At 34.8% G+C, this 50,667-nt stretch overlaps 3 protein-coding genes across 11 annotated transcripts; 1 reads left to right on the forward strand and 2 right to left on the reverse strand.

Moving 5' to 3' along the window:
• Positions 1–1,495: 1,495 nt before the first annotated feature.
• Positions 1,496–4,234, forward strand: LOC121268633 (transcription factor bHLH112-like). The gene is made up of 7 exons (XM_041172964.1): positions 1,496–2,055; positions 2,325–2,934; positions 3,016–3,135; positions 3,311–3,376; positions 3,495–3,560; positions 3,745–3,801; positions 3,932–4,234. The coding sequence occupies exons 1-7, from the start codon at positions 1,739–1,741 to the stop codon at positions 4,097–4,099; spliced, it is 1,404 nt and encodes a 467-aa protein (XP_041028898.1). The 5' UTR covers positions 1,496–1,738; the 3' UTR covers positions 4,100–4,234.
• Positions 4,235–27,745: 23,511 nt separating this feature from the next.
• Positions 27,746–30,712, reverse strand: LOC121267766 (U-box domain-containing protein 8). Of its 8 annotated transcripts, none has more exons than XM_041171815.1 (3): positions 29,460–30,712; positions 28,725–28,770; positions 28,268–28,637 (listed from the first exon to the last, which is right to left on the reverse strand). In XM_041171815.1, the coding sequence occupies exon 1, from the start codon at positions 30,618–30,620 to the stop codon at positions 29,520–29,522; it is 1,101 nt and encodes a 366-aa protein (XP_041027749.1). In that variant the 5' UTR covers positions 30,621–30,712; the 3' UTR covers positions 28,268–28,637; positions 28,725–28,770; positions 29,460–29,519. The 8 variants fall into 8 exon arrangements, with proteins under 8 accessions (XP_041027745.1, XP_041027743.1, XP_041027749.1 ...); XM_041171813.1 differs by adding an exon at positions 28,981–29,196 and having other exon boundaries at positions 28,268–28,770; XM_041171812.1 differs by adding an exon at positions 28,981–29,221 and having other exon boundaries at positions 28,268–28,770.
• Positions 30,713–33,927: 3,215 nt separating this feature from the next.
• Positions 33,928–40,178, reverse strand: LOC121267488 (receptor-like serine/threonine-protein kinase SD1-6). 2 transcript variants are annotated; one of them, XM_041171377.1, is made up of 7 exons: positions 38,709–40,178; positions 37,551–37,685; positions 35,340–35,497; positions 35,022–35,232; positions 34,642–34,880; positions 34,410–34,559; positions 33,928–34,291 (listed from the first exon to the last, which is right to left on the reverse strand). In XM_041171377.1, exons 1-7 carry the CDS (start codon positions 39,982–39,984, stop codon positions 33,983–33,985), a joined length of 2,478 nt encoding a protein of 825 aa, XP_041027311.1. In that variant the 5' UTR covers positions 39,985–40,178; the 3' UTR covers positions 33,928–33,982. The 2 variants fall into 2 exon arrangements, with proteins under 2 accessions (XP_041027311.1, XP_041027312.1); XM_041171378.1 differs by lacking the exons at positions 35,340–35,497; positions 37,551–37,685; positions 38,709–40,178 and having other exon boundaries at positions 34,642–34,898; positions 34,934–35,066.
• Positions 40,179–50,667: the final 10,489 nt, after the last annotated feature.

Raw genomic sequence — 50,667 nt, forward strand, 5'->3', positions numbered from 1 at the left:
GGTTGAGCTGATCTGTACATTGAATCAATCTATATATATGTATGCTATACATCGACGTGTTTGTCACCAACCGATGGATATTATATTAAAACAAAGAAAAATACTACTCTTACCACTTATTCTTATCGTTTGGAGTTACAACTGTGATTTTTTTTATATAATTTTTTTATTTAATAATATTGTGATTTTTTATTTTTTAAAAAAATTTAAAAGTATTAAAAAATACATGTAAGAAAAAGTTAAAACAATCACAATATAGCTAACGGTAGCTCCCAGCGCGGTGGCTATAGAATTACTCTAAAAAAAAATGATGCTAAAAACTAACTAGCTAGCTATCTCGTAATTTTTTTTAATCATTATTTAACTACGTTGATGTAATAATTTTAACACCTTAATAACTTATTATTATACAAAATAAATAAATTTGTTAAAGATAATTAAATACAATCCCATAAACATAAGGATAGTGATAGGGTTACTACTCTATTACTATCCATTTACTACTCATAATTCATTTCAAGTTTTTTTATTTTTTTATTTTTTTATCATTTTATTTTTAGCATTTTTTTAACATCCTTAAGTATTAAGAAAAAATTAAAAAAAATATATAATTTTACTAATAATCATTTTCTTAACCATTAAGTAAAACAAAAAATTAATAAAAAAATCAAATATAAAATGAGTAGTAAATGAGTAATAAGAAGATAATAACTCTATCATTTTCCTAAACATAATAGAATGATAGTGGGATAAAGATATAATTTTTAATATTACTCTTAATATATAATAATTAATTCATTTCAAGTGAGATCACTACAAGAAAAATAGACTTTTGTGACCAATTTATTGCGACTAAAAGACTATTCACAACTAATTTTAGTTGCAAATAATTATTTCACTGAAATTAACTGGTCGTAAATAAGTAGTTTTCTTGTAGTAGAGCTGGATTAACAAGCCACACAAATAAAATATATAGAGAAAGGTAAGCAGCCAGTAGTTCATGATGCATGCCCCTAGCTTTTTCCCCCTTCGGTTGCTCGATCCATCGACCATACTCTTCTACAACCATACATTTGGGCCATTAAATACCGAATGGTTCTAATTATATGCCAAGATTTATCCATCGCTAGCTTTACATTATACTAATCAACAAACGAATTTCATCCATTTGATTAGCTCAAAAGGTGCATTATTCCACCCAAAACCACGAGGGTTGTCAGACAGATGAAACACCATCATCATCATCATTCCATATCCCTTTCATATAATTTATATTTATGCAACAAGAATTTTCCCGATATTTATATATATATATATATATATATATCTCTAATAAACAAGAAGAACTGTGACAGAAAAAGCAAAAGAAATTAGAAAACAAAAATAAAGTTGGAGGAAAAGACTGAAAGAGAATTTGATTCAAAATGCTCTCTTTCATTTGTCCAATCATCTCATTGAAAGGTCAACCGGATTCCGATTTAATTAAACTTCCACTGTCCGTACTCTGTTCATTAACCATTTCATATATAAATCCTTCCCCCACCGAAATAATTTTGTGATACTGCCTGAACTTAGATATAGATAAAGACTATAGAGAGAGAGAGAGAGAGAGAGAGCTAGCTCCAGACACAGATAAGCAGCTGGAGCATTAACAAGAGGGAGATCCAGTACTAGCTACCGCAATACCTTAACATTTACAACCAGCTAGCTAGCTAGCTGGTTTCTCGATCTTCTGGGCATGGCAGAGGAATTTCAGACGGGGGTTTGCGGGGCGAATTGGTGGATGAATTCATCCAGAAGCCTGTTCCCGGGAGGCTATGTGTGGACGTCAGATATGTTACTGGATTTGAAGGCCGGGAGGTCTCGTGATCAGGAGACTCTTGATTCGGTTTCTGCAGATAGGACATCCCTTGTTTTCCAAGATCTGCAGAAGCCTCAGCAGGCTGATTCTACCAGTGGCAGCAGTGCTACCATCTTGAGTGATTCTGCCTTGCAGATGATGGGTTTCGGCTTTTCATCATCGTCAACAACTTCGGATTTGAACCAAGCTTTGCTGTAAGTTTTGTGCTTTTTCTTAGTCGCTCACAATCTCCTTGTACTTGTGATATTTCACTGGTATTTTAAATTTCTATCAATATGGTTACTCCAATCCCAGAAGATCTTACTCTCCAACCCTTTTTTCTTTCCCATTTCTTTTGTTTGGGAAAAGAAGTCAGTTATATTGTCGATTGATCTTTTCATTATCCAGGGAAACAAGGACACAAGTTTGTATGAGAGAAGTTCCATGCATGACAATCATATTATTTTGTTTTATTTCTTGGCAGTCGTGGTAGTGGAACAGCTGAGAACAATTATAATTCCATGTTACAAGAAAAACGCATGAATTCGAGGTTGAATTACCAACAAGAAAAAGTGGTAGATTCTTCTCAAAATAATTGGATCCCCAAGAGCAATGGAAGCGAAGTACTCACTGCTAATTATAAGTCTACCATTCAAGACTTTCCTTCGGACAGTGGCTCCGACAATATTACAGCGACTTTCCATGGAATATCGACAGGTTTTCCAGCGAGTTCAGCTTTTAATTATGGTTACCCTACAACATTCGGACAATGTTTATTTGATGATCTTGAATCTCAAACCCAGCAACCTCTATTCAACAATCGACCCATCACGAACTTCAATTACCCATCGAATGCTAATTATGGGGCAAACTCTAATGAAATAATTTCTCCTTCTTGTCCTAAGCTCTCTACCCTTTATCCAAAGGAACAGCCTTGTGACCTGCACTCCTCCAACAAAACACCCTTTTGGAATGCCTCCACGGTCGCTCTAGCTGAAGGTATTCGACCTGGCCTTTTTCCTTCATCACAATCACAATATCTAGCGCCAACATTCGGAGAGAAACCCAAGTTGTTCAACCAGCTCACTGTAAAGGTAAATATCGGATTAGTTCTGGGGTCAAACCAAAGCTAGCTAGGGTTTTTTTGCACTGATTTTTATATAACGGAATTTCAGCCCAACGTTGAAGATCATGTACTTCTAGACTCGGTCTCAGTACTGGCGAAGAAAAGTGGCAGTGAACCCGTATTCAAAAGGCCTAGAATTGAAACCCCATCACCATTACCAACTTTTAAGGTACTATCTATATATATATATATATATATATATATATTCGATCAAGCTTTTGACTAGTGGAAGTTTCAGGAGCTAGCTTTACAGTTCTATTTACTGTTCATATATAGTTTTGTTTTATAGATCTTTCCTTTCTTTAAAGAAATGGTTGAGGACATATTGCGTTTTCTGTCTACAGGTTCGGAAAGAGAAACTAGGGGACCGAATAACTGCACTCCAGCAATTGGTTTCACCTTTCGGAAAGGTGAATTTTTGGATTTATCCTCTACTTTTTTTCAATAAGTACAATGAGAAGGAAATCTTTTAATTTTATGAAATAATTGAAAGCTCACCTTTGATGATTCATATTCTTGTAATTTCAGACTGATACAGCATCCGTTCTCCATGAAGCTATAGATTACATCAAGCTCCTCCATGATCAAGTCGGTGTATGTTTCATTATCTTCAATTCATTCTTGTCATGAAGATAAATATATATAAAGGAAACCCTAATTGGTAAAAACGAGGCTTAAGATGAATATATATTAGAATACCAGAAATTAAAGAAACTTAACTAATTATAACATATAATATACTCTAAACTCTGCATATTTATGATTCTTATAATTTCAGGTTTTGAGTACTCCATATATGAAAAATGGAACGCCACCATTAATTCAGCACCAAGAGGTTCAAAATTTACCTTTTTTTTTTTTTTTTTTTACCCAAAACAATATAATGATTGCCATTTGTTTCAGTAGTACTTTTCACTTGCATGCAAAAGTTTCAGGGTTCACATTGTTTATATAATATGTTGCAGGGCACTGATAAACTGAAGGACAGTAGTAGTAGTCCTGATCAAGACCAAAACCAAGATTTAAGAAGCCGAGGACTCTGTTTGGTTCCGATTTCAAGCACCTATCCAGTTGCTAACGAGACAGCAGCTGATTTCTGGACGCCAACATTTGGATCAGGAGCATTCGGGTAGATCAGAAGCTGAGAATGAAGCCGAAGATTTTCCATATACTAATTAAGTAGTAGTAGAGTATCAACAACAAGAGAAGCTAGAAATGCTGATATCAGTTTTGGAAGAAGAATAAAAAATTGGAAAGCACAGAAGCTATATACAGAAACAAAGAAAAGCTGATCGAACAAATTAATGATCAGAGAGATTAAAGTGGTCCTTCAAATATTTACAGACAATCTTGGGCCAACTGCAAGCAGAATGTAGGCTAACAAATGATTGATTAGTTGCCTCAGAATATAATATATATGTATATATAGGTGTGGTAGAAAACCATGTATTAAATATAGTTAGAGGTGGTTAGGAACAGGAACAACTGCTAATTTTAGCAGAAGTTGACACTGGTTTATATAAAATATACTGCTGCTGCTGCTCCTGATGTTGATAATATATAGCTGGTGATCAATTTGGCAGGAGGAAGATAAAGGCCTGTCTAGCTTTAGTTAGTTTGATCTGTTGATGATGAATCATGTGATCTGATAGATGGAGCTGGCACTGCATGCCTTTTCTTTATACAGAAAAAGTAGAAGAGATGAATGACATTATTGTATTGAATTCATATATAGGAATCATGAGTGGAGTTTGTTTGAATGTGATTTTAACTTTTCTTTACGCTTGCTTATATGTTTGGAAAAGTCGTGGTGGAAGTCAGAGGGCGGCCCACACGTTCCTGCTTTTTTAGGGTTTCTGCTAAGTCATGATATATATGACAGAGAGAGAGAGAGATCAGTTTGAGCGCATGCGCGCTCCCACTTGTGCATGCTCGTTTGAGATATTGATATTTATGACAAATGATATTTATCCTGGTTGTGGTCCAAGCGCGGTACAATTATTTTAAAAAATATATATATAAAATTTATATGAAAATAAAATTAATTTTTTAATAGTAAACTTCATTCTTTTTTAAAATGATCACATGATATTTGTGTACTTTACGACCGTATATAATATTACTCTATATAAATTTGTCTTGGAATCAATAATATGTTCCCAAGTTTTTATCTCAATTTTATATAATCTTTAAAACTTGAGAAAGGGCTCATTTAGATAACTTATTTGGGTTTCAAGATAATATTAATTTTTTAATAAATATTATGTTTCCCTCACTTTATATAAATATACTTTATAAAAAAACGATTATTTGTGACGAGTTATTTGTGATAAGAATTGACTCGTTTTAATAAAAAAAAATAAATGTTTCATTATTATAGATAATTGATCACATATAAACATTTTTCTTGTAATAATATATATATATATATATATATATATATATATATATGTATGTATACACATTTCGGATCACCGACTTTAGAAGTCTAGTACCTCATTAATTAACTTGTTCAATGTAAAAATTCAATGTTTAATTACTGCGTAAAAATGCAGCTACCTGCATGACTTCAATTGGAAGTTTGTTGCATGATTTTCCTTCCAGAATCATGATATTATAATATTATATATATATTTATGTGTGTGTATATATTTATATATATAAAACATATATAGCACTTTTGCAATCTATACATAGTAAGAATTTTTTGTTTAACAAATCACTTTGAAATTTTAAAATGCATAATACTATAGATAAAATTTCTTTCTCAATAGTATTATAATTAAGTTGTGCACTGTTCGATTTCATCTAAACTCCAGAATGAAATCGAACAGTCTATTTAGATGAGTCTGGTGAAACAATTTGTTTCAGAATGTCATCATAACCAATGTTAGAGGAATCCGTTTCAACGATTTTAAAAAAAATCAGAAGTAGGGATACCAAGACACAGAAGAATCTTGGCATCTACCTTGATTTGTTTAACAAGAATGGTATGAATTTCAGATCATATAAAATAGACGGGCCCGTACTCATGTTATATTTTTTTGCAAGGAAGTAACCATTATGGCAAACGAAGCGTTAAAGGTACTTTTGCAAGCCACGATCCAGTTGTCAACAATTCTACTCAAAGAATAACGTTCTTTGATTATCTTGATGATGGAGCTGAACTTATGTATATCCGTTTGGATATTTAGAATACCTCAATATATTTGTAAATAATAATAATTAAATAATTTGAGTTAAAATATTTTATTAAATTTTGAAAAAGAAAAATTTGAATAAAATATTATAAATTTTAAAAAATATTTGACTATTACTTTTTAATATTATTTTTGTTTTAAAATTTAAAAAAATAATATTATTTTTTATATTTTGTTTAAGAGTTTGAAAATATTGTAATGATTAAATAATAATTAGATGAAAAAGTTAAAAATTTGAAATTGAATTTTTTTTTGTGTTTTATGAGTAATGTTTGAGAAATTAAGAAACATCTGAGAATACTTAAAACAGTTGTATTGTTGCCAAACGGACCTTTAATTTCATATATACGGGTAAATTTTTCAGCACAACACTAGATCATATACCATAGTTAGAATTATAATATATATAGTAGACAAAAAAAAAAAAAAAAAAGGAATAAAAAAGAGAAGATATTTTGAGTATTCTACTAATACGTACATGATTGACTACAAAAAATCCAACCAAACTTAGAAAACTTGATATAATTAATACCCATGAGAAGGGTTTCTAGATTTTATTTTAATGGTTTTGAGTAAAATCATCATGTAACCATTGAAATATATACAAAATGGATGGGATTATATATATTGATCTGCCAATGTTATTAACTGGATATATGTTGCCTCATTATCATGTATCTGATATATTGCTCGTCTTTGAAACTAGTAGTCTGATCTTAACATGTATCTGATATGCTAGGTAGATTCACTAAATCCTAATCATTGCTTTTAAATTCAATAGCAAGGATATTTTGCCAAAGCAACTGATTTTATTGCTTTAAAATTCAACTATTTATCATATTAATATGTACCATATATATATATATATATGCATTTATAGCACAATCACTATAAGAAAAATGAGCATTATGACTAGTTATTTGCAATGAAAATGATTATTTGTGACTAGAATAAATCTTTTTGACATAAAATAACTCTCAGCAAATAAACAGTTTTCTTATAGTAAATATTAGATTTGAATTTCAAAATGATAAATTGAACTTATTAATTGCAACATTCATCTCGCTGAATTTTATAGCCGCAATCAAGATTTAACGAAATCAATCAGAGATAATTTAGAGATAATGGTGATTTTTCTTTCTTTCTTTTTTATTTTTTATTTTTTTATTTTTTATTTTTTTATTTTTTATTTTTTTTGCAAATACTAGGTACGAAATCCAAATCAGGAACTTAACTACGAAATCCTTCATTTCTAAAATTATATTGATAAAAATTACCATGGTAATTTACCAACTTAATAATTTGCTGATAACTAAGCTAACTTAATTCATTCACAGGTACTAATTATTATATGCAGTTGGAAATTTTATTCAAAAATCCAATGCTTTTTCAGTTTAGAATTTGGACTTTTGAGGTTTGATTAATTAGTAATTTCCTCGTAAAATCAGTGTGGGGAATTAATTAAACAACACTAATTACTGTGAGTCAAATATTTAATTAAGGGGATTCTTTGCTAAACCAATTTAAATAATTAACAGTACACTTATACTTTCACTGGTTTTCTTTACACAAAAGGGCTTAAAATTTGTTGATCTATTGAAACTGGCTGGTTTGGTTACACAAAACCAAACTATCTCATCTTATCTCATCTCATATAATTATTACAATATTCTCAAACTCTCACACAAAAATATAATAAACAATTCAATTTTTTTAAATTTCAAAACAAAAATTATATTAAATAATTATATTATAACAATATTTTATTCAACTTTTAACAAAATATTTTATATCATCTCATCTGAACTATGTAATCAAACGAGGCCGTAAAACAAGCAATACTTGAGGTCCCGTTTGGATTCGAAAAGCGTTTCGTCTCATCTTATCTCATCATTACAATTTTTTCAAATTACACACAAAATATAATAAACAATTTAATTTTTTCAAATCTCAAATCAACTTGTTCAAATCCCAATTCATCCCCAAGGCGAGATAATGATACCCACGTATTGTTTATTGGATAATGTTAATAAGCCGAAGAAGTGTACCCATAAGTATTTTTTTTAATTAAAATTATTTGTGTATGTTTTTTTTGGTCCCAATCCTCGGTCCCCCTAGTAGTACCTTTGTTTATTATTTATCATTGAATTTCCTTAATTTCCTTTTACTTCCTTCTCAAAAGTATCTTTCACAGCTTTAAGGAGCCCTAGATGGCTACAAATTCTCTGAAAATGAGCTAAGAGCGCCTCAATCAAGTATATGTATAAAAGACCCGAAAAGAAAGCTTAGAAATGAAGAATCCCATTGACAAGTGACTAATGATGAGAAAAGTGCTTTAATTTTAATTTTCAAGTCATGTTATATACCACATGATGACCTGCAAGCATATATTGGAATTCAATTCTCATGCTCTTTCCTAAGTTATGGCTACTCGATGATCAATAGAAAGATCAAGAAACATATTATATAAAAGGAACAAAATAGGAAAAGAATCTAAGTATATAAGCATTTTTTTTTTTTTTATGTCAGATTTGTAGATCAACTCCCAGCTATTTTGATTGAAAATCTTCTTTTTCCTGTTTTGGCTAATCAATCATGAAGAACATTTATAAATTAATTTGTCTTCTGGTTGAAGCTCAGAAATTAAGGGGTTCATTCGATTTGCACCTTTGAATCTAAAATTGTAAGCCATTGATCATATATACACTACAAGAAAAATGATCATTTGTGACGGATTATATACGACGAGAATGACTATTTATGATTAAAATAGATTTATTTTGACAAAAAATAATTATTTTCATAAGAAATAATTGACCATAACTGAACAACTTTTTTATAGTGATATACCAAACTACATGGCTAATTATTAAGCGCGCAATTTGTCAAATAATTGAGATTCCTAAGTGGCCTGGATTGCAAGCTTTGTGATCAGTTGTCACAAACTACTTTTATGCCATTCATGAGTTGTCAAGCTCTTTTGACGTACCAATTTGAAATATTCTCAACTAAAACAATTGTCCATTATTTAGTTTGGCTGGCTATGCATTCGAATATTAGTTCAAGAGACAAAGATTAACTAAAGAGAAAAATAAATAAATAAAAAGCATGAAAAAAAGTAAAGTTGTATAAATAAATAACTGACTTTCATTTTCTCACTCAAAAAGTACTTGTATTCCTTCTTTTCACCGTTTAATCTTTTCATCACTCCCATCAGGTCAAATCACCTTTATGATTACAATATTTTTCTTTTGATTTGGCACCGGTGCGTTGAAAGGGTTCCACTAATCCGGGTGTATCGACCAATGTTTTGAATTTCGTATATTACTGCCGGTATGGTTAAAATATTTCGATTCTATAATATAATTAGTATAAAAAAATTGTATAGTTTCATATTGATCAGAATTTTGATCGTTTCGGCCTATACTAGCTTATATTTTGATTTTTATTTTTTTTTATTTCTTTAAACTGCAAGTTTATTTTTTGACTCACCAATTCAGACCAAATTATTTATAATTTATATATATTTATATATAATTTATTCACATATAGACTATTATTTTATAATATAATTTATATATATAATTTATTCATATATAAATTATTCCAAAACGGTATCCAAAACAGTACCGATACTGGTATCGAAATATCTCATTTCAATATCTCGATCGAAACGGTCACGGATGCAGTATTCAAAACATTGGCATCGACTCTCGAAAAGGAAATTTTTGTAAATACATTTCAGATGATTCAAGTAAAAAATTTGTCAGTTTGATGACTCATAGAAATTATTTGCATTAAAGAGGATTCAAATCTTAAACTTTGGAGGAAACATACTACCAAAGTCGAGGCTTTTACCACTTAAGCCAACCCCTAAGGATTTGGTGATTACAACATGAATATCAATTAATCCAAAATCAAGGTACATATAAAAAAATAAAATTGTCAACATTAATAAAATAAAATGGTTTACAATGCTATTCTTGCATGATGAACGAGTAAAAGTACCCCTCTAGACTCCCTATTTACTCATATATATATCCTACAACTCCATAAAATCAAATTCATTTATCCAAATCATACACCACTTGGTTGACTTTAATAAAAGCATTACCCAGCTTATGTATAGAAAAATCTTGATAGGACTGTACGTATATAGCCACAATTCATTTAGGTACAGAACAGGCAATGTACCAGCACCTTAAAATTAGGTAATTATAATTTGGTACACTACCAAATTTTATTAATATCTCATACAACTTAAGAGAGCTTAACCTCGGCCAAATTGTTTGTACATTTGCCATAATCATGAGTCGAGAAACCACCTCCAAAGTCGAAACCCCATTCACTTAACATGCAACTCCGGTCTCCATCACCACAGTCGCCGAGATTTCCAAAGCAACTATCATATTCCACGTTAAGTGTTACTCTCCGAACATATAGTACTTTAACCCATCTCATAATCTATAATATATATTGACTTCCTCACTGAAGGCAAAGGAATGGAAAGGTCTCCTCCCCTCTAACGTTGTTTTTGGATGTTGAGCTCTTTATAAATAGTAGTGAGTTGAAATTATAGAGTGAGTTTTGTAGAGTCCACCTAAGATGAGTTTAAATGTATTTGGATGTTAAGATGAGTTTAAATGTATTTATCGGAAGTTGAAAAATATTGTAGGTCCCACGTATAAAGAAATGTTCAATTGAAAAAGGTTGTGGGTCTTATGTATAAAGAGATTTTGAGTTAAGATGAGTGTAGTAATTTGAGAGCTTGATGTTTAGATGTTAGACTTATTAAAATTAGACTGAACTGAATTGAACTCAAGTAAGTTTAACAACTAAACGGGACCTAAATCTTTCACCTTAGAGGCCTTGGACGCTAACAACTACCCAACGCAATAGCTAGCTTTCTCATCTCTCTTACACCTTCTAGTCCATAAGGCCCAAATAAGTTATATCTGAGTTGTACATTTGCCATATCTGGGTTTTGTGTGCTTAGATCTGGGTTCTCGATAAATGTCTATGGGTATTTTTTCTATAAATTTCTTGCACTGAGTTATGTTCAAACAATGAAACATGCTAATATCGTAGTGACTTGTTTATGGTGCTCGAGGATCAGATCAGACAATGAAACATGCTAATATCGAAGATAGAAAGCATATAGCAAGGTAATATTATATACTCACTGCTTATTAGGTATTCTGTTTGGGTATTCATAAGCTGACATTGGACAAAACTTCTTATAATATCTTAAACCATGTCAAGTGATTACAAGTGCTTGCTTTGGATGCCTTTCTGTCAGATTGTTGCACAATTTACAGCTTTTAATTACTCTTTGGACAAGTGAGAGCAAAATAAAGTTCCAGCATAATGTTTTGATATTTAAATAGAATGTTGTATTTTGTTTTCATATTGAATTTGAGTCACTAATAAATACTACCTTTCGTCTTCAGGAACTATTGAAAGCTCTATTGGTTTTATGGTATTGGATATAAATATATTTATATATATATGCTTTTGATCGAAAGAGGGCATACTCTTGTACTCATTCCCCTAGTCACAGATAAATTTAAATGTGTTCTTTCAGACAACCCAACAAGCTTCTTCTACAATCACTTCTACCTAGAAGCTTCAGTTGCAATCTAAATCCATACAAAATTGTGTTCTTACAGAGAGATCCTTCAAACAATCGAGCTACCTCCTAATCTACAGGATGATGGCTCTGAATTATGAGAGGCATTTTGAATTTTTTCTTTGTTAAGTTGATGTTTTGCATTATGATGTAAACAACAATGTAATATGCAATGTATTGTGAGTGTTGATATGTATTATTAATTATTATTTTTTAATAAAAATTTGAATGGGCAATAAAAAGTTTAAAATGCCTCTAAAGATTATTCGTTATATAAAAAATGCGTATAAAAAATAATAAATATAATGACCTATTAAAAAAAGCCTTTTAATAAGTATTCAAAAGATTTTCTTTTAAAGGCTTTAAAATTGTTTAAAAAATATCTTTAAAAAAAAAAATCCTTTTAAAAAGTGCCAAAAGCTTTTTATTTTTAGAAAGCGATAAAAAGGTTTTTTAAAAAAACCATTGAAAAAGTGTTCAAAAAATATGCCAAAAAAATCCGGATCAGGTTAAAATCCAAGTATTCGGGTTCAAATCCAATACCCGCCCGGATTTTGACCTGGTTTATCCGGGCAGATATCCGCCCGGTTTTAAAAAGCCAGATCCGGATCCGGATGTTTCCGGATATCCGGATCCGGATCCACAGCCCTACAAATAACAAAGTGGGCAACAAACGAAGAGAGAAACCCACATGTGAAGAATAATCATCATCAGCCTTATTGAACCATAGTAACACTCAATCGATCCCTGACTTTGGTACAACTCAAAGTTAATACCCAATTAATGGTTTAACAAAGGAAGCTAATTCACCTAAACAAAACACATGCATGCCACATTTGGATTCACAAAAATAATTAAAACCATATTTGGAGTCTGGAGATCAAAGGAATCATGATGATCAGACTTTGTTGAATTCGCATGTCAAAAGATAGAATCTTATAAATAAAAATCCACGTGAAAATGGATATATTTGAAGAAATAAACTTATTGTACAACACCCATTTACTATAACTCACTAGTTGACTAGGACTAATTTGTATTCTTGGCACGTTGGTTTATAGAAAAATTGACTAATTACTTAATAGCAGTCCATACTGCAGCTTGATCATTGCTTTCTTTAACATAGATGGCTTTTGTTCACGAGTTGGTTAGCCATTTTTGGGATGAGATAAGATGAAAATTTTTCAAAATTTTTTACAATTTTCTTCCCAAATATCACTCAAATATAAAACATTTTTCAATTTTAAATCTTCAATTTTTTTCTTCTAAGCAGTATCTAATCAATACAACTTTTACAAACTTTAAAACAAAATACAAAAATCATTATAACATTTTCAAACCTCAAAACAAAAATACTATTAAAAAATTAATATTTTAATATTTTTAATCAACTTTCTCTCTCTCATTTCTTAAAACCCATGCAATAAAATAATATCTTAACTCAAACTATTTCACTACTATTTGCAAACCATTTCACTATTATTCAAAGAATTCTGAGATAATATTATGTCTAGCCATCTCCCATAAAGAAATTGGCAAATATCTTCAAAATCTTCATTTTCCCTTATCACTTGAAAGAAATTGGCAAATATCTTCAAAATTTTCCATAAAACATTAATATAATATTTAATACAAAACACAAGTAGATAAATATTTCGTACAAAGACTTGATAAAAAAAATCTATGAATTAGCTTGCCCCAATTAGATAATAGACAGGATTTCCATGTTTCTAGCTTTTTTCATGTGCATGGAGATTCAGCTTCTCTAAACCCTTTAGCATTCAACACAATAGATCTCCTAGAAACTGAAACTTTGAAGGAAATTAAATGGTTCACAACGTGCTTCCATATAGTTTCAACTTCAAGAATAGATCTAAAGGAAAGACTGATCATGCCTTAATTCAGGAATTTATTAAATCGCCGGCATAAAATACATGAGGCCAAGAGGCACCCTCTAGAACCTCGATAAATCCCATTATCCTCCCTTTCTAAAGCTATCTTCAATAGCCTGCTAACTAAAACTTCCTCAACCAAAGTGAAAAGATAAGATAAAGGAGGATATATTACCTTGCCTAATCCCTCTAGCAAGCTTTAAAAAACCACTAAATGTATCTGCATTCATCATAATAGTGTAGGATAGAGTGATCATCTCCAAGTTCCTTGTAGCAAAGACTGATGAAGTCATGAAGTCAGGGTCCAAAGCCTTTAAAACATTAATTTCCACTCCAATATGTCATATGCCTTAGTTATGTCTACCTTTACCATCAAATTACAACTCACTTATTTATTGACATTATGCGCTAGAGATCAACCAAAATAGGATGGTGGGTGTTAAATAAGGTTAATTCGAATTACCTCAAGGCGCAGAATTCCACAAGGCCCGGATCTTTGCCCGTCTTATAGCCCATGTCACTCTGTTGTGATTGTACCTCTACGTTGCTTAGGAGGCTACTAGAGTCTCACAATAAAAATCACGCTTCAAAATTAAGAGATTTAGATGGTCTCTTTAGGAAATTGTAGAGAAAGAGAGGATGGTTTTTCTCTTTTGTACGTAAATTTTTCCACACACTTAATTTAATATACGTAAACTCTTCTTTAAAAAGTTTTCGCATGGGAAGTTAATTAACTTTCCTGAAGTTGTGGTAGTGGTGGAGAGTTATTAATAACCTCTCCACCCATGTGGACACATCATGGGTCATGGGATACCCACTACCAACATCTCCCACTTTTCCATAATGGGTTTTATGCCCGTTAACAATCTCTTCATGATCTCTCAATCAATTATGCCTCATACAGATAATCAAGTGTGCGACTTGATGAGAAGGCAAATGGTAGCACTACTATATTAAGTCACCATCTTACTAACATAAATCATTCATAGTATCTCGTCTATGCCTCAGACTATTTGATATCACTATGTCAAGGATCCTTAATCCCTCATGAGTTTATAATTCAAAACAATTCATGGCCTCACATTATATGATATGCTCATGATTATATCAAGTAAAAACAATATAATCACCCAAGCTATGAGACATATAATAACAAGTAAGAATCCAAACAATCTTCTCTAGACACTCATGTCAATTCAATTAGACTTGATTACTTTCTTAGACATGCTTTACGAGACCGTATCATTCGTGGCCCTAAGAAAACATGCTAAAGTAGCAACATCAAGTTTTCATCTCATTACATAGTTCTAGGTTCAAGGGCATAAGATTAGATCATTTATTGATCCATTAGGGCTCACATAGTGATGGGGCAGGGACCCATCTAATCACTCCCTCATATGGTCGTCTATAGCACATATAGTATGAAATGGATATTACGGTGAAACTCCAACTTAATTGGGCTTGTCACATTTAAACGCGAATCTTAGTCTAGTCGCCACAAAGGCGCTCTAACTTAAGTTTCTCAGCACAGTCACTCATCTAGCGTCTACCTAAGATCTCACATTCCGCTTTAATTAGGCTTCATGAAGTTGTGTAAATATTTCATATACGACTCTTGGAAGTTTAATTTTAGCCAAGTTAAGGCAACATTTTTTAAACTTATCTTAAATGCTCCAAAAGCATTAAGATGTTTATTTGCTCGCTTCTCAAGTGCCAAAGTAATCGATTTGACTCATCTTGCTCACTATTTAAGCGCCAAGGTGATCATCCAAGTGAGTGTTTGTCTGGTGACATCTTTATAATATGTGTTTTTCACTAAGTATCATTAATAATATGAGATAAACACAATAATTTTCACTGTAATAGATACTATAGTGTCAAATATATAATAAATTCTAAGGTCAATAAAACATACATCAATTCCGATGAAATACCAAACTCCTATCATGAGTTTGGAAAACATTTATAGTAGTAGCCTTAGTAAGTAAGAGGATTAGTTACCATCTTGCTTGTAGAGATATGTTGTAGGATCACCTCACCTCGTGCAACAACATCTCGAATGTAGTGAAAACAAATATCTATGTGTCTGGTTCTACCATGGTATTTGGAATCCTTGGGCATATGCCAAAGCTATCATACTATCACTGTATATCTTAACGGGTTCATCTGCAAGCGTTGTAACCTCTAGGCACTGAAAAAGTCTCCTAAACCAAACAACATCTTGTACAACTGCTGAACAAGCAACGTACTCTAACTCCATCGTGGATAAAGAAATGCATGACTTTTTTTTTTTGCTACACCAAGAAATAGCTCCCCCACTAAGCATAAATGCGTAACCCATTGTGGATTTTCGCTCATCTTTATCACTAGCCCAATCAGCTCGCGATAACCTTTTAGTCTCATATCTCTACCCTGGTAGCAAAGAACAAGGTCTGTTGTCCAACAAATGTATCAAAAAATCCTCTTAACTACTTGCTAATGAATAGGTCCTGAGTTAGTCTGATAACAACTAACCAATCCAACTGCAAAGTAAATGTCAGGTCATGTACACAACATAGCGTACATCAGACTTCCAATTTCACTTGTATAAGGAACTCTAGTCATATGTCTCTTTTCCTCATTATTCTTAGGGCAATGTTCTAGGCCCAATATATAACTCTTCTCAATTGGAGTGTCTACGAGTTTGGAGTTATGCATACGATTTCGTTTTAGAATTTTCATAATGTAAGTCTTTTGAGACAAACCAAGAAACTTCCTTGATCAATCACTTAAAATTTTAACTCCCAACAAATAATTTACTTCACCCATATCCTTCATCTTAAAAGTAAAGGACAATCACTCTTTTGTAGCGACAATTATCTCCATATTATTTCTAGTTAATAAGATATCATTCATGTACAAAGATAAAATTAAAAAACTCTTCCCTGTATGTTTGACATACACACAATAGTTTTCTTCTAGCATCTCAAATCCATTTGAAGTAAGCCTTATAAAATCTGGTACCATTGTCTACACGACTGTTTAATAACATAAACAGAATGTTTCAGCTGTCATACTTTGCGCTCTTGTCCATCAACCTCAAAACCAATAGGTTAATCCATATATATCTCCTCGTCTATTTTTCTATTGAGAAATTCGATTTTCACATCCATTTGAAAAAGTTCCAAATCTAGATGTGCAAATATAGCTAGAATGAGGTGAATGGAAGCAAATCTCACCATAGGGAGAATGTTTCTTCCTAAGCTGTGCCCTCTCTTTGGGTATAGCCCTTTCGCCACAAGTCAGGCCTTATACTTGTCAATTGATCTATCTGTTTGACAATTAATTTTTAAAACCCATTTGCTTCCAATAGATTTGAGCCTAGGTGGAAGATCAACTAACTCTCAAACTTAGTTCTTTGCCATAAAACTCATGTCATCTCTCATAGCAGCCAACCATTTATTTGAAATATGTGAACTTGCTTCCTTATAAGAAGAAGGTTCATCAAAGTCACACGGAGGATACATAAAAAATTCTTCTTCAATCTCAAAAAGACGATGAGGAATGGTTCCATATTCACTACTACGTAACTGAAACTCTTATAAGTCACTTTTTAGTGGTACACTCCCATTAGGAGGCAAGTCACTCATACTATCTTTTGCGATATAAGGATGTGATAATTCTCCACCCTCGTCAAAAGATGGTATAACTCTATCAAGTTCTGGCAACTCAAAAAGTTCAAGATCATTCTTTACTTCACCAATATTAGGAAAATCATTCTCGATAAATGTGACATCACACGACAATATTTTTGTCATCCATCTGTTAGGATATTCACTAAACATTACATAGCCCTTGAATTGGACCTACGCAGAGCTTGTAACGATTTGGTAGGAACTTGGGACTGCACAAGGGTTTTGTGAAAATGTCGGCAACTTGGTCCTCACCTGAGACATGTGCAAGTTTGATCACGCCACGAGCAACTTGTTCGTGGATGAAGTTAGCATCAATTTCAGTTTGCTTTGTTTGATGGTGGAAGATGTGTTTCTTGGCAATATTAAGAGAACTCTTATTATCACATTGCAGAGTAGGAATTGGAACGGAGTGGCCAAGACTTTTGAACAAATTGATATACCACATGAGTTCAGCTGCGGTGGAAGCAAGGGCTCTGTATTCGGCTTTAGCAGTTGATCTCAATAATGTTGCTTGCTTCTTTGCCCCCAACCCCCCCCCCCAAAGACAGGAGATTAAGACCAATAAAAATTACGAAACCAGTAGTTGATCTACTATCATCACGAGAACCTGTCCAATTCGCATCGCAAAATCATAAAATAGTTGTGGGGTGACTTTTAACATAGTGAAGACCAAGATTGAGAGTTCCTTTCAAGTAGCGAAAAATTTGTTTCGCTACTATTAGATGTGGTTCACAAGGAGCTTGCATAAACTGGCATACATAATGGACAACAAAGACGATGTCTGGCTAAGTGAGGGTGAGATACTGGAGAGAGCCAACTATTTGATGATAAATAGTTGGATATTTGAGAGAAATGTCGTCATTTGTAGAGAGTTGCAAGCCAGATGCAAGTGGGGTCGAAACTGGTTTAGTGCCATCAGGTGTGAGTTTTTGCAATAAGGAGAGTAGATACCATGTCTGATTGAGAGTAATGTTGGAGCTATCCCGTGTGACATGAAGTCCAAGAAAATAGTGCAAGTCTCCAAGATCCTTCTTGTGAAACACTTGAGACGTATGAGATAAAAATGTATTTATAGAAGGAATGGAAGGACCAGTGATAACAATATCATCAACATAAATTAAGAGAATAATAATATTTGTAGCTTGACGGCGAAAAAAATAGTGAATTACCATTCGGACACCATTGAAAGCCTTGTTGGATATAGGAGCTAAATTTCATGTACCACTCTCAGGCAGCTTGCTTGAGACCGTAGAGCGCATTGTGTAGATGACAAATATAGTCGGGATACGTAGGATCCTCAAAGCAAAGTGGTTGAGTAAGATAAACTCTCTCTTGTAAGTCATCGTGCAAAAATTCATTACTCACATCAAGTTGTTTCAAAGGCCAATCTTGAGAAAGTGCCATGTGCAAAATCAAGTGAATAGTTGCAGGCTTCACAATGAGGCTGACAATCTAGTCGTAATCAAGGCCCGGTTGTTGAGTAAAGCCTTGTGCAACAAGACGAGCTTTATACTATTTGATAGATCCATCGGCCTTAGTCTTATTTTAAATACCCACTTACTGCTGACCAAGTTCATGTTGTCGGTTTTGGGAACTAAAGTCAATGTGTGATTGGCATGGAGAACATCAAATTCGGACTGTATTGCCTGCTTACGAAGAGGATCTATTAGGGCCTGTTTGTAGGTGCGGGGCTCCTTCGATTGAGTGATGAGATCTATCATAAAACAAGTGGGAATAGGATGCTTTGTAGCTAGAAATACATAGGGTCTTCGGGTACCATCCCGGTTCCATATAACCATGGCATGAGTACGAATTGGCACTGCATGCATATAGACTTGAGGTGAAGTAGGGGAGGAGTATGAAGGAGTTTCTGGTGGAATGGCAAGTGGCACATCTTCTGAGCTTGGATTGACACAAGAAGGGTGATCGGGTGTAGTGTGAAGAATTTTGGGTAGATGCCGAAGTTTAAAGAGCTGGACAGGAGGATTATACGAATTCTGTTGTGTGTTGAAAGGAAATATTGTCTCATAAAAAAGAATAATTCTAGAGATGAAGACATGGCCCGTGATCAGATTCAGACAACAATATCCTTTGTGGTGTGATGAGTAGTCGAGAAAAACACATCTAGTAGTTTTGAAATCTAGTTTAGAACAGCCAAAAGGAGTTAAATATGGGTAACATGCACAACCAAAAATTCGCAAAGGAGTATAACATGGTGGATAATTAAAAACAAGCTCATAGGAAGATTTGCCATGGAGAATAGGAGTGGGTAGCCTATTGATGAGAAAAATTGTTATGGTAAAGGTCGTAGTCCAAATTTTGGATGGAATAGAAGCACGAACCATTAAAGTGAGACTAGTCTCAACAATATGGCGATGTCAGCGTTCAGCTAAGTCATTTTGTTCTAGAGTTCCAGGACAAGATAACCGATGAAGGATCTCATTTGAAGCAAAATAATGTTTTAATGAGGTATTCACAAACTCACCACCCTTGTCACTTTGAATAATTTTCACTTGAGTTTGAAATTGAGTTTCTAGCATTTTAAAAAATGCAAGAAGAATATGAATGACATCTGATTTACAAGCCATGAGAAAATGCCACATGTAACGAGAAAATTCATCTAGAACAATCAAATAAAATCGAAAACCATCATAAGAAGGTATTGGAGCCAGTCCCTAAACATCCATATTAAGGGTATGTATAACATTTTGAACATAGGTAGTACGAGAGGCAAAAGCCAATTTCTTTGATTTTCCAAGAGTGTAACTTTCACAAAAATCAACATGTTTATTTAAAGTAGGCAAACAAGAGAACATAAGCTGAAGAGATCTTGAATTGGGATGGCCCAAACGTGCATGCCAAATGGTGCTGGAAATCTTGGTAGCTTGAAATGCAACTAGAATAGAAGAGGTTGGGATGGCACGTAACCGGTACGAACCAGTGTCAACGAGACCTTTAAACATCACCAATCTGGTCTTCAGGGCCTTTATCATAAAGTCCCATGGATAGAACACAAAACTACACTTGTGGTTAGCAATAAATTGAGAAACAGAGAGAAGTCTCTTTTTAAAAGTTGGAACAATAAGAGTATTTTTAATGGTGAGATAAGTATAAGAGTATCCAGATACTCTTACTGTTGTGGTGGAACAATAAGAGTATTTTTCTCTTCTTCATTAGTAGCACAACAGCTGTTGGCTTTGTGGTTAGGTCCACCACAACAGAAGCACGTTATATGCCTATTATGTACAGGAGGCTTGCCATTGCCACGGGAGAAATTTTGTTGACAGCGGCCAAAATTGGTGAGAACTTGGGACCTACCACCCCCACGATTTGACTTATATTTGTGCTAATTATTCTGATAACGCCCACGAGAAGATGAGTTTTCTTCATTATGATTTGGAGAAAGGGCAATTCTATTGGTGTAGAAAGCCACAACTGAGTTTCTTCCTGCTTGAATCTAAAGATCAAAGACCCTTACCTTGCTAATTACAACTTCATGTGAGGAAAAACTATCTCTTGCATTAATAGCAACCACTATTAGATCAAATTCAAATCCTAATTCTCTGAGTAAATAGATGATAAAATCATCATCTTCCATTAGTTTGCCAGCACCACAGAGTGCAAGGGCCAAAGACTTTGCTTTATGAAAGTAATCTTCCATTGAAGCAGTACCTTTGGTGAGGGATTGGAGCTCACCTTTCATTTATTGGACACAACCTCGAGTATTTCGACCATACAGTGTTTCCAACACATCCCAAGCTTGATGGGAGGTCTCATTGTTGATCACCTGAGAGAGAGGAGCATTGGGCAGCGAGCTATTGATTCAGTCGAGGATCAATTGATCAATGCGTAGGCATTTGACAGCAATGGGGTTCTCAGTTATAGTACCATCAGTAGCAGCAACAATTGTAGGTGGGCAAGAAAATTCATTGGTTATATAGCTGAGGAGCCCATGGCCACGTAAAATGGGAACAACCTGGGCTTTCTATAGTAGGTAATTTGTAGAGGCTAATTTAATTGAAATGTCTGAGACATGAGTTTTGGAAGAAAACAAATCAAAGGGGCCAACTCGTCCACATGAGGAATCTGAGAGGAAGTAGAGGAGGAAGACATGTTTGACAAAGTTCCTCATGTGCGGCTCTTGATACCTTGCAAGAATGAGAAAAATAGTCTGTCAGTATGCATGACTCGTATTTTATTTATATAACATTTACAAGATACAAAAATAGAGGACAAAACAAAGGTCTACAATTGGACAAGAAATAAATAAGGAAACTCTACAACTGTGAAAGAATGTTATGGAAATTCTATTTAAAGTAGTGTAAGACTAACATTATGCTTAAAATAAGAAAGAAATCACATCAGTTGTTATTTGGAGAGATCTGAGGAGAAAATAATGGAGACTCGAGAATTATGGAGTTATGGCTGATATATCTCTTCAAGGATGTCTCTTCAAGGTTCAACATTATGGTCTCAACTTTTCTTCATTTGTGTTTTCTTTGTTTGGCCTAATGGTTGGGGCATCAAGATTGTGGTATTGGTTATTCTTCATTTGTGTATTCTTCGTTGGGACAAATACATGGGACAGTCAAAATCGTAAATTTGGTTTTTGTTTTCTCTAGTTTTTGTTTTTCTACTTTTAGAAAAAAAAGTAATAGCCTTAGTCTTTCTGTGCTTTCTTACTCTTTAAGTTTTATTGCATTTATTTATATAAAGTTTGTCAGACTCTCTATTATTGAGCGCTTTGAAGTCTACATCTACGGTTTATGTTAAAAAATGTTTGTGTAACATATGTATATATTTTGCTTTCTATTTTGGGTTTAATTTGTGCCTTTTTTCTTGCCTTTATCATGAGCCTTTCTTCTCATTAATTACCGTTGTAGCTAAATTGGGCAGTTATGTTGCTCCAAAATATTGATCCATATGAATGATTAATCAATGGACACGTTTAATTTGTCGCAACTTTAAAGTTAATATTATAGATGTAGAAATTGTTATTGGTTACTATCAAGGAGAAAATGTTACTTATTTTAATAACACTATTTTTATTTAATCAAACTAAAAATATCCCTTTCGCGTTCATAATGACGTAATAAATAATCAAAGTTTTGTCATGACTATAAATAAAGCGCAAGGTTAGATACTTGATTATGTCAGTATTTATCTTTCCCGACCAGTATTTTCTCATGGACAATTATATGTTGCTTTGTCTAGAGTGTGAACATCAAAATTGATAACAGTTTTCATTGGACCAACTTTGATGATCAATTATACCTATAATTCAACAATAAATATTATCTTTAATGAAATGCTAAAACTTATTAACATACTTTGATTAATGAAGACACATTTACTCTTGAATAGGTATAATTACTATGTAAAAGTAATTTCTTTTTTATCAATTCATCTTTAATTCTTTTAATGAACTTATACATTTCAATCCATTCAAATGTAGTTATTCGATGATAATAACTAATTCTTTTTTTTTTTTTTTATAAGAACATAATACTTTTATTCATCATTTTAAACATTACAAAGATGAATCAACCCAAATAGCTTGGGATATACAATCTGGAATTGAATCCCACCAAAGAGATACATCATCAAGATGCCATGCAAATTTAGCCAAAGCATGAGCTACACCATTCGCTACATGACCTCTATGTTGAATAGACCAATTAGAGTGATTGTTGTGTAACGTTTTGATTTCTTGAACAAGGCTACCCCACAGAGTTGTTGAACTCCCATCCTTAGTCAGTTCTTCTACAACAAGGAGTGCATCACTTTCAATTTGTAACTCAGCTAGGCCTAAGGGAATACACAATTGCAACCCTCTCAAAATAGCAAGTAGCTCAATCTCCATCGGATCAGCAAATGCATTTTCTAGTTTACTAGCAACAAAAAATCACTTGGCCTTTATCATCTCTTAAGACCACATCAATATCAGATCTACACTGATCACTAAATGTTGCTCCATCCACATTAAGCTTTAAAACACCTATTGGAGGTAGTTGCCAACAACATCTATAGTTCTGCTTTTGCTTTTGTGCCTATGCCACTACTTTATGTTCCTGATATAAAGACAAAGCATACTCTATGACTTGATTTGGTGACAAGATATTCTCATCATACTTCTTTTGATTACACCTATATCATAGTCCCCATGCCATCGAAAATAGTTTCTCTAACTCCCCTTCAGTTTTTCTTCTCAAGATAGTGTGAACTAATTATAAGAAGTCAAACCTGTGAGTTGAGTCTTTGAGAGAAGGAATATACTAGATCCAACTATCTATAATTTGAGGGCAGTAAACCAATGCATGGTTTAAGAAGTCCTCTTCTTTTTTACACCAATGACAACTTGCATCCTCAAGAACCTTTCGAGTCTTAAGATTTTGAAGTGTAGGAAGAATATTTTTGCATGCCCTCCATGCAAAAATTCTTACTCGATGAGGTATACGGAGTTTCCATAAATTCTTCCGTAACAATCTCTATTCTGTAGCACTTGAACTCTCAGCCATCTGATGTCTATTTTGTTCCACAGAGAGGAAAAAATCATAAGCACTTTTAACACTATACTTCCCACTTTTCTCATGCTCCCAAACAAGTGTATCTAATATATTTTTCAGAGGTTAATTTGATACTAAGCACCTCATTTGCCTCTTTCACTAGTAACAAATTCCTCATCTTCTCAATATCCCAACATCTAATATTATCTTTCATTAGAGATGCTACTCTATTTCTCATATCTGAACCTGTAACATTAGCAACAACAGCAGGAATAGGAATCAACTTGTGGTTTGGAAGCCAGAAACCAGTCCAAATGTTAATGGACATGTCGTTCCCTACAGGCCACCTACAACCATTGAGTTAACTGTTTTTAGCTTCCCAAATTCCTCTCCAAACATAGGAAGGGGCACCACCGAATTTAGAATCTTTAAAACTAGATATTGAGAAATATCTAACCTTAAAAATCTTATGAAGTAGAGTGGTTTCATCATTTATAATCCTCCAACCTTGCTTTGCTAAAAGGGCCATATTAAAAATCTGCAAGTTCTTAAAGCCTATACCACCACTTTGCTTTGATTCACACATTTTCTTCCAACTAATCCAACACATCTTCTTTTCTTCTTTTTTCTGTCCCCACAAAAAATTAGTCATCATTCCCTATAATTCTGAACACAAGGACTTTGGGAGCTTAAAATATCATAGTATAGGTGGGTATTGAGAGAGCCACTGCTTTCAACAAAATTTCTTTCCCTCCTTGAGATAGTAATTTCTCTTTTCATCCTTATAATTTTGACCAAACTCCATGCTTTAAAGATGAGAATGCTTGATATTCTTTCCTTGCTGAAACTGTTGAACTCCCCAAAACTACATTATCTCCTCTTATTGAGATGGATGGACATTGTTACTGAACACCATTGAAGTATTTCTCGATTTATTTTCTAACCAAATGCTTTCTCATAGATGTCCAACTTGTGTTGAAGAGTTATGCAGGTTTGCAAATTAGCTATAGAAAAGAACACTATCATCTGCAAACAGCAGATGATTTAGCTTAGGAGCCCCTCTACAAACTCGAATCCCCTCTATTTGTTGATAAGTATTAGCCTGGTCCAGCAGAACTGTGAGACATTCAGTAGATAGAAGAAAGAGATAAGGGGAAATGGGATCCCCTTATCTCAATCCACAAGATGGAAAAATAAGTCCCTTTGGCTCTCCATTCACAAGAATTGAAAAAGAAACTGGCTGGACACAAAACATTACCAACTACATCCATTTTGAACTAAATCCCATCTATTTCATCACTTCCTCAAGAAATCTCCATTCTATCCTATCATAAGTCTTTCTCATATCCAACTTCAAAGACATAAAACCATCATTTTCACTTCTCTTCCTCAAAAAAAGAACCAATTCATAAGTTGTTAGTTATTAATCTGCCAAGAACAAAAGCTGTTTGTGAAGGTGAGATAATGGCAAGTAAGATTCTCTTGAGTCTATTTGTTAGAATCTTTGAAATCAACTTATAGATGACATTACAAAGGCTTATTGGCTAATAATCAGACACTAACCTAGGCTTTTTTTTTCTTTGGTATCAAGGTCAGAAAAGTGTGGTTAATATCAGTTGGAAATTGACCATTATTAAGAGCATGAAGTACTGCATCAGTGACATCTTTACCAACCACATACCAGAATTTTTGATAAAAGAGAGGAGCCATACCATCTGGTCCAGGTGCCTTTGTTGGGTGCATCTCATTTAAAGCCAACTTCACCTCTTCCTCTATAAAGATCATATCCAGTTGTTCCACCATATCAGATGTTAATCTGCCAGCTTGTCCTTGCAAAAAATCCATGTTGCCAAGATCATCAGCAGCTTTAAAGAGAGTATTAAAATATTAAAATATGGCTTCATCTCTTCCTTCATCAACTTGCCATCTTTGCTTCGTCTTGTAAATACATTTTTAATCAGAAATTATTATAAGGCTTTATGAAGACACTATAAACTTGGTGGAGTTAGAAACTGGTTATTTTCAATAGCTCTCCCACCAAGCTCTAATAACTAATGTTAGGGATAAACAACCATGCATTTTAGTTTTGATCTAGCGATTGCTACTTAGATGGAAAAATAAATAAATGAATTCGAGGATCCAAATACGGGTTCACATATGTGCAAAGAAATCTATAAGTTTTCTCAAACTCTATTCTTTGGGTGTTAAAAGACACGTATGTGTAAGAAAATGAGTTAGAAAGAGTACCTACAACTAAGCTCTATGCCAACCCTATTCTAGAGGACTGAAGTGAAAGTCAGCTAAAAAGACCTAGAGCTTTGCATTAATGTAATATCTTGTTAACTTACAAGATTGAGAACAAATCTAATTCCATGTGTGTTTACAAGGGATTAGATTAAAAAGTATCTTATATTTTGAATCACTTTTTCTAAATTTGTGAATTGATGTTAAATAGTTCGCTAGAAGCACACAGCGAGATCAAGAAAACCTAGTTGCATCGAAATGTACAAGGTTTATAAAAACCAATTAATTTTTGAGTTTGCTTTGAGCCAAATCGTTTGATGATGCATGATTTTCAAATTGTCTTGGGCATTATGTCAACAATTACATGTTTCTTTCTTCCTTATGAGAGAGAACCTTTTGTGACATGATGTGCCTATTAGCCTAAACAGTTTTCTCTCATTATACATAAACCATTACCTACTTGATCTTTGAATCATTGTATTCTTAAGAGTGCCAGTGAGTTCATTGGTATATTTGGAGGTCTTAGTTTCTTTGTGGGCAAAATTATAAAGATCAGTAATATTAATTGTTGAATAATTTTTTATAGGGTTTGGCTTGCCTCTAGTTGTCTAGTAATGGAATATCTCCTGTTGGATTTTACAACATCACAAGCTTTCCAAATATACCGTTGTTGGGCATATTTTCACCACCCCTGGGCCCAAAAAAAGCCCACCAAACTGGACCCCATTCAAATACAACAAGAAGAAAAAGTAAAGCATGCCAGCCAACAATAAAAAGCTAATGATTTATATAGTTTGCTATTCATATTACTAGCTTAATAATGACATTTAATAGATAAATGTGCCAATGTTGTGGATTTTATTTAATATGTAATATACTCCAAAATATGCTTGATATTTTATTTTTTTAATTAATTAATTTAACCATTCCGCTAAAACCCCAGTTTCTTTGGATGATACGACATACAATCAAGATTCTTAATATAGTTAAATCTAAGAATCTAAATCATTGAATTCTGTCCCAGTGGTATAATGTTTGCTATATATATATATATATACATAGGACATAGGAAGATCATTGTCATAGAACGGCAGCAACAACCGAAAACAGTATCTAACAAACCATTTGAATATGCAGAGGGCCCATAAAAAGAGAGATAAAAACAAGTCAATCTCGGCCACCTAAGACGGACCACACGTGAAAGACAATACCCAAGATCAGGAAGCTTCATTGCTTCTTCCAAACAAAGAAGAATCAAAACCACAAACAACCTACCCCCACCCAATTATTAAACAAATAAGGGGGGACCGACCCAAGAATATCACGGAAGATAAACCAACATTACTTGACATTATCTCAATGCAGGACAGCCCTACCAATCCCAACTTCCATTTATGCATCAAAAACCATAAAATAATATGCATCATATATGTTTCTGCATTCTGGCTGGTGAACCTAATTTCAGGGCGGCCGCAGGCCAAAAGAGAAATGCATACACACTCGGATACTTCACCAGTAAATCCATAAAATACAATTTCTTAGGGAAGTGAATCATAGATTCAGAGCATGCGCTCATAACCGGCTTTATAATTTACACATCTGATATGTATGCAATGGGAGATGGGCAGCCAGCATTAGATTTCAGCTTAAGAAAGCTGATGCACCATTCTTCAACTGTATAAGATGACATCACAAGTATTAATCAGCAAGTGTATGTTATCATCTTCAAATATTGAAAGGCAAGTCACTTGAGAAGTAGAAGAATATCTTCAGCACACCAGCATGAAGTAACAAGTATGTTGTGTAACAAGGAAATCACAGCTGGACTGGAACTTGGAACTGTAATAACTAACTACAATATGCCTAACGAGAACTGCCCCAGATTTCAAGGTTTAAGAGAAGCTCGGCATCCTGAATCTTGGAAAAGCAATTTCCTTCCGAAAAGATAATTCAACAATCTGACTCCCCAATCTCCATAGCAAGTGACATTCAAAGAGTTCTCCAATGATAGTCTACTGTCTACTGCAACTTCAGCGAGTGCATGCAGCAATATAAGTTGTGCCCCCCCAAAAAAAAAGAGAACTGTAGATGCAAAGTGTAGTGGTTTAGTGTAGCATCGGATAAAAGAAAGAAGGCTACATCAGAGATTCAGAAGCTAACCAAGTTGAACTGTCCATTCAGCGAAAAAACGTACAACTGTCCACTACATCCTTGCAACGATATTATAAGCATTATTGTTTATAACTAAAAGAAAATAAGGCAGATTGTGGAGCTACAGTAAGTAAGGTAATTGTTCGTAATTGCAGAGGTTGAGTACAAGCACCCCGATATGAAAAGTACACATCCAAGAACAATCTCCATGAATTGTATGTGAGCATGGTCGGCATCTACTATGTGACCAAATAAATCTGATATCCAATGAACCTTACACAGTGTTATGCATGTTGAAGAAAACATAGGCAAGAAAATAAAAATCCAGTATGAAAGCAAAAAAATCTGGTCCTGTGAGCATTTTGAAATGAAATCCTACATCTAAAGAAATATCATGTTTCAGATTTGAAGCGACCATGTAACCCGAAAATAAAGGAATAGCAAAAGCAAAATAAGTCTTACTGATACGAATCCCTTCAATACACAAAGCTTGTTTCACCAGATAACTCTGTATAATAATGACATCATAACTAATCATAGTTAGCAGCAGAGAAAAATTCAATAAGCTACTAGAATGTCAAAATACATTCTGAAATGCAATTACTGTCCCTTAATCTTGGGCCAACATAGTTCTGAATTCTTGCTATTTTGTTCAGCTCCTATCCAAGATATATCAGAAGAATAGTAATGAGAAATACAAAAGGTTTTAAGAGCATACAGCAGTTTGTAAGACACAAGTGCTGGCGATGACCGCTCTTAACTACAAAGAACTGAAATTAAGCATCTGGCCAGCCAAGCTAATAAACTTCTAGGTTCATACTATCTCATCTCATTTTTCAGGGAACGAAGACGACAGCTAGAGATTTTACTTCCCGCATTTGAGCTGGTTGGCTTCCGAGGAAGGCTGGTTCATCTTATTTCGAGTAATAGAATACTGCATTGTAGTTAAATAATTATGGCTGTGGATATATTGATTTGTGCAGTTAAATTGCCGCTATTTGAAACTTCCCCAAAACAGGTAACAAAAGAGCTAACCATTCATTTCATCTTTATTTCACAATGTACAAGATACAAAAGAACCATGCCCCCCTTCCCCCGCAAACAACAACCACCCACCCACCATCATAATCTAATCGGTTTTGTTTGTACAGAAACTATTCAACAACGTTCAACCAATTAACCAAAAAACCAACTCACCTCCAAAGCGATCACAACCCCAACTCTATGCCCGCAAAATCGAATTTTCCGACAGCAAATTCACCGCATCGAGTGCCCTCCACTCAGAACCCGAACCAAACTGGAAGCGTTTCGCCTAATCTTCTCATTATCACCCTCCACAAAACCCATACAAAGATCCAAAACCCCTTCGCTCCTCGCCTCCGCGCACATTTCTTCGCTATGGCAACAAAGCGAGTTCAGTGTTAACAAAGCATACTCAATCCCTCTCGAGTTCCCATTCTTGACCACTCTCACCAAAACCATCACACACCCATTGAACCTCTCCATTGCCTCCCTCCCTTCCTTACTTTTCGCCAGAAGACCCAAGACCTCCACGGCTCTCTCAAGCCCCGAATCCGCAATTCTGATCAAAATGGGTACCGATCCACACTGCACGGCTCGTCTCCGGTTATCGGGAAAAGAACATAGGGCGTAGAGCGCCGTCGCCGCCTCCTTCTTCCCACGGCCTTTTCCGTCACGAAGAAGCAAAACCAAGGCTCGTATAGCATATGGGTATGCTCCAATCGTGGCCTTGTTCACCTCCACAACAGCTAAACTTGTTATAATCGTAGCCGCCAGGGCGCGCGAATCAGCCGAGCCGGTTTGCAGAGCGGCAACTATTCGCGAAATCGCGCCCTCGGCGACGAGACCCACTTTGTTATCGTCGTCGAGGCTGAGATTGAGCAGCAGAGAGAGCGACTTCTCTTGGAGACCAGAGTTGTCGGAGGCGGCGCAGTTGAGGACGGCCGAGACGGCGCCAGCCTCAGTGATTCTCCGTCGGAAGGCCGAGTCGCGCTTGGAGAGCTTGGTGAGTTGGTCGAGAGAGTCGAGCTTGGAGTCGAGACAGGAGGAGGGGGAGGTGAGGTTGGAGATCAGGGCCTGGGGCTCGGGGTAGGGTTGAGGTTTTGGAGGGAAGACGAGGGCAAAGTTGGAAATGAGGCTGCGGAGGGCGTGGTTGGGGATGAGGGAAGGGTTATCGGGGAGGGGCAGTTTGGTAACTGGGCAGGAGCGGTGGCCTGCGTCCAGCCACCGCTGGATGGAGGGACGATCGAAGGTGTGACCCGATGAGAGGATAACCGGGTCGGACATGATCTCGAGTGAAATCGGGCACTTGAAATCGTCCGGGAACTGAGTCGCCATTTTCCTCCGCTCGCAATCCTTCTGTGTGCGCCCTCTTTCAGTCTTTCTTTCTTCCTTTCCTTTCTGTCACTTCGTTTGGAGGAGGGTTTTCATGGGGTTTTTAAGTGGGAGACCCTTTCGCGAGCCTTGAAAATAACAAAAATGATATTAAATTTAGAGATATGTTTATTTTAAAAAAAAAAAAATTAAATTAATGTTATTTTTGAGGTTAAGGCCCAATCAAAATGTTTTATCTTATATCATTTTATTTTATTATTATAATTTTTTAAATTTTTATATAAAATATAATAAATAATTTATTTTTTTAAATATTAAATTAATTATAATATTAAAAAATAATATTCTAACAATATTTTTTTTAACTTTTATCTTTCATTTAAAAGTATTTCATATTATTTATAAATTCAAACCAACTCTTAAAATGTCTCCTAATTTATAAGATGTTATATTATAAATTTCGAGTATTATTTTTAAATTTAGAAGAAAAGAAAAAAAAATTATGACTCAACAACATATATAATAGGAAATGAAATTAAAGATTATGATATAAAAGTAATATTATATATCACACTATATAAGATATATTATATTTATTATTATCAGATGATAAATAATTATTTAATAAAAGATTATTTAATAATAAAATACATGTCATATTTTATATAATAAAATAATAATACGATGTATATAATTTTATAATAAAATTATAGATTGAAATTTTTATATATATTTAAATGGGGGTATAGAATTGAAAAGAAGGGAGGAAGGTAGGAAGGTTTAAACAGTTGATAGGGATATAAATAAGCATAAAAACCTGTACACGGTATCATAAATTTCTTGTCGGTTACTTTTGCCGGAAACAAAAGGGTATTGGGGGAGGGAGGAAGGGAGACGAAAAAGAGAGGATAAAGTCATCATTGCCTCAACTTTTTCATTACTGACAAAAAAATTAATAATAATAATAGAAAGTACTGGAAGGGCATTTCTGTAACAAATGCCGAGAATAAAAAGCAAAAGAACGATCTACTGCTCAATACAAGATCGGGAGTGTGTGCAGTATTCTCTCTACGCCGGTTTGAATTCGAAGATGAATTAAGTTGAATTATAAATAATAATAAGATTAATTATAAATAATAGTAAAATTTATAAATTAAAATTAATAAATAATAATAAGATGAATTGAAATGAATTACGAATACAAATCAAATTTTAAAATATCCGTCTATCCTTTGAGAAAAATTAAAAAGTAATTTTTTTATATAATTTTTTATTTTAAATAGAATACGTAAAAACTGTAAAATATATACAAATTCGGACTCTGAAGTCTGAACCACGAACCTTTCGGTACGGTGCAAATGACCAGACCTTTTGAATTAAAATGGGCATTACGTTATATCTCTCTTTAGTCCAAGATCGCGTGCTAATAACAAGGTAAGCCTCTGCGTGGAATTTGTTGATACGCGTTTACGTAGAATTCTAACAAACCAGAAGGGGAGAGGCAATTTTCTAGATAAATTGAAATAAAAATTAAAAATTGAGATAAAATATTATTATAATATATTTTTTAATATCATTTTTATTTTAAAATTTTAAAAAAATTAAATTATTTATTTTATTGTGTAAGAATTTGAAAAAATTATAACTATTAAATAAGAGATGAAAAAATTTGTGAAAATGAACAAGACGTTAGTAATATTAAATATAATTATAAGTTGCGGAACACACGTTTTTAAAAAAAATGAGAGATTAAAAAATTAACTTTTTTATATAAATCTTGTATTTTATTATTTTTTTCATATATATCTACTTGATTTAAATAAAAATATATATTTGTTGAGTTATTCTATTATAGATTTGGTGTGCAAAACACATCATCTATACTACTAAATTGATAAAATTTAATTTATAAAATTTAAATTAAAAAATATTTACGGCGTAACGTACTTATTTAAAAAAAAATTAAAATTCACATAAAAAATTATTATTATTTTTTTAATAACGAACCAACTTTTAACGGTGGATGATACTTTTATTTAGGCATGGAGCATGCTGTTGCTTTTTATATTGGAAACATGCTTTCCGGAGGATTTTTTATTTTAATAACTAAATTGTAAATAAAGAATAAGGAAAGAGACTGGCCTATGACGAGGAGAAGAAGCGGCACCGTGGTCATCTGACATGTCCAGAATACGACGGCTTGATTTATTTGAGAGAAAGTGCGGGTGGAGGAAATGGACGGATGGGAACGGTTCAAGATTCTGAACCTCAAGTTTGAGGCCAACGTGGTTGGGACTTTTGAGAGAGAGAGAGAGAGAGAGAGAGGGAGTAAAAAGTAAAGAGGGAGGACACCGCGTGCCCATTTTTTCTTCATCTGCCATCTGTATGGACGTTGGGGGCCGTTTATACAGGTACATGATGGCCGAGTCAAAGACCATCATCCGTCTTTTATAAGCGTAAATTTATGCCAAATTTATAAAAATAAATTTATAAATTAATATAATTAAATATTAAAATATTAAATTTTTTTCATAGTAATTTTTTTTTAATCTAAGGTCTCATATTAAGACATCTGTTTATAAATTCATTTTTATAAAATTTTTGTCTATTTTTTTTAAAGAAAATGCAAGTCTTGCACCACTTAGATTGCAAATATTATTTATTTTTATTTTTTATTTTTTAAGAGTAATTCTACATACAATCATGAAATATATAAATACTGCATAATTACTTTGAAAAAGAATGAAATCCACTATTAAAAAAATTAATTTTTCATATGAGTCTCATATTTTATTCACTTTTTTTAAAACGATTATACGACAATTATACAATTCACAGTTATAAATATCTTTCTTCTTTTTCTTTTTTGAAGACATTCCTTCTCGTCTATAATTGCCTATGCCTTCTCACCAAAAACGAAACCATATCCATAATAAGCAACAGAAAAATCATACTTATCATCTCCTACACCATATACTAACATGTAATTTATCATTTTCACCTTTTTATTTAAACACACATATTGATGTATAACCATGTATGTTTAAGTAGAAAGATAAAAATAACAAATCACATGTTAGTGTGTGGTATGAAAATGATAAATAACATTACTCAAAGTAAAAAATAAAACAGAAATTGTCAAACAATTTAAACATATAAATTATAAACACTGTGACACCAATATATTTTATTAAATCTTTGAAAATTTTGCCAAAAAAAAAAATTAAATTAATTCCTTTGTGGAGATCAAGTGTTCAATATATACAAACTAACGGATCTTTCTAAAATATTGTAAACAAAACTTGGTCATTTTTATTTTTTATTTTATTTTATTTTTTTCTGAAAGAGGTTCAAATCCGCTTGTTCTAACGTCCATCTAACATTGTGATAGTCAGCTCATTAGCTGTATGTGGATTTTTTCCGCTCGATGATGTATCCATTCCCTTAGAGGAACCTTCTACACAAAAACCAGGTTCTTTGGGTTGAGGCACAATTGCATTCTCATTTGCCAACATTAGCAACACAGACGACATCGTTGGCCTGTCTTCCACACGTTTCTGTACGCACAAAAGACCAACTTGTATGCATCTGACAACTTCATTTACAGAGTATGGCTCCTCCATCACTGCATCCACCAGTTCCAATGGAATCCCTTCATTCCACAATTTCCATGCCTGAAGCAATTTTAATAACTGAATTTGTCAAAGTAGAAACCTCAAGTCCATACCAATGAAATATGCAACAACTTATTTAGCAAGAGAACATGGAAATTACTTGGTTTTGTATTCTTACATGTCCAAGCAGGTTGAGGTCATGGTCAGGGTGCCAAAATCCCCAGTTTTTCTTCCCGCTTATCGTCTCCAACACTAACACGCCAAAGCTAAAGACATCGGATTTCACTGAAAAGTGTCCGCTCATTGCATATTCTGGTGACATGTAACCACTGCATACAAATACGTACAAGAGTTTCAGCATTATTTGTAAGACAGCAGAATGCATTTTCAGAATATTCTTAGGAAACATAGTATGTCCCAATTACTCTCTTGGTCCTTTCCTGCGTCTGTTCTGCTCCAAAAATTCTTGCTATTCCGAAGTCTGAGATCTTGGGGTTCATCTCACTATCTAGTAATATGTTGCTTGCTTTGAGATCCCTATGGATGATTCTTAGCCTGGAGTCTTGGTGAAGATAAAGCAGTCCTCGTGCGATTCCCAAAATAATGTGAAAGCGCTTGTTCCAGGACAGTAATTTCCTTCTAGTTGGATCTGGAAGAAGCATGTATTCAAGAACGTTCAGCCTCTTTTTCTTGTTAAATATTAACTGTCATTTATTGAGCAGCATGCATATAAACAAAACATGTACTCCATTCAGTAGGATGAAACATATCAAGTGTAAGATGCTCGAACCAAAGAGAAAGGAGTCCAAGCTTTTGTTCGGAAGGTACTCATAGATTAGCATCCTTTCTTCGTCATGAATGCAGCATCCTAAAAACTTAACAAGATTCCGGTGTTGAAGTTTTGCAATCAAGATAACTTCGTTCTTAAACTCTCTAAGACCTTGTCCTGAATCCTGAGAGAGCCTCTTCACTGCAATTTCTTGTCTGTTTGGTAGCAAACCCTATGAGATAAAAAGGAAATACATAGCTTCATTCTCCCAAATTTGATATGTCCAGTTCCTTTTGTTTCTACATTATAATAGTTTCAGTACTCTCATGATGAAATTACCTTGTAGACAGGCCCAAAGCCGCCCTGTCCAATCTTATTTCTAAAAGAGAACTCGTTGGTAGCAGTTGATAGAGTCTCCAGACTAAAAAGAGGCAGCTCAAGGTCTTCCTCCTGAGTTTCTTCTATGAAATCTCTATAGGGATTGTTTAAGCTTTCTCCTGTTACAATACAAATTGATCAGCCGAAGGAAGATAAATTTATTACACTTTTTGTTGTAGCATACTCGAGCAATGCCACCAAAAATATATGCAAAATAAATAAGGATGCGAACACTTCCAACTCAGAGAGTTCCAGAATTACGCTAAATAGCTAAAATTCAGATAATTTAACAGCAGATACAAAATTTGACAACAGATTTCTGGTACTAGACAAATTCTCAAACCTGGCTTTACACAAAACAATTATTGGTGAAAGAATGGTCGATCGTGAATAATAACAATCATTGGTGAAAGCCAGGTTTTTATAAAATAATAACAATAAAGGGAAATTACATTTTTGACTCCCGAACTACCACTATTTTTTAAATTTTCTCCTTAAACTATCAAAACTGGCAATTGAAATCCTAAACTACCAAATTTGACAATTTACACCATTACTTAAGAGTTGACCCTTATAATGGTGCCACATGTCCTCTTTTTCGTTGATTATAGTGGTTAGATCTTAACCAATTGTACAAAGTTCAAAAATTCAGAAAAGGATTGTCGCTCATGGCTGCAAAGAACGATTCTCCACAATAAATAACAGCATTTCTCTTTCAGCACAGTGCTATCAAAACTAGCAATTGACATCCTAAACTTGGAAGTTTGGCAGTTGGCACCCTTACTTGATGGTTGACCCTTATAACTGTGCCACAAGTCCTCTTTTTTGTTGATTATAATAATCATATCCCCTTAAGTTCTTGCCCGAACTTGAGGGCCTCGAGTGGGAGAGAGTGACATATAAAGTGGGTCCTACAACATTTATTGTTGCCCACATAAACATTTTGGACGGAATTAAATGAGCAATAAATGTTGTAGGGTCCACTTTACGCTTCTCTCCTCCCCCACTTTAGGCCCTCAAGTTTGGGCAAGAACTTGAAGCCCTTAAGTTGGGCCCTGATACCAGATCTTAACTAGTAGTACAAATTTCCCATGTTTGTTAGTTTAGTGTGTTAATTATAAGTTTTGATAATTCGGGTACAAACTGAGAAAAAGAATGGTCGGTCATTCATGGTTGCAAAATATGATTTTCAACAATAATAATAATAATAAATTACTGCATTCCCTTTCAGTACAGTGCAACAAAACATATTGTAGAAGCAGGGGAAGTCTGCAGCGACAAACCTGATTATCAAATAGAAATTACTATAGATAAGCTCAAAACATTTGAGACATGACTCAAGCCAATACTGTGAGTTGATTGAACATATACGGATAAACATGCAAGGAATTCTAAATTGACATTTTCCCGACAAGTTATTCATTCTTTTATCAACAACCTCTACCACAACATCCATGTTTCCCCTCATGGACAAGCCTTTATCAAGTGTCATACATCACAATTAAGAGGCAAAAGCTCATAATTATAAGAGCTCACCCTATCATGCAAGCCATATGCTCCTATTTACACTCCACGAAAGGTAAGAATGATCAAGAGTCAAGAGTCAAGAGTCAGGGTCCCTTGAGGCCACCACATAATCATTGCTTATGACATTCATTCAGCCAAACTATTGTCTCTGATACCACTTTTAGTGATGAAACAGTTTGGAGAGTTTCCAGGGAGGCCATGATGTACATGTTGAGACACCAACATAAAACTACAATTAGAAGACAACGGATTGAAGTCTAACTCTATTATAAAAACCATCGCATGTAAACCTCATAGTTCTCTTTAACAAAATTATTCTATGGTTAAGGTGCCATACGCACATTTTGCTAGGAACAAGGGGCATCCAACTAAAAGTCGCTTCTTTATATTATCAAGTGTGTTCCACTCAAAATTACTTGTGTGAACCAAAGACTCCTTGTATGCATACATATACAGTGGCAATGTATTAAGATAGGAGCAAAAGTAAGCAAACAAAGAACTTCAATCAATATCTGAACATCTATTTGCCAAGAGAAAAAAGATCTTAACATCTTAGTGATCAAGTAGGTTCAAAATTTGTGATATTTTATCAACCACTTCCACAAAAATGACAATACCATGACGGTTTATTAGCTGCTGTTTTACCTCTTCTCTTTGCTCTTATCATTCGAAAAGTACACCAGCCAATGCCACCAAATAGAAGCATCCCAGTAATTGCGCATACGACAATGATGATAATCATCTTCACTCGTTTATTCCTCTTAGCATCAGCAATTGACTCTGGACATGAAAGAAGTTGACAGAGTAAAGCATTTTGCAAAATGACGAACACATTGTCAGCAGCATCAAAATTGCTTGAAGTTTTAACCGACTTGGGCCATATTCTCAAAGAGAAATGATAGAATTATTTCTCTATAACAACTTGTTTACAACTATGTAATAAAATAATATTATTCTAAACTTTATTTTGACTTTTATTTTTCATTTGATGGGTTTATATATAATAAAAAATATTATTATATTTAATGTTGTATAAATTGAGATTAGGCCGTAAGCTTATCACTACTCATTCTCAAAACTTAAGCTAGCATAGCAGACTAGCACAAGGTGCCGCATTTTGTGGCTTTAGATGTACAACCTTCAATATAAAAGGCGCACACAAAAATTGAGGCAAATACTAAGGAGCCAAACACCCCTGAAATAAAAGAAAAGGCTGGATTGAAAACAGTCCGGTTAAGCAATGTTTGCCCTTCATTATAAAGTCTCAGGGACCAGTGGCTCGTTATCCCACTATCCAGTTCATCAGAGCAAAAAGACTTTTACAATGTGCCATGCAGATTCTCTGGGAAAAAAGGATTATGCAATAAGATGATTAAAAGCAATGCATCCGCTAATTTTATACACAACTTCAGGAGAATGTCAATAGCCATGAAGACCATATCCTGATATCACAACTTTGATTGTTATTTTGAAGAATAAATTATATATTTTCCTCTATGAACTGTCACCTCTGTGTCACCTACCCTCTCAAACTTCAACCAGACAAACTCCACCTCTATGTATTAAAAGTAATAACTTCAATTTGCCCCTCCCTTCGAATTAACACTGTTTCGGATGGAGGGGACAAATTGATATTGAAACGTCAAAATAAGGTCCGTTTAGTTGAAGTTTGTGGGTAAGAAAAGTGATCTTCACCTTTATTTTGTCCCTAAAACCTGATCTTTGCAGGTTGATCCGTATGCATATGTGAACTATTCTACTGCAAGAAACTATCACAAAATATCTTTTATGAAAGTTACATACCTAATTCCTTTTTAGCCATTCGTATATAGAGATCATCCCCACCACTGGGAAAGTTTCTCATATCAACCAAATTAGCAAACCACATCACACAGTCTCCCCCATTTCCATGGATATCTATTAAAGTAAAAGCCATACACAAGCAATTCCTCGAACACTCGGCCTCGCATTCCTCAAGGCTCAAATTCCTACTAGCCGCCAAATGTGAATGATCAGGCAACTTCATTCCTCCATACTTGACAAACCCATCTCCATTTTCACATTCCAAGTCCCAGTTCCTCACACAGCCACCTGACCAATCAATCCTCGACCAGTCCTCCGGCGACTTTGGCGTAAAACCTTTCAAGCATTTACAGCTAGGGCCATCATTGTAACAATTCCCATAGGGCCCACACGTCCCATACCTATCACAACTGTCCCTCTGAAGGTTCACCACGGCCACCCACTCATTGTTGCTCTTACCCCATGTTAGGTACTGAATCAAGCCGTCTTGAGTCACCACAAACCTTGACAAAAGCGACGCCTGATCTACAACCTCGAATGTGTAATAAACTTCATCACGGCTTGAATTGAACATGGGTACGAAGACAGGGTTGGACTTCAGCTCATTGCTGCCACTGAACCTGACTCCATCCCAAGGACCCCACCTGTACTGCTTCTGGGTCCCTTTGCTGAGCACAAGCTGAGGTGTCTCAGGTGAGTCTAGGCTGAAACTATAGTCTCCGGCAGATGGATCATCCGCGGACAACCATGATGTCATATTCCGGTACAGGCCGGTTTTCAGGTTCCAACCTAGCTTCATACCTGGCAACAAGGTGTCGGTTATGTTATCAAAACTTTGCCAGACATACCCCTCTGGATCATGATTGTTTTCCTCTCTCAAAACAAGATTCCCATTGTCCAAGAGCTGCAAAATGGGGCTCTCTAGCACCCTGGTGGAATTCACAGACCAAATGGTCCCTGAATTATTAGCCAAAAGTGAGAATCCATTTGAGCCCATTGACAGTGATCCTGGTAGGTCAGTTATTGAGTTATTTCTGTTGCCGACCCAGACCACGGTGATAGTGATATTCTTGTACCAAATGCCCAAGTACCTATGGCTAGAACTGCCCGGGCTAAAGAACCCAAGCTCAAAGCGCTGCCCAGAGGAGACTAGGGTTTGGCCATCTTTAAGCACCTGATTCTTCGTCAAGCTGTCCGAAACTGTCGCTGCTGTTGAAGGGTGAGAGGCTGAAAATATGCAGAAGCACCACCATGAGAGAAACAGCAAAAAACCCATTTTTAATCATGGGAAAATGGAGAGCTTCTCTAAAGAGAATAACCATAACATAATCATGGTGCACGAGCCGGCTTTGGGTTCTGCGCGGTCTCATTCTAGAGCTGGGAAAGTCAAAGATAAACGAAGACCGGTTGACAAATTGGGCATAAGTGCTCATCCCATAGTCAATTTGTCATAATATAAAGTCGCAAGAGGAAAATCTCCCCACCATGGAATCGCCCATCGTTGAGTGGCGACCAGGTGCCGGAATCAGTTTTGACTCGTGTGTTCACATAATGTTCATCTTCCTATCTCCTACCTTCCATAAGCGATAATTTGTCAATTATAGTTACATTCCCAAGATTGATTTTCTGTCTCGATCGACGATAACTTTATTCTTTTGAGATTTTTTTTTATTAATATCGAAACCGTCCATATTTATATAGTTAAATTAATCTTGATACTGTCAACTTTGATCAAATTAATTTTGTTTGATTTATTTTGTACAGGAAAATTAAAATTAGTCCTTAAATTTTAATTAAACAATTTTTTACTTCTTATATTTTCAACTTGATTAAACTAATCATTCTATCACTATTCTGTCACTCAACTGTTAAAAACATGGTCAGCGCTAATAAATATTTGATGAATGTGCACCATATTTTGTAAAATAATAATAAAAAAAAGCATAGAAACAAAATTAAATCTATAAAATTATGATTGTGCAAGCGACGTATACTCATTCTTTAAAAAAACAAGAAGTTTGTTATTAAAAAATTAATTTTTTTATGTGGATCTCATATTTACTTACATTTTAAAAAATAAGTACGCGGCACTTGTACACTCTATAACTGTAAATATAATTTCTCATACTTGAAAATATTACACATTTTAAATTGAAGTTCTTTTGTTTTTATTTCCAAATGATTTTTTTAACAAAAATTCTATGTGCAGCTACTTTTGCATATTCTTTGTGCACTCTACTAATGTGATTGGATATGTCAATTTTTTTAATATAAAATAATTGTTTTGATCAATCACATCAGTAAAGTACGTAAGGAGTATGCAAAAATGATTGTATGTGGTATAACTTTTTTTAATATTTTCTAATTTTTAAAATATGATGTACACTTGTCAAATAATTAATGGTGTTGACATGGTTCTAACAAACAACTTTTTGTTTTACATTTTTACTCGTATTCTAAATGGTTTAAATCAAGGGAACATCAACTAAGATTGAGTTTTGGCAGCGAGGTGATCTCAGATATTTTATAAATAATAGTGAAAAAGAAATGAAAAATAATAATAAAATATTGAATAGTAGTGAAAGGGATAGGTGGAAAGTAATAACAAAATAATGAATAGTAGTGGAGTATTCTGAAGATTTTTAGTCTGTATATGAAAGCACAAGTGAAGACAAATACTAGCTAGTCAGACAAATAGAAACCTTTACTAAAAAAACTCTCATTGAGGCGGATGAATAACCATATACAAGCAATCAAGATGGTAGGACTTATCTACGTAAATAAGGCAATTCCGAATACTTCCTTTCGCAAAAGACCCCGCAACCGTCCAATACCAATGTCATTCCCAGCAAAATCTGATCTTACTTTTAGCACCTTCCTTTACTAAAAAATCAGCTACCATATTAGCTTCTCTATATATGTGATAAACGCGGCAGTTTAGAAACCGGAATAGAAATTCCCAAAAGTCCCACATATACTAGAGACTGCAAGCACTAGATGTGATCCATCCCACAACTACTTTTGAATCCGACTCAACTAATAGATTTCTACTATCAACCTGTTGTGCCATTCTTAGGCCATCCAACAAAGCACGTCCCTCTGCAATTGAATCAGTCGAGACACCATAAGAGTGCGCAAATCCTGCCAAAGCACGACCACGAGCGTCATGGATGATGCTGCCACCACCAGAAGGTCATGGGTTACCGTTCGAACCATCATCAACATTAAGTTTGAACCATCCATTCCTTGGCCGGGACCAAGCTATTGCTTTGGGAGGCTTATCGGTAAGAGGAATAAAATGACAGTTAAGCTCATTCAAAATGCTTTCATCTCTATTAGACAACCTTGAAAATCGCCAAAAATTTGAAGAGATATTCAGTAAGAAACATTTCACAATCCGAACCACATCCCCCCAATTCAAGGCCACATCCTCCATATGTGCCGCACATCTTGAAAGCCTTAGAGCCTAAGAAATTAAAATGGGAATAATGCTTCTACACAAACCAGCTTGAGACGATTGTGATGCCCGAAGCCACAAGACATTCACCACTCCCTGCCAAGTACTTAATTGAGGAAGCCTAATAGTAAAGACAGTAGCAAAATAATCGCACACTTTACACACCACCTCTCCTTCACACAACACATGATCAATAGTTTCAATATAAGGAGAAAAACAACAATTGCATTTGGAAACTATTGGAATACCGAGTTTCTTAATCAATTCATCCACAAGTAATGCTTCCTTTCGGGCTCTCCAACAAACAAAAGACATCTTTTTAGGAACATGCTTATGCCAAAGCCACTTTCTCCAAGGACAAATATTTCCTCTCCTACGAATAATCTCCCATGCCGATTTAGTGCTAAAAATTCCATCAGATTTCGACACCCAGATGAGAATGTCCCTACTAGCTCTCAACTTCACTTATGATGAAACAATTTTAGTAACAATCGTCGTTAGAACAATTTCACATAACATGCGTTCATCCCAAGTAGAATTAGCAAGGATCGAATTTACTTTCAAAGAAGGATCGCCACTCACCTCTATAGATTTAGCCAAAGGTCCATCACCCAACCAATTGTCATACAAAAAATTTATCTCCTCACAACGAACCAAATATTTTGAGTTACTATTCAACAAAGGAAACACATACATAATACCCTTCCAGAATCTAGTATCTCACTGGTTACACAAGACCGAAGCCATATGGGTGTCTCCAACATATTTTTTTCTTAAAAAACTCAGCCCATAAGGAATTCCCTACAAGTAATTTCCAAGCAAATTTCATAAATAAACAGGATTGTACTTCTAAGAGATCCCGAATGCCCAAACCACCCTCTTCCACCGGCAAACAAATTCTACGCCAAGCTACCCATTTTTTTTTTTTTTTGAATCCTCCCCAGCACCCCAAAGAAAATTAGAGAGAATAGAAATCAAAACTTTATATACACTCTTAGGAAGATTTAGCACAGATAATATATGAATGCGAATTCTGCTTAGAACATGTTTGATAAGAGTTATTTTTCTCCCGAAGGACAAAGTTTTACTCTTTCATCTCACTAGTTTTTTCTACACTTTGAGAAGTAAAGGTTCAAATAACCGAACTGTAAGCCACCCCACATGTAATGGAACTCCAAGATAATTACAGGGCCACTTCCCCTCCACAAATCCTGTAGCCTGAAGCACCTCAACTTTCCTACTAGTAGGAAAATTATTTGAAAAGAAAATAGAGGATTTGGTAGGACTTACAAGCTGACCTTAGATAGCTTCATAGGAATGCATCGTGTTCATAATCTGTCGATTTTTTTTCTTTTCTTTTTTAAAGAAGAGTCGGTAACCACATGTCTAATAGTGGTCCCGTCTCAAGTTTATTAATCTGCACTCATTTATGGCGAAGAAATACCGTGGTTACAAACCTAAAAAATGAAAGTTTACAAATAGGAAATAAAAAAAACCTCCCAAACACAAAACAAACAAAGCCAAAACACAAAACCAAAAGCAACAACAAACTCTAAATGGGCCTAGAATAAAAACATCTAAACAAACCTAAAGAAGAAGGCAAAAAAAAAAGAAACTTAGGTACGTATAAAAGGCAGCCCTGCCCTATCGATTCGAATAACTCCCTTTAAAAATCTCGGCAAATGCTGGAGATCTTCATAACTAACATTACTTCCTAACTCGCCTTGTTTAGCCAAAAAATAGCCGCTTGATTCCACACGGATATCCATTCCTTACATTTCAAAAATAAACTCATTCCAATAGTCGCATAAATACCATAGAGTGCATTTACATGTCCGAAACCAATCCACAACCAACTTGGAATCACTTTTAATAATTAAATTGAAAAAAGATAGTCTTTTACAAAGCGAATCCCTTCTAATATAGCTCTCAATTCAGCTCTATTATTAGTACCAACACCAAAATGAGATGAGAAGGCTGCTTTGAAATTTCCATCCATATCCCGCAAGATACCCCCACCTTTCGAAGACCCTAGGTTATTACGACTACTCCCATCGCAATTAAGCTTGATCTATCCAGACGGCGGCTTTGACCATTTCACTAGCAGACATTTCCGGGCAACAAGTTTTGGCATCTCCAAATTTAACTCTTTTAACAAATAAAGATCCTGCTCATTAAGTTGTCTACGCACTTTCAATTCACCCGCCATCTTATTGAGCCACATTTTCTCTGAAGTCCACACTTGCATCACAGTAATTTTTAGCCTCCCATATGTACTTTACATCTCCTATTCCATAAATACCAAGTGATAATGCAAGGTAGCATACCAATGAGATTACCCACAAAAGAAGACATTTTTGCACAAATCATCCAAGCCAATATTCTTGCTTTCCAGGTATTAAACATCAAACACGACACCTTTAAAAGCCGACTTGCAAATTTCCAAACCAAAGAAGCTATCTTACCCATAGCTACAACATGATCAATGCTCTCCCTAGCTTGCGGCATACAACAATCACATATCGATATAAGAGAAATACCTTTATTTTGAATCCTCTCATCTACGTCTAGACTATGGAGCCAAGCTCTCCCATTGCACATGGAGACTTTTTTTGGCAAACTTTTGTTCCAAAACTAATCATGCCAAGGCAATTGATCCCCTTTTTCCCGAGTTACTTCCCAAGCAGTAGCAGTGGTAAATTTTTCATCCAAAGTTGGTTTCCACACACAAATATCCAATCCATTACGTTCACTAATTTTAGTCTGCATGATTTCTTCTGTAATCACCTCTCCCACTAACTCCTTCAAGAGTTCAATATTCCATGCCTGATCCATCCAATAATCTCTGATACAAATTCGCTTATTAGTCATGTCTGTAATTCTAGCTGATAAAGGGCCGGAAGCTAGCCATCTATCAAACCAAAGAAAAAGAATTTCCATTTCGAAACAAAATCTGAACATTTTCCATTACTTCTAGAACATGTTTCATTATCGATCTCCACATTCTTGAATTCGTAGCCTTTTGGATATAGGACAAAGGTTGACCATCCTTTAAATATTTTGATTTAAAAAAATCTGCCCAAAGACCTTCAGTAGTCAGTAGTTGATAGGCAAACTTCATGTGTAGAGACTTTTGAACCTCATGAAAATCCCTCAGCCCCAAACCCCCTTCATTACAAGGTTTGCAAATTTTAGACCATGATCGCCAGTGCAATTTCTTCTTTCCCTCCACTTCGCCCCAAAGGAAATATAGAGTTTATCCGATCAAGAGTCACCTTCGGAACATTAATCACCGAGAGGATATGTAGAGGTAAACTAGATAGCACATGTCGCATTAAAATTAAACGACCACCTTGAGACAACAACTGGAATTTCCAACCAGCCACGTTTTTCCTTTTTTTCTCAACTAGTGGCTCAATGATGCAGGAAGTCAGTCTACCTATAACAAGCAGCACACCCAATCATGCTTCCGAGTTGGATTTATAAATTTAGAGGGATAAATCATTGATTTCTCACGACTAATCTTTTGACCCGACCACCTTTCATAAGTGGTAAGAATCTTAACTAGTCTTTTAATAGACTTTTTCCCCTAATAGAAAAAATCAACAGATCATCAGCATACAACAAATGAGAGACTAAAGGAGCCCCCACCGGGTGAGTAAATCATCAAATCTGACCATTCTCAAAATTTTTCCTAAGCAGCCTTGTTAACACCTCCTCTATAATAAGAAATAAATAAGGAGATAAAGGACCCCTTGTCGAAGCCTCCGAGCGGATTGAAAAAAATCTTTAAACGTCTCATTCATTATCATAGAAAACCATGGCGGCTTAATACATTCACCAATCAATTTACAAAAATTATTAGAGAAGCCAAAGGACATTAAAACCTCCAAGACAAAAACTCCAATCAACCCTGTCATAAGCCTTAGCCATATCTATTTTTAACATGACATTACCACCCAAAATTTTCCTGTGGAGGAGGGAGTGTACCATCGCTTGGGCAAGCGTGATGTTTTCAAAAATATTGCGTCCTGGAACAAAAGCACATTGCTCATGGGATACCAACTTATGAATAACCTGAGTCAATTGAGACTCAATAATTTTTGAAAAAATCTTATAGGCCACTGAACACAAACTAATAGGCTAGAATTTATCAAAACTGGAAGGATTAGACACTTTCAGGATCAAAACAATAAAGGATGACGTAAAGAACTTGATTAAAGGGCCACCCCTAAAAAAATCCCTGGCAGCTTCAATAACGTCATCTTTAATGATCTCCTAACACTTTATGTAGAAACTAGACCCAAACCTGTCTGGCCCCGGACTGCTTTGCTGAGGAATTGAAAAATTGATTCTTTCACTTCCATCTCTATTGGCTCAACACACAACATATTATTATCAGCTTCTGAAATAACTGAATCAATCAAGTTGGATAAGTTAGCTTGCACCACTTCACACAACGTGGAAAGGAAGTCTTGGAAATACTATGCAGCACCCAAATGGACAGACTCAACATTATCAAATGTTGTACCATCTAATAAAACCATCCGGGAAAGATGTGCCTTTTTACACATTTGATTAATCATAGAATGAAAAAACTTAGTGTTCTGATCTCCTTCCATCAACCACTTCTTTTTAGCAATTTGTCCCAACCAGACTGTCTCTCTCTTTTCCCAGGTAGCAATCTCCAAGTTAGTCACAAGATAATCCGTTTCCACATCTTCAGAATATCCCAACTGCAACTGGTTTTCTAAAATTTCCCGCCTCTCCTCAAGAGTTTTTAAGTTCTCATCAACCTTGCCAAAAACGTTTTTATTCCATGCTCGTAATGCAATCTTAGTTCTCTTGAATCTTGTAGCCAGTTTATGCAATCCTGAACTGACATCATGTCTATCCTAAGCTTCCTACACACAATCTAAAAAAGTCTCATGTAAGCACCACATATTTTGAAAACGGAAAGGAACCTGACCATATAATGAAAAAGGCCTCTCCAGATGAACCACCATAGGACAATGATCTGAGGTCTCCGCTTCAAATAGACTAACTGAGCCGAAGTAAACTGATCAGAGAAGGTGTTGTTGATGGCCACTCTATCTAGCTTCTTCCAACTTCTATTTACCCCAAAATGGCCATTACACCATGACATAGTACTCCCACTACTTTGAAGATCGAACAAACAGGATTTATCTAAACAATCATTAAACTCTAACATAAAAATCAATGGCCGAGGATGACCACCAATTCTTTTAGAGTCTATGCGAATAACATTGAAATTGTCCATCACCATCCAAGGCACATTATTCAACTATCGATTCTCCAATTCTTCCCATAAGCCTTTTCTTTCCGTGTAAGAACATTTAGCATAAACAAAGGTTATAAGCAACATTTGATTCGCAGAAGACAACCATCCTAATATCATTTGAGAAGTACAAAACACCATCTGAAACTCATTCAACTTTTTCCAAAAACTCCACAACTTGCCACCCGCTGACTCATTGGAACAAAAATAATTAAGATTCAAATAAGAATAGGTAGTAGCCATACGGCTATTAACAACAAAAGGTTCTGCAATTGCACAAATATTAATATCTTTTTTTATAATTAGCAACTTTAATCTCCTCTTCGAACGTTCCAACCCTCTAACATTCCAATAAAAAATGTTTCCAATTGATCAACTCCTTCAAAATCGACTTGTCTAATGTAATTTTTAATTTTAACGACTTGTCCAATAAAAAATGTCTCTAATATTAACGACTTCCTCACTGACTTGTCTAATATAATTTTTAATTTTTCCGTATCCGATCGATCAACTCCTTCAAAATTGTAGGCCTTCTCTTTACCCTTTACTCCTGTTATTTCTCATTCTTCACGCTCCAAAGAATATCCCATAGCTAATTCCCCTTGCAACTGTTATTAGAATTCACATTCACTTTCTCAACAACTAGGGTCCATGGCACATCAGAAAATTCATTTTCTTGCAGATGCACAAGCTCCGACGTCACTTCATTTTCTTTATCACATCAAACCTCCTCACATTCTTCATCACTAACATCATTTTGATTTTCTGCTATTTTCTCTGAGTCTTGTAGAGGGTCCTTCGGCATCTCTGCATTCATCATAATACTCGGCACCTTCCCAAACTAATTAAATTTCGTAGACTCACCCTCAATGTTTGATGTCGTCCCTGCAGTTATAATATTAGGCGCTTCATCAATGTTTTCTACTTGCACCACATATGCATTCATATCCTCTCGTGTGACCTGCAATCTATTGTTCGGTAATTCAACATTTGCTTCCATCTCATTGTCATCTTTGGTTCCCGAAGAACTACCCATAGTTTTAATATTTTTTGGCTGCCACACTCTTTTATCTTTTGGCTTCCCATTCTCCTTGCGCCTCTCCCTAACCCTACAGACCACAGCCATATGTCCCTATCAGTAGCATTTCATACAATAAAAACTTGATTTTTCATATCTTGCCTCTTGCCAAATACATTTAGTAGGCGAAACTACAATTGGAAATCCTTTCACTGGTTCCACAGTCAAATCTATTTCCACACAAATTCTTGCACCCATAGCTCTCGATCGGTTCAAAGTCGCATTATCCATCCTGAGATAATGACTAAAACGTATTGCAAAAATTTGAAGACAATCACGATGATAAAGATGCATAGGCAATCCTGGTAAGAGAAGCCATTGAGGAGCCAATGAAGATTCTTTATGTAAATCAAAGTCCTTTGTCCATTTGAATAATCGAAAAGTGTTTCCTTCCATGACTCTTCCTTCACGAGCCCATGCACAAAATCACGTTCATTCTTCATTTGAATTAAAACATGATAATCATCCATAAAAATGATCGTCAAAATCTCTACCAAGCCCAACTTTTTCACCATGTTCAGTCTGATCACATCAATAAAAGGCCGAACATGCATGAATTTCATAACAATCGCAAACTTGTATTCTTCCACCACTTTCATCATCTCTGTTTCCCAAAAAACGAAGCCTAAATCGCAAAAAGAATAAGGTTATCTGCTGAATCGATCTCTTTCTACCATTAGCAAAAAGAAAAAGGTCATCTGCATAAAACAAGTGACTAATTATTGCCTCCCCCCCCCCCCCCCCCCCCCAAAATGGTTGAATGGCTTAATACATTTGTTAAACTCTTCTCGAATCATATGAGAAAGTAAAATAAAAAGGTGTGGTGATAAGGGATTGCCTTGTCGAAGTCCTCGAGAAGGTTTAAAAATCCTTTAACCATCTCATTCAGCATTGTAGAACACATAGGCGAAGAAATACAATTGAAAATAAGACCCCTCAATTTCGCCAAAAAACCCAAACACCTCATAACTTCCATAAAATGCTTCCAATTAACTTGATCATAAGCTTTAGCCATGTCAATCTTGATCATGATATTCCCTCCCCCCCCCCCCCAAGCTCGCCGATTAATGCCACGAACCAATTCCTGTGCAATGACAATATTATAAAAAATGCTACGCCCTTTAAGGAATGCCGATTACTCTTCAGAAATTAATTTCCCCATTAACGGCGCCAACCTGCTAACCATTATTTTTGTCAACACTTTACACACCATTGAGCACAAACTTATGGGCCAGAATTGCGCAAAAGTATTTGGAGCATCAACTTTCGCTATCAACACAATATTTGTAGCGCCAAAGAAAGTAGATAGCGGCATTCCGTAAAAAAATTCAATAGCCATGTTCAATAGATCTTCTTTAATAATATCCCAAGCATGCTAAAAAAAAACTTGCCAAGAAACCATCAGGATCTGGGCTGCTATCTTGAGGAATCAACTAAAGAGCCTTCTTAACTTCCTCCATCACAAGAACCCTACATAAAAATAAATTTTCCTCATCTGAAATAGAGGGAGATAATAAACTCATGACTTCCGCATCCTCAGAGACCATAGACGTAGAAAGTAAATCATGGAAATAATTCACTGTGCCATTATGGACATCATCCGTTGTGTTAAGAATTCGACCATCTTCAAGTCGCATATGATCAATAGTTTTATTCTTCCTCTTACACTTTAATGACGCATGAAAGAACGTAGTATTTGAATCACCTTCCTTAAGCCATTTAATCCTCAATTTTTGACATCCCATAATTTCTTGCGATGCAAAATTTGAAGATGTTTTTGCTTACAAAACAATAACTTAGCCTCCGCTTCTTGCGAAAAATTGTCAATCACATTATGTTCTATAGTAATCAGGTCCTCTTCAATAGCTTTAAGCTCTAGCTCAACCCTGCCAAATACTTCCACATTCCACTTTCTCAACACCTGTTTTAATTTTTTTCAGCTTCAAACTCATCCTCACAATCGCACATCAAGTTACTTCCTACGCCCAACAATCATGTACCACTTCTAGAAAATTTGAATGAGTACACTACATGCACTAGAATCGAAAAGCTCGAGGACCCCTCTGTCGCTCACGAAACATCTCAATTATCATCGGGCAATGATCCGATGATGTTCTAGATCAAT

The sequence above is a fragment of the Juglans microcarpa x Juglans regia genome, chromosome 5S (assembly GCF_004785595.1).
Source record: "Juglans microcarpa x Juglans regia isolate MS1-56 chromosome 5S, Jm3101_v1.0, whole genome shotgun sequence".
Classification (NCBI taxonomy): domain Eukaryota; kingdom Viridiplantae; phylum Streptophyta; class Magnoliopsida; order Fagales; family Juglandaceae; genus Juglans; species Juglans microcarpa x Juglans regia.

What these genes read in the sequence shown, in the direction of transcription:
- LOC121268633 (XM_041172964.1), top strand. Translation starts at nt 1,739, where the DNA reads ATGGCAGAGGAATTTCAGACGGGGGTTTGCGGGGCGAATTGGTGGATG. An exon ending in GATTTGAACCAAGCTTTGCT is followed by an intron (nt 2,056 to 2,324) that starts GTAAGTTTTGTG and finishes ATTTCTTGGCAG; the next exon opens with TCGTGGTAGTGGAACAGCTG. An exon ending in TCCTCCATGATCAAGTCGGT is followed by an intron (nt 3,561 to 3,744) that starts GTATGTTTCATT and finishes TTATAATTTCAG; the next exon opens with GTTTTGAGTACTCCATATAT.
- LOC121267766 (XM_041171811.1), bottom strand. Translation starts at nt 30,620, where the DNA reads ATGGCGACTCAGTTCCCGGACGATTTCAAGTGCCCGATTTCACTCGAG.
- LOC121267488 (XM_041171377.1), bottom strand. Translation starts at nt 39,984, where the DNA reads ATGGGTTTTTTGCTGTTTCTCTCATGGTGGTGCTTCTGCATATTTTCA. An exon ending in GCTTTGGGCCTGTCTACAAG is followed by an intron (nt 35,233 to 35,339) that starts GTAATTTCATCA and finishes TTTATCTCATAG; the next exon opens with GGTTTGCTACCAAACAGACA. An exon ending in ACCTCAACCTGCTTGGACAT is followed by an intron (nt 34,292 to 34,409) that starts GTAAGAATACAA and finishes AAATTGCTTCAG; the next exon opens with GCATGGAAATTGTGGAATGA.